General features: G+C 43.8%; 1 protein-coding gene and 3 long non-coding RNA genes across 19 annotated transcripts in view; 2 read left to right on the top strand and 2 right to left on the bottom strand.

The window, feature by feature from the left end:
* The window catches only part of NRXN2 (neurexin 2), a 2,907,124-nt gene extending 2,891,205 nt beyond the window's left edge, over positions 1-15,919 (top strand). For 9 of the 16 annotated variants that reach the window (XM_040327827.1, XM_040327829.1, XM_040327824.1 and 6 more), the window contains one exon: positions 13,997-15,919. In XM_040327827.1, the coding sequence (XP_040183761.1) occupies positions 13,997-14,877 (881 nt within the window). In that variant the 3' untranslated portion in view covers positions 14,878-15,919. The remainder of the gene's footprint in view (positions 1-13,996) is intronic. The other 7 variants (XM_040327841.1, XM_040327834.1, XM_040327835.1 and 4 more) reach the window with 1 other exon arrangement.
* A 39,275-nt stretch (positions 15,920-55,194) lies between these two features.
* Positions 55,195-55,573, bottom strand: LOC120916919. The gene is made up of 2 exons (XR_005744135.1): positions 55,479-55,573; positions 55,195-55,392 (listed from the first exon to the last, which is right to left on the bottom strand). It is a non-coding gene; the product is annotated as an uncharacterized LOC120916919 (long non-coding RNA).
* A 3-nt stretch (positions 55,574-55,576) lies between these two features.
* On the bottom strand, positions 55,577-56,337 carry LOC120916920. Its single transcript, XR_005744136.1, has 3 exons — positions 55,925-56,337; positions 55,750-55,820; positions 55,577-55,650 (listed from the first exon to the last, which is right to left on the bottom strand). It is a non-coding gene; the product is annotated as an uncharacterized LOC120916920 (long non-coding RNA).
* A 1,725-nt stretch (positions 56,338-58,062) lies between these two features.
* LOC120916918 lies at positions 58,063-58,551 on the top strand. The gene is made up of 3 exons (XR_005744134.1): positions 58,063-58,168; positions 58,273-58,343; positions 58,444-58,551. It is a non-coding gene; the product is annotated as an uncharacterized LOC120916918 (long non-coding RNA).
* The last annotated feature ends 13,538 nt before the right edge of the window (positions 58,552-72,089 follow it).

Genomic DNA, 72,089 nt, shown 5'->3' with positions numbered 1-72,089 from the left:
TAGGGGTGCAACGGATGAAAAAACTCACGGATCGGATCGATCCTCGGATCAGGAGTCACGGATCGGATCATTTTCGGATCAACACAAAACGGAGCTCATGTGCTTAAATACAGTATTTGGAAATCTGACAGACTGTTTAATGTTAATTTTTAAAAGCCGCAGCAAACCTGCTGACCTCACATGGTTGCTAATGTGACAGAACACCTCTGATTTTCACTTTTATTTAAACATTTAAACTGTCCGTCGGATTTACAAATACTGTATTTAAGCAAATAAGCTCCATTTTGTGTTGAAATTACTGCATCCCGCAATACACCATTGCCCCCAGCCCCCCACTCATCACTCATCCGAGTGACCCAGATTACTGGATGGCAACCCTCCTTGATCCACGTTACAAGAGTACGGTTGTGGACCTGATCTTGCAATAGCAGAGGGAGCAGAGGATGAAATATCTTCAGGAGGCCTTGCAGAAAGGTCTGTGCAACGCGTTCCCAGAGACTGGGAGGTTACAAAATCCTGGTCCTGGACAACGTGTTGCTGAGACTTCGGTCAGTCAAAGAAGGAGTGGTGGAGAAGGTGGCCAATTTTTTAGTCCGCAGCCCCAAGGTATGACCGGTTCCAGCAACCATCGCCAGCGTCTGTTTTACATGTTGCGGGAATACCTAGGGGCAAGACCAGACTTGGACACCTTTCCCACCGAAAATCCTCTGGCTTACTGGGTCTTGAGGATGGATCACTGGCCAAAGCTTGCACAGTACGCAATTGAGCTACTGGCTTGTCCTGCATTTCAGAACGCACATTCAGTGCTGCTGGAGGCTTTGTAACCGATCACAGGGTGCGCCTCTCCACCGACTTGGTCGATCGACTGACCTTCATAAAAATGAATCAGGCTTGGATCACCACGAGCTACCAAGCCCCTGATGCTGATGTAACTGAATATTTTTTTTTTGAAATGTCAGATCCCTTCAAGACTGCCTATGCTGATGCTGAGTGACTATCCTGTTATGCTGAGTGACTATCCTTTTCCTCCTCAATGATCCTGCTGATAGCTTGTAAGAACATTTTTGGTGCAGGAATACAATAGGAGAGGTAACTGTCAGCGCAGATACAAAGTACATGTATAGGTAGGGGTATGGTGATTAGTCCATTAGAAATAATAGTAACAGGCAGTTCAATGGTTAAAAATGCAGGTGATTTGGCTGTTCAATGGTGGCTGCTGTCCTCAGAGAGCTGACTCTGTGGTAAACAAAAGAGGGGTAGAGAAAGGAAGCGCTACCTAAGTGCAGTATTAAAGAGGTTCTTTTAATGACACATTGTACAAAACACACAAGAAGGTAATGAAAGAAGGCTCACCTGTAACATCCTGTAGTCCTCGTCCCGGATCCATGGGCTGCTTAGAAGTGAAGATAGCAGAATGTGTGGAGTCTTCAGGCCTGTCCTGTGTCCTTCAGGATGAAGCCTGTTCCAGCCTCACGGGTCACGTGATTACTTCCGAGGAACACTTCCAGGAGGAGGGTCAGACAGGGAGAACAAAGGCTGATTGGCCTTTGTTCTCCCTTGTAAGTGTGTTTTGTACAATGTGTCATTAAAAGAACCTCTTTAATACTGCACTTAGGTGGCGCTTCCTTTCTCTACCCCTCTTTTGGTGCCTGAATACCTAGGGGCAAGATTAAACTTGGACACCTTTCCCACCGAAAATCCTCTGGGTTACTGGATCTTGAGGATGGATCTAATATTTCACAGCAGGGCCCGTTCCAGCGCCGACCAAGAGTAACTGTGAGGATTTACAGTGTTGTGGCACCAGCACCACCACCACCAACAAAGGCCCAATTTCTGCCCCTGTTAAACAGGGGCATGTAATTACAATTCTTGATCTAATATTTCACAGCAGGGCCCATTACTGCAAACTGAAGGAGACAACAGGAAGTGAGAGGAAATCTACCCCTAGGAAGGGAAATTCTCTCCTTGAGGCGATTCAGTTTGCATTTGTAGCGCTATAGAAGTTATTCACTTACTCACTCAATATGGGAAAAAGGTGTCTCCTCTCCACTGATGCTTTATCACCAATACTTGGTTCACACTAGAAAACCCAAATTTTCAAAATAAACTTTTGTCATTGGGACAGAAAGTGAGGTGAAATCTTCTGAACAGGTGCACAGACAGCAAAACAAATGTTACAGGGGTGATAACCCTTCCCTATGTTTTCCAAAAAGCTTAAAAATAGATTTTTTGGCTGGAGCTACTCTTTAAAAATGTACCAGTTCAAAATTACAAACAGATTATACTTAACAACAAACCTACAGTCCCTGTCTTGTTTGCACAGCCTGTATACTGTTGTTCAGAGTATATAGGGCCAAAGGGGACCCCACGCCTTTCCTCTTTTTAATTTGGGTGCGGGGTTCCCCTTAATATCCATACAAGACCCAAAGGGGCTGGTAATGGCCTGGGGGGGGAATCCTTTTTCTCAATGATTTTCATCCATATTGCCGGGACCAGACATTACATTAAAGCTGCAAGCAGTTTTAAATGACTTTATTTCCTGTAGAAATTTAATTTTGTGCAGGGACAGTTCTAAGCACGGGAAACACGTGCCATTTCACAGGCATACTATAGACACCCAGCAGGTACGATATTGAAAGGATTATTTCACTTTTATTTTTCACTTTAAGCATCATTAAAATCACTGCTCCAGAAAAAACTGCAGTTTTTAAAACTTTTTTTGCTTTGAAACATGTTCCCTGGGGAAGGACCCGGGTCCCTAAACACTTTTTAGGACAATAACTTGCATATTAGCCTTTAAAATTAGCACATTTTATTTAGAACGTTCGAGTCCCATAGACTTTAATGGGGTTCTAAAGTTCGTGCAAACGTTCGTCCGTTCGAAGGTTCTGATGCATCCGTTTGGTTTGGCTCATCCCTACTGTCATGTCATGCTTACCTTCTCGATCTAAGAGACTACAGTGGGAGGGGCTGAGATTTCCTTTCTGATGTATAAAAAAAGCATAGGGAGGCAGCACTGTGCAAAGAAGGCATACAGCATTATAATTTTAGGAAAACACACTAAATTTGGACCGAAAACAGAGAGGATCAAAGTAATTAATCAATTATTATGTTTCTTTATAAACACTGGAATAGCTGCAGGAGTGGAGGAGAGGAGATTGGATCACAGGTCACACACAGGCTACAGAAATGATAGGGAAAAGGGAGGGAGAGATGCAAAGATGCTGAGAAGAGAGCTGCATCACAGACCAGATCAGAACTACAAGTCGATAACATTTTGTAAAAGGAAGTAAATGCTTATAGAAATTATATGCATTCACATGCTAAATAATCATATTCAGATTTGAAAAGTTAAAAATAATGTACAGTAATGGGTCAAAATATGTTTGTTCGACAACTCACCTCACCATAGTTATATTTTTTTTTTTATTGGAAAATCAACTTTATTGAAAAGTATATGCATGGTACATGAATCGATATAAACCATTGTGGCCAAAAAAAAGGTAATTGGAGTATCTGAGTGACGTAAAAGTAGAGACCCAACGGAAGTGGAGCCAGCACACACTAAAAATACAAAGAGGGAAAAGGGAGGGGGGAGTGAAGTACACGTTTCACCATCCGCCAACTATCTGTCCCAGACCTTCTCATACTTAAGCGGACACCCTCTATGGACATAAATCAGTTTCTTATATGGAAGGGTGTCGTTATCCTCTTTTTTTCAGCACTGAATTGTGGGGGGGGGCAGGGCCTACATCCAATTACGGGCCACCACCTTTCTCGCCAAGAAGAGCGTCTCATGTAGAAAGGTACGCAGGTGTTTGTCAGCGTCTAATTCCGGCAGCAGACCGAGCAGGCACATCTTTGGGTCTAGAGTAGCAGGAGGGCCCATTTAGTTGTGCAGGAAACATATCACCCGCATCCAGTATGCTTGGCAGGACCATATAAGATGGTAGAAGGAGGCTGGGGTGTGGTCGTAGAGGCGGCACCCTGGATTGTGAGGGGTCAGAAATCATAGTTATATATTCACTTGCCATTTTTCAAAGATCTGTCTAGCACACTTTACAGACTTTTTTATAAAAAAAATAAAAAAAAGTCATGGTTGGAGTCAATTCTTCAGAATGATTTTTTCCACATGTGTGAAAAAAGATATTCAAATAAAAACAATACATTTCACCACCACTACGCATCACAGATCAGGAATTTCTCTGAGATCCAGCCATTACTTTCTGATGCAGATTGATAATGTCACTTTTCAGCTATGTTGGTCAAGGAGCCTGCCATAACATTTCCTTCAAAAAGACATGTTAGGGTTAAAAGACCTAATTAGATAGCAATTGTCTGCCTGCAGCAATGAATTACTACTTATAATTTTCAGCCCTTCTTAGAAAGTGCTACAAAAAAAAAAAAATGTTTGCTTTCAAAAGCAAATTGAGCTATGCCAAACAAGACATATGACCTTTTTTTGGGCCATGTGTTATGGGATTTATTTTTTGTATAATTAGGAGAGAATGCATAACAGGATGTTTTACTTCCGCTATTAAATGAGATATTGAAATATAAAAGGTGAATTTACCAAAAGCTAAATGTACTGCCTACTTTTACAAGAGATTTTGCAATATAATTAGCTAACTCACTTGCTCACTAACTCATGTGTAGGCAAATGTTTTTTTTCCTTGCAATTGATTGGATAGATTCTGTACAAAGTGACATTTTTTTAACCATAAGCTCTAAAAAAAAATCCTTTGTAAAGTGCAGCTTCCCCTTAGAAATCAATCAGCTATCCACCCCTTATCAGTCTACATCATGTTGACATTATGCTCTGAAAAATCCTTTACTTAAGGTCCATTGTGTGATATAGGATTTATATATAAACTTCCTATTTGCTCAATTACTCAACTTTACTGTTTTTGATTTATAATTTCTAGCCAAATCTTATTTCCTGACAGACTCCATGGCAGCCTACGTGTGGGTTAATCCCGCCTCTCATACCTCATAGGACCCTACTCCCATAAAGCTTTGCTTCTCCCAATAGACTGTGTTCCTTTTTTGTCCTCCTCCTAGGACCGAAGTAGTTGTTTGTTACCTCAAAGAAAAGTTATATTCCCTGATCCCTAATCCTGGTGGCTCTGAAGTCCTACAAGTCTCAGCTATTAGCTGGACGGACATTATAGTGTCTGCGGTGCCCTTTTTACAGCTTTCTAGCCTGCCACTGGCAGGTAAGCGATAATTTGACCATACATCCTGGCTATTAGCAGGAGGTCTCCACTATCCCAGACCTTGCAGAGTAAGCAGCGGTGGCTTCCGTTTCCAGGCCGGATCATGGGGTTCGTGTGGTGGTAACGTATAATCAAATGCACTTACTGTTATGGCAGCCAGTTTTCGTGTGTTGTCTGTCTCCTTCCTTCTAGCGATGGCCGCTGGAACGCAGTGCGCTCCAGCTTCGCCGCTTGCTGACAGTCTGCGCATGCGCACGCCTCGTTCTCCGAACCAGGCTTGGTTGTGTGTGCGCTTCTCTGGTCCAGCTAGCCGCGATCACGCAGGCGCGCGAGGTCGACGGGGTAACGCGGGTTCACCGCGCATGCGCACGCCGATGCGCGGTGACGTCATCAACAGGGCGGCAAGTTTAAATAGCTGTCAGGTACAGCTAGTTAGTGGCACATCCCTGACGGTCTAGGATTGAAGGGTTTTTGGCTGTGGATTAAGGTAAGAGGCTGTACTTGTACTGCCTTAGGTTTCATTGAAGTTATAGGTCCTTTTGCCTGATGCACTGTTCCTGTTTGATTTTTTCTCAGTACTGTGTGTTATCCTCACTGCCATGGATGTGTCACCGCCCCCCTGTGGCCAAACCTTACGCTGCAGGTAGGATGGAATTATTTTCCCTCTACCTGTTTTCAATGGGGTTTTTTTTTTTTTTTTTTTACTAATAATGTATTTTGTCTTTTTTGTTTCCAGTCCCTCTAGGTCTATTTCTAAAATAGTAGCACGTGAAGATAATGTTGAAATTCAGTCGCAAAAACATCAATCAAGTTCTAGAAGCTCTAGATCTTCATCTAAAAATTATAGAGAAGGTTCTAGATCCTCGTCTCGTCACAGTTCTCACCGCCATTCCAGTCACTCTGGAAGGAATTCCTGTTGGGGATGTAGATGCCAGGTCCCAGAAGGAAAATCCCTCTGTGAGCAAACAAGGAGAGAGGCGCCTCTGGGTGCATTACTTAAAACAGTTTTAAAAAATGAATTTAAAATTAAAATTAAAAAACCACAAGTAAAAAAGAAGCCACTCACATTTTGGTGGTCAATCGAAAACGTGTGGAGTCAATTTTCCAGGAGGGTGAGTAGGTATCGTCTGGCGGTGTCTTTTCCCTTTTGTCCCGGGTACAGCGCTCTGGGATGCAGGGGATCTGTCCTTCTGCCGCTGGTGGAATCAGTGATTTTCGGCGGTGGGCAGGGGAATTCCTCTGCTGGCGCTGTGAGCCGTGTGTGCCGATGGACGAGCAGGGATGACGTCACCAGGAAAATCCCTCTGTGAGCCCTGTTATTCCCGTACTGTAAGGGAAAGAAGGGGTGAAGACCAGCAGGTGGAAGCCCTGGTCAGAAGAGTGGTCCAGGAGTCCTTGAACGCTAATCCCGTCCAAGAGGCTGTTCCTCCTGTTGAACCATCCCCAGTCCTGGTGCAGGATGATCCTGAAATTGCAGGGCCCTCTCGAGTTAATCACTCTCCAAGTGTATCTTCAGAAAGTGAAATGGAAAACGTCAATTATGCTGCAGGTTTTAATTTTTCCCTGGTTCCGACATTGGTAAAAGCAGTCAAGGACGCTTTAAAATGGGAAGATCCAGTAGAAGCACCTTCCAAGCAAAGGAAGTACTTCAGCCAGCTTAAAAAAGACCGCCCAAATTTTCCCCTCCTTGGTGAACTAGGAGATGTAATTACAGATGAATGGTCTGGCACAGACAAGAAAAATTCTTTACTATCCAAGATAGCAAAGCTGTACCCATTCAAAAGTGAAGAGGTGAGACATTTAGAGTCAGCTCCTCTGGTTGATGCGGCCTTGATGAGACTGGTGAAACATGTCACTCTCCCTTTGGAAGACACCGTCTCCTTTAAGGATGGTCTGGAGAGAAAAATAGACACGGACTTAAAACGCATTTACATTACAGCCGGCATGGCTTGTAAACCAGCCTTAGCTCTTGCAGCCCTGTCAAAAGCAATGGAGGCTTGGACAGGCGAGATGGACTCTGTGTTGTCTTGTGTCTCGGAAGACATAGCCAGAAGCATTCCAGTCCAAGAACTAAAGATGGCTTCAGTTTTTTTGGGGGATGCCTCCCTTGACCTTATCCGTCTAGTGTCTCGGGTCATGCTCTCCTCCGTGATGGCCAAGTGTGCCCTGTGGCTACGCCCTTGGGTGGCTGACCCTGCCTCTAAACAGGCATGGTGCAAGATACCCTTTTTGGGTTCTTCCCTGTTTGGGAACAAATTAGATGACGCCATCACCCGAGCCACAGGGGGTAAGTCAGGGTTCCTTCCCCAGGATCGGCGTCCGTATGGACAGAAGAAGTTCTTTCCCAGGCAGGATCAAGATCAAGCAAGGGAGGCTCGCCGGTACAGACCTGGACGTGATTTCAGGAGGAACTGGAGAAGAAACCAGCCCTCTGGTCAGAAGCCGGCAAAAAACCCTTCTTCTAGTGGACGTGACGCCCCTAAATCCTTTTGATGCAGAGCCGGCCCAGACGGAAAGAGTCGGGGCTCGTCTCTTCCAGTTCAAGCATGTCTGGGCAGCCTCAATAAGAGATTTCTGGGCCGTCAAGACGGTATCTACAGGCCATTCCTGGATTTTTACAGATCCCCCTATTCTTCAAGTCATTCACACAACAATGCCATGCTCAGAGGAAAACAGACAAGTCCTCCTGTCATACACGAGCTCCCTTGTGGCTCAAGGTGCCGCTATACACGTCCCAACGGCCGAGAGGTTCCAGGGGATGTATTCACCCCTTTTCCTGGTCCAAAAAAAGTCAGGTTCCTGGAGACCAGTGATAGACCTGACACATCTGAACACCTTTATCAAGAAAGAGAAGTTCAAAATGGAATCGCTACTCACGATCCGTCAAGCCGTGCAACCAGGCGACTGGCTTGTGGCTATAGACCTGAAAGACGCTTACTTCCATGTGCCTATAGCTGTGGAGTTTCAGAAGTATCTGCGATTCGCAGTAGGCGGTGTTCACCTCCAATTCGTTTGTCTCCCGTTCGGACTCACAACATCACCACGGGTATTCTCGAAGCTCTTACTGTCTGTTATGGCTCTGATCAGAACCAGAGGCGTACATCTACACCACTACTTAGACGACCTGCTGCTGCTATCGCAAAACAAGGAGCAATTATTGATGCACCGGGATCTGGTCATATCGATTCTGACCGAGTTTGGTTGGCTACTGAACAAGGAGAAGAGTCACCTAGTACCGACACAATCACTGATGTTTCTCGGGGCCCAATTCAATACATCTCTAAGTACCATCTCATTGCCCCTGGAGAAAATCCCAGTTGTTCGCGACAGGATCCGTTGCGGTCTCCTTTTCTGAAAGCCTCACAATGCCTCAACATTATAGGCACCATGGTCTCCACAACTCCGATGGTGAGATGGGCACAGTGGAAGATGCGGCCCTTCCAGAAGGGGTTTCTTCAACAGTGGGACCCGAGATCACAAGACCAAATGATTCGGATAACATCACACATGCGGGAAAGTCTTTCTTGGTGGCTACTAAGGAAAAATCTCCTCAATTGCCATTCCCTAGCTCCTGTGTCTTGGATCACGATCACGTCAGATGCCAGCAACACAGGTTGGGGGGCTATCTGCCTGAAGGAGGTAGCCCAAGGGAAGTGGGATTTTCCGTCCCAGAAAATCGTGTCCAATGTGCTGGAACTTCGCGCAGCCTTCTGTTCCCTACAAGCGTTTCTTCTACTCTTCTACTTTTACTATTTGTTATTTTTATTAATATTGATGTTATGTAGGTCATTATAAGTGGTGATCTGGCTCACATCAAACATGAGGCAGTATTCTCATTATATGAGGGCGCATAGGCATATTGCATTTATGTCATTTTTTGCAGTTTTTATCGCATTAGATTTGTTATTCTGTGACATTTTTGCATTTTTTATATTTTAACGCAATCGTTACAGTCTATTTTAAAACAACATATATGAGTCTTATATCATTTATATATATCGTTTCTGATCCGGTGTTAGCGATAATAAATATCTCTCCGGTTCATAATCAACACTTTTATATCATTGTTTTTAATTTTTATGATCGGTATTTCAAGCAGTGCCATATAGATATTTGTATTCACTTTTTTATTTCTTGCTGGTTCTGCAATTGTAATATACTCGTTTTTTTTTGTGGGCAGTTCTTTGGCCAACTTCACGGTCCATCATGAACAGATATGTGTCACAACGCTCATTGTGATTGGACAGGTGTCTTCCCTGTATGGGAGCCCTTTTAGGTCCAAACAAGCGCGGTCCCCCTCACAACGAGGCTTGATCTATACACACGCGCGCCTTTGTTATTCAGTGACCATGCCCCTCCAGAGAGAGGCTTGGCCCGCACGCGCACGCTTTCTAATCACAGAGCGTTCTAGATGGTATTACATCACAGCCTTTTAAGCGAGGCTTGGTCACCGCGAGAGCGAGGCTTGGTTGCCGCGCATGCGCAGTAACACACTATCAGCCATGATCTTCATATAGACTCTGTTCATCTCGCCTTGTGTCATGGAAACGAGGCTTGGCTACTGCGCACGCGCACTTTTTAGTCACCGATCGCGGCGCTCTACAATTCCACAATAAACTTTACAGTTACATTATATATTACATAGATTTTAATAATTTGGTCAATCCATTTTATTGTTGTCATTTTTTCATGTTTCCTTTCCTGACGATTTTACCACAACAGCCAGCATAGGTTATATCACACCAACTTCCGGTTTTTACTGACAAATTTCATATAGAGGCTTGGAGTGCAAGCTGCAGCGCCATCTTGGATAGGTGAATTGTTGCTTGTGATTGCTGATTGTTGAGGGTGAGTCAGGTCTCCATTTGATTGGCTATTGATACATGGATTTTATATATATTGGAGTGGGCTGCAGTGGAGGGTCACCCCAGACGATGTGCTTTTGACCACGAAACGCGTCGGGAGGACTTCACTGTCGCCCTATTTTTGCATGCAAGAATTCTTTACCTCAGCCAAATGTAAGTTTGTCAGCTGTGAATAAACACGCAATTTTTTACCATACGGAGTTACGCTATGTGGCCACCTCTCTTTTCTTCCTCTTATGCACCATTATTACACTGAACCAATTGATTTTGGGAGTCCTACACCAGTACAGTTTCCAGTCTGTCCCTGGGGACCTATTCCATCCAAGGATACATCATCCAATTGAGTCTAAACTTCCCAGCCAAGGATCGTTTTCTGACATCTGTCATACAAAGCCTTGATCGACCTCTTTTGGCATATGCCATCAGTGGTCAACACGTTCCGGTAAGCCTGCACTTTTATCGGTGGTGGGACTGTATCGTTTTAGAAGTCACGCATCTTTTCATCTTATTCACTCACTTGAATGACATGTGGAAAATATGAACTTCAATATTATCAATTATCTTGAACACTAAGTTTTGTTGGACTTTGCTTTTTACTTGATATCATATCAAGTACACTTGATCATTTATTTATTGGCACCTCTTTTTTCAAAGAGTTGTACATACCGTTTTATTTTTACATTTATTAACATCTGTATAATTTTTATTACATACACTATGGTATTTTGATATTTATTATATCACTATAAGCGCTACACTTATATATCTACAAGCGTTTCTTCACCTGATAAAGGGATCTTCAGTCCTCCTAAGGATGGACAATACGTCAGCAGTATCGTACATCAAGAGACAGGGTGGCACTCGCAGTCTGTCTCTACTGAAGGAGGTGAATCCAATTATGTCTTGGGCGCAGACACACTTGAAGGATTTGACAGCTGTATATCTCCCCGGATCTCAGAATCTACAGGCGGATTTCCTGTCGAGGACATCTCTCGACAACAACGAGTGGTCTCTCCACAGCGAGATTTTCAGTTGGATCCTGTCACTGGATTTTTCACCAGAAGTGGATCTGTTTGCATCCCCATGCAATTTCAAGCTGGAGAAGTATTACACCAGATGTCGCTGTCCCCAGGCCTTCGGGGTGGATGCTCTAACGGATCAGTGGAGGTTTCGCAGGGCCTATGCCTTCCCTCCAATTCCAGTCATCCTCAAGTTTCTATCGAGACTCAGGTGGGAGGAAGTCGAAATAGTGGCAATAGTCCCATACTGGTCCAACAGGCCGTGGTTCCCATTGCTGTTTCAGTTGAGCTTCCGGGATCCAGTTCCTCTTCCATCCAGATCAGATCTCCTGCTACAAGGATCGACTCCTCATCCATGTCCAACCCATCTACATCTGATGGCCTGGTTCTTAAAAGGGGAAGGTTGGAAGCGTTAGGTTGTCCAAGCGGAGCCATCTCCACCCTATTGAACGCTAGAAGACCAAGTACTAACAGAATCTACCAAAGGATATGGTCAAAATTCTCAGACTATACCACTTCTATGGACGGTTCTCCTAGTAATCCCAGAATTCAAGACATTCTAGGTTTTCTTCAGACGGGTCTTGAGCTACCTCTATCTGTTAGCTCACTAAGAGTCCAAGTCTCAGCTATCTCCGCATTCACCGGGATATCCTGGGCCACTCATGCTCTTGTCAGACAGTTTTTCAGAGGAGCTATCCGACTGAGACCTCTAAGAAAGCCAAGATTCTCAAAATGGGATCTTCTGCTAGTTCTGGATTTTTTCTCAAACATGCAAAATTCAGACCAACAATCAATCAAAGATCTTTCTCTCAAGGTGGTCTTTCTCGTGGCCATGACTTCAGCTAAAAGGGTTTCAGAAATTGGCTCATTGGGGTGTAAGGAACCTTTCCTTACGTTCTTCCCGGATCGTGTGGTCTTGATCCCCATGCTAGGTCACAAACCTAAAGTTACATCAGTTTTCCATGAGAACCAAGAGATCGTCCTTCCCATCTTTCGTTCTTCTGAGGACTCTGAATTTCATCCTTTGGATGTTGGGAATGTATTAAAACAGTATCTGGAAGCTACAGCATCTTTTCGGCAATCCGATCATCTATTTGTTTCCTTTCAAGGAAAGAACAAGGGAATGCGTGCTTCCCCTAGAACTATTGCAGCATGGATTGTACAGGCCATCCAAGGGGCTTATAAAGCGAAGGGTTTGGCTCCACCGGAAGCGGTAACCGCCCATTCTACTCGGGGCATGGCTACGTCATGGGCGGCTGCCCGACACGTTTCTCCAGAAGTAATTTGCAGAGCGGCATCTTGGTCATCTCTGAATACATTTATGACGCACTACTGCGTAGAACCCGGCTTCTTTATCGTCGGTTAATTTTGGTTTACATGTTCTATCTGTTGACAATGTCAATTAAAACTTTTTCTTTAACCAGCAATTTGCCCACCCGGGTGTGTATGGCTAGTTATTTCCCACACGTAGGCTGCCATGGAGTCTGTCAGGAAAAAGGAAAATTTATATGAAATACTTACCGTAATTTTCCTTTCCTGATGGACTCCATGGCAGCAGGAGTTCCCTCCCCTTTGCTGGAGTAGGCTAAATTATGGAACACAGTCTATTGGGAGAAGCAAAGCTTTATGGGAGTAGGGTCCTATGAGGTATGAGAGGCGGGACTAACCCACGTGTAGGCTGCCATGGAGTCCATCAGGAAAGGAAAATTACGGTAAGTATTTCATATAAATTTTCCTTTTTTCCTTTGTGAATGTTGGTAAAGAATGCCATTCTATACAATAAATATTTTGACTATAATTCAAATCTGTTTAAATCAGAAAATGTGATGTTGTTTTAAGGACTTTTTCCTCTTCAGTAATTTCTTTATTTACTTGTTTTTTTTTACCGTTCTTAAATCTCTACATAAATTCATGGTCATTGCGCTTTTTTATTTTTTTTAGAGGCAGCCTAGCTTATAGTGAACACTCACTAAGTTATGGTCAGCCTGCAAATGTATTTAGAAATAAAAAATATATATATAAAATGTTTGAGTAAAATAAATGATTTTTTTATATAAAGTGACCATGAAACATTAAAATAAAATAAAAGAAGAAAGTTTTTTTTTACTGAGAGGTTTCACAGTTTCTTTTGTAATTTTTTTTTGTCTTCATGCTAAAAACACATGTGGCCAATTGTTTAATGTAAGTTGTCTAAATATTATGAATCAATTTTATTTGATCTCATTAGGGAAGAATAAAAAAATAGGGCCTTAGATACTTGGGGATAATGAAAATACTGGGGTGGGGGGTATAAAAAGTTCCTCCTTAGATTTGGGATATATGAAGTATGTGGTTGACAGTCAGAGAATGTTATGGTTATGGTGCTTGATTGAAAATCAACAAAATGAAAAAATTGAAATAGGATATTTTAGGTAAATCTACAATATTTCTATGAGCTAAGCTGGGAAAAATAAATAATTGAGAGTAGCCATCAGAAGTAATAAAATATTTATTTGTACAGGCCAGTATTTAACAAAATAAATAGAAAGGCTGCTAGTGAGAATATTCAAGAAGAAGTTGAATGAACCAATAAGAAATTCACTTTGGGCATTGGGGATGAATAATAAGAAAAAGTAACCAGATGTAATTTAAAAAAAATGTCAGAAAGTAGGAAAGTTTCAGAAAGATAATTATGTTGTGTCAATTTTATATGTTTTATTTTTCTGCAAATGTTAATTAAATAGATATTTTGTAATTTTTAGAACATTTTGGGCTTAGAACATTTTACGAAAGCTTTGAATGTATTTAGGGAGTTAGCAGAAAAGCATTGTGTTGATCAGCTGTTGCCTTTCTGAGGTTTTTACTGACACCTTTCTCTGTTGTTTTCTCTGTTATTTTTTTTTCTCTTTGTTTACAGGAGGGGAGTTAATATTGCCCATAATTACTGAAGATTCCTTAGATACCCCTCCTATTGCTACTCGCTCCCCATTTATACCTCCTCCCCCTACATACCGAACTGTCCTTACTCTGGACACCACCAAAGATTCCTTGAGTGTTCCTTCCAACCTGAGGCCACCATGCCCATCTGAGCAAGAAGATAGTGATTGCGAGGAGGGGATAGAGGTTTCTGGTTATGCCTCTGGGGAAGTATTTGAATCAAGTTTTCCTCCAACAGATGATGAGGACTTCTATACCAGTTTCCCATTGGTAACAGAAAAAACCCCACCATCTAAAACAGAAAGGAGAACTCCTGGCTCACGTCCAAATATAAAGTCAGGAGGCTCAACATCTTCTCCTTATGACCTTCTCACCTCCACCACATCCCCAGACCTTGTCCGGAACATCCCTGCCGGCAAAATGAATAACAGGGAACCCCTAAAACCCAACATAGACCAATTTCCCAATATCCCTACCTCTTTTCAAATGGACAAATTAAATAAGCAGAGATTTCCATCTATTACATCTTCTCCTAATTTCCACAATTTTCCAACAGCAAATCCTACAGGCTCAGGGGAGAAAGGATCACCTGGAGCTGTGGAAGTTATCAGGGAGTCCAGTAGCACCACAGGAATGGTTGTCGGAATTGTGGCAGCAGCTGCCCTTTGCATCCTCATTCTTCTCTACGCAATGTACAAATACAGAAACCGAGATGAGGGATCATACCAAGTGGACCAAACTCGGAACTACATCAGTAACTCAGCCCAGAGTAATGGTGCTGTGGTAAAAGAAAAGACAGTGCCTGCCACAAAAACAACTGGTAAAAATAAGAAAAATAAGGACAAAGAGTATTATGTGTGAAAGCCTAACAGACTCTCCCAACTATGGGAGTTTAGTTGGATATCATCAAGCCAGCCTATCATTGGAGAAACCAGATTGAACCTATGCTGTAACCAACCATTGACTCGGATTAAAGGAACAGTGATTAATCCCTAGGTTAAACAAGATATTCCTAGGGTTTACAAGATATTAAGATTTGGTCAGCATTTTGAATGTCAAAAATTGCCAACTTATTGTACTGACTCTGTAGTATCATACATGGATATATTCACCGGCCTTCAAGTTTCCAAAGCTTGTGTGAATATCAATCTTCTACTAATTGAACATGAGATCCAGTCATCTATTGATATCAAATCAGAACAAGAGATGCATCCTGCACTCAGTACAACTAAGTGCTCAGTGTCTCCCATCTAAATTTTTGCTTTCAGTCTCAAATTTAGATATATCCCTTGCCAAATATGTCTCTTCATAATCCTGTAGATGTGGATAAACAAAAAATCAAGATTTTCCCTTGTGATAAATACTGTTTCAGATTATTATAGGAAAAAACTATAATAAATACTGCTGGTTATAATACTGAGTAAAGGGACTTAGGTGCCAGAGACTTTTTACATGGACAGACTAGTTAAAGTTGGGGGGAGGGGGTGTGGTACATAATGATTATTCAAATGTAATTTCTTACAACATGGAGTCATTAATGGGAGAAGATGGGTAGCATGTTCAAAAGATAATGACACACAAAAAAATGTTATGAAGAGAACTGACCTTGGACTCTCCCCTCTGTTCCCTATATTTCCTAACATTTTTCTTTGCCCTCTCAAAGATCAAGGGTATTTCTATTCCGGTTTGTGTGGTGTTGTCTTGGTTTTTTGAACACTGAGCCGTGCAATTGACTTGTAAATGAACTACAACTTGAAGAACCACAACTTGAAGAAAAAGCTTATCTTATTACCCCATTATCTCCTGATACCCCGGTATTTACCTAAACAGTAATGGGGGCTGGGGTATTGGGGAACAGATCATCAGAATATCAATAAAGCAAATGTTACGGACTTGTATTGGAGTGTTGAGCTTGTGATTGGATTTTTTTATTTTTATTCGCTACTGGTATAATGTGGACCACTATTATTTACAATAGTGTTTCAGGAGCAAATGCTCCTGAAAAGGTTTTCCTACTAAAATAAATACAGTTGAAACTAATATGATAAAAGCTAATAATTTTGTTACTCAAACTTTTCTTCTTCTATTTAAGAAAAAAATGTTTTAGTCATTTAGTAATGTAGCTGCCCTTAAAATTACAATGTACACATGTTTACCTTGATACAAGATATATACAAAAACATAGTGACAATAATGCACATAATAAAAAAAGAATGTGAAAAGTGTATTAAAATTGTGTGCATAGTCCTACGTAGTCCTGGTAGAAAATTTGGTTGCAAATCTGTTCAGCTCTAAGTTTATGATGATGTACAGTGAGATAAAAAAAAGTATTTGATCCCCTGCTGATTTTGTACGTTTGCCCACTGACAAAGTAAATGATCAATCTATAATTAAAATTGTAGGTTTATTATAACAGTAAGAGACAGAACAGCAACAAAAATATCCAGAACATTTTATTTCAAAATAGTTATAAATTGATTTGCATTCTAATGAGTGAAATAAGTATTTTTTTGTTTTTTAATTGATATATTCTTTATTGTTTTCTTCAGTACAAAAAACACTCTATTTAAAATACATACATCTTTTATACATCAAACACATTGGGGCAGATTCACGTAGATGGGCGTAAATTTGGGCGGGCGTAACGTATCTGATTTACGTTACGCCGCCGCAAGTTTTTCAGGCAAGTGCTTTATTCACAAAGCACTTGCCTGAAAAGTTGCGCGGCGTAGCGTAAAACACCCGGCGGAATTCAAATTCGGCGGGCAGGGGGCGTGTTTCATTTAAATGAAGCACGCCCCCGCGCCGAACGAACTTGGGCATGCGCCGTCCCTAAAATTTCCCGGCGTGCATTGCTCTAAATGACGTCGCAAGGACGTCATTGGTTTTGACGTGGACGTAAATTACGTCCAGCACCATTCACGGACGACTTACGCAAACGACGTAACTTTTTAAATTTTCGACGCGGGAACGAAGGCCATACTTAACATTGACTGCGCCTCATAGACCCCAGGGGCAACTTTACGCCGGGAAAAGCCTAACGTAAATGTTATAACTTTACTGCGTCGGCCGCGAGTACGTTCAGGAATTCGCTTATCTAGCTAATTTGCATACTCGACAGGGAAATCGACGGAAGCGCCACCTAGCGGTAAAAAAAAAATTGCAGTTAAGATCTGACGGCGTAAGAGACGTACGCCTGTCGGATCTGATGGATATCTATGCGTAACTGATTCTAAGAATCAGTCGCATAGATAGGACGGCACAACGCTGAGATACGACGGCGTATCTGGAGATACGCCGTCGTATCTCCGTTGTGAATCTGGGCCATAGATTTTAAAGTGCTCACTATCCCCATATCCCGCCCTCTTCTCCCCTCTTCACCCCCATTATCATATTTTTACCTCACACACGACCTCTATCACTCCTGCAATTTGAGCTTTTTCCTCTTTTCTCTTTCTCTTTTTCCCCTCTCTCCCTCTCCTTCCTGCTTCCAATTGGATAAATCCACTTTATCTATCAAGTACAACTCTCTTTCTCTATTTACTCTCTCTCTCATCAGGCTACTGGTCTAACTTCTTCTCCCCTCTCTAGGGTGGACACCCCATTGTGCAAAAACAATAAGGATATGGACAGCCACACTCCAGTAACTTGAAAAAGATGTGCCCTTTATTGGGTACAGGAAAAATGCACTACAGGTATCAGCACACAGTGGGATAAACAACTGACGCATTTCGCATTGAGTGTCAATGCTTAATCATAGTTAATAGTTAATCTTAGTTAATCTTCTCAGTCTACTGTGATGCCCCTTTGCTCCTGCCTTTCCTCTATACACCCCAATAAGCACACTCTGACCTCTGGTTCCAGAGCAATCCCAAAGGCTGTATTTATAATAGCTAATACGTTAACCAAATATCTGTATAGTTTCGGGCATTTCCACATCGTATGTTCATATATATGATGTGGAAATGCCCTAAACTATACAGATATTGGGTTAATTGTAATTTTGACACCTAGGGCATTTGTCATCTAGTTTTCTTCCGAACATATGTAACCTCTTTGGGGTATAGTAAACTCTATGCACTAAAAATAGGTGGGATATTCTCTGTAACGGGGAGAGTGACACCGATGTTCCCAACTCCAATATCCATTCCCATTGTTCAGTTGTTATAGGGCCTACATCCTCCTCCCATCTTTGTTTATTTTTTCCCACTCTCTCTCCTCTTATACCACTCTCTCTCCCCCATCGCTAATCTGTGTAAAAAGTTCTGAAATAAGGCCTTTGGAAATTCCTGATTTAACCACTTCAGCCCCGAACCATATTGCTGGTCAATGACAGGGCCACTTTTTGCGATTTGGCACTGCTTCGCTTTAACTGTAAATGGCGCGGTCATGTGACGTGGCTCCCAAACAAAATTGGCGCCCTTTTTTCCCACAAATAGAGCTTTCTGTTGGTGGTATTTGATCACCTCTGCGGTTTTTCGTTTTTGCGCTATAAACAAAAATAGAGCGACAATTTTGAAAAAAATGAATATATTTTACGTTTTGCTATAATAAATATCCCCCAAAAATATATAAAAAAAAAATTTTTCCTCAGTTTAGGCCGATACGTATTCTTCTACATATTTTTCCTTAAAAAAAATGCAATAAGCGTTTATTGATTGGTTTGCGCAAAAGTTTACAAAATAGGGGATAGTTTTATGGCATTTTTATTAATATTTTTTTTTTTACTAGTAATGGCAGTGTTCAGCGATTTTTATCGGTACTGCAACATTATGGTGGACACTTCGGGCACTTTTGACACATTTTTGGGACCATTGGGATTTTTATAGCAATCAGTGCTATAAAAATGCGTTGATTACTATAAAAATGCCACTGGCAGTGAAGGGGTTAACACTAGGGGTGCGAGGAAGGGGTTAATCATGTTCCCTGGGTGTGTTCTAACTGAAGGGGGGTGGGACTGACATGGGGAAATGACAAATCTCTGTTCATACATTGTATGAACAGACGATAGGTAATCGCAGGTGAGTAAAGAAGAGAGTGTTTGGAATAGCATATCCTCTACTCAATTCTGAAAAAGATTTCACTATGTTACCTACATATAATTGCGCCTACCTAGCTTTTACCATTCTTTTAACTTCCCCACAGCTAGAATTTCTTGCAAGTATTTGTTTTCCCAAAGTGGGAAGTATTCCGTTTGCCCCTTATACCCCAAAGCCAACTTTCCTTCCTGCCATATTCTTTTCACCATGTTGGATTCTTAACAGGGAAAGAGTCAACCTCCAAGGTTTCTATTATAGAATATTGTGGTGCCCCCAATGACATCATTTTTCCCACTGGCGTTCCCTCCTCCTTCTATAATGCACCCCCCCAGGTGCTGTAATTGTGCGGCTATAAAATAGCTGCTCGGATGTGGGACGGCCAGACCTCCCTTATTTGTTGTCATTTGTAATATTTTAAGACTGATCCTCGCCTTTCCCTTCTTCCAGATTAATTCCCTGAAAAGGGTCTCTTATTTTTTTAAACCATGCTTTACTTATCCACACTGGAGAGTTATGGAGCATGTGAAGCAGTTGTGGCATCCAGATCATCTTAATAAGATTGCTTCGTCCGGCCACCGATAAAGGAAGTCTTCCTCAAATATCGGCTTTACATTTCAACTTGGCTAACAGTGGCTCTAAGTTATTACTTATTGTTCTGGGTCTCGTGTTACCACTATTCCCAGATAGTCCATTTTCTCCACTATTTTTAATTGAGGAATTCCTGCACAAACAGCGTTGCCTACTGGGTCCGATCGGTGTGTTGGGGTTTACTAACTGAGGGAAGCGGTGGACGCCGTCCTGATAGCCCATGATCTTGGACCGTGATGAGCCACTAATGTAATGTCTGATTCAAGTATGCCTATAATATCAATGGTCTCATACACCGATTAAAATAAACATTAACAGCGCTTATTTTAAGCCCTCCGTGCTTAAACAATAAATGTGTTACCACATCCTGCTAAAAAATAATAAATAAAATGAAAGGTCTCTAATGGGAAATATATATATGGACTTCCACATAGATAAAACTCAATAAACCTCAGAAGACAAAGTAATCACAAAGTCCTCAGTGCAATTAAACTGCTCTGGAATCTTCAGACAGTGATGGATGTCTGAGATACTGTCATGAACAGAAACGCAGGGTTCTTCTATCAGTCCTACAAGAATATCGTTGGAAAACACTTCTGCAATAACTGTGCTGTCTTTCAGAAGTGTGTTCAGGTACAGCTGGATCTCTCCTCCGTCCTTCTACTGACACCTGGTAGCCTCTGGTGGTGCTCAAATAGATGTAATCCAATGGAAGGTAATGAACTGTTTTCTGAATAAACTATTTCAGTGTAATGTAAACCAGACACTGTTGGATATATGAGAACCTTCTCAGACAATTTCTCAACTCTTTCTGTCCACAGTGACTAGAGAAGGCTCAGTACATCCAGCCACACCACAGGATTATCCTGAGGATGTGTGATAAATGATAATCCTGTGGTGTGGCCGGATGTACTGAGCCTTCTCTAGTCACTGTGGACAGAAAGAGTTGAGAAATTGCCTGAGAAGGTTCTCATATATCCAACAGTGTCTGGTTTACATTACACTGAAATAGTTTATTCAGAAAACAGTTCATTACCTTCCATTGGATTACATCCATTTGAGCACCACCAGAGGCTACCAGGTGTCAGTTGAAGGACGGAGGAGAGATCCAGCTGTACCTGAACACACTTCTGAAAGACAGCCAGCGATTCGTGCCTATTGATAACATCTATCTGGTTAGTGAGGTCCCTTAGGGGATCCCTACGTGTCAAATGTGTACAACAGCACAGTTATTGCAGAAGTGTTTTCCAACGATATTCTTGTAGGACTGATAGAAGAACCCTGCGTTTCTGTTCATGACAGTATCTCAGACATCCATCACTGTCTGAAGATTCCAGAGCAGTTTAATTGCACTGAGGACTTTGTGATTACTTTGTCTTCTGAGGTTTATTGAGTTTTATCTATGTGGAAGTCCATATTTATATTTCCCATTAGAGACCTTTCATTTTATTTATTATTTTTTAGCAGGATGTGGTAACACATTTATTGTTTAAGCACGGAGGGCTTAAAATAAGCGCTGTTAATGTTTATTTTAATCGGTGTATGAGACCATTGATATTATAGGCATACTTGAATCAGATATCTTTGTTAATATAATAGCTGCTGCACTGCTTCTTCCATTTGATGACTAGCGATTTTTGTGCAAGAGCAAAAAATCGCATAAGTCAATATCCATTAGGGCGCTGGGCCAGTATTAATTACCTGACTTCTGCCAGGCATTTCTACTGATTTCCTCTTTTGTTCACTAATGTAATGTATTGCCTGTTTGAAATTTAAAGATTGTAAGTGCATTTTCAATCTTTTGGTATTTTTTAATATTAAAAAAGTCAAACAGAATTATGCTATGTGCCATTATTCATCTTTTCCCTTATATGTGAGCTTTGGCTTGAGAGGATTGGATTCTAAGTATTTGAGATACCTATTGCTGTGATTATACAACGCTCATATTCAAGCGCTGTCTGGTAAGAGTTTTCCCCTGCCTATCTCACGAGTGGTGGTGTTGGTAACAGAAGGATAGGACTGGCTTTGATCTGCAAGAACTACGGGCCAGATTCACAAAGCAGATGCGCCGACTTAACTCGAGATGCGCGGCGTAATTGAAATTTGCGCCACGCGTATTTTTGCGCCTGATCCTCAAAACGAGATACGCCTGAAATTCTGTTTTTTCCGTCCTACCTAAAATAATTACACCGGCGCTTCTTCGCACGCAAAATACGCTAGACACGCCGCTGTTTTGATAGGCAAAGATGCAAATGAGGGAGATAAGGCGATCCACAAAATTAAGTGTGTGCGGCGTAGATTACACCCTGTGCGCTTCTGTTAGTTTCATGGTGTAAAATTATACTTTATAAAAGGTGCCCTAATTTTACACCAGCCGTGTAAAGGTCAGCTAAAGCAACACCATTAAGGAAGAGCTGAGCACACACACTTGCAAGACAACAATCTGTATGCCAACATGCCAGGGGCATCCATACTCATAACTATACTAGTGACTTCAGTAACCAAGGGTACCCCCTCTTCTGAGGGAACAGCAGTCAGGAGACGCCTCGCAGAATGCATCTTTGCACAGTAAACACACACATTAATCATGTCACAATGAGAATGCATGAATGCACACCACTGTGGTCCCTAGCACAGACAAATCACATGCACATCTAATTGGATTAGATCCAAGTACCCCCAATGGTACTTGGGAGCAGTAACGCCCCGCCACGGCTCCAATTATGTCACTGTGCATTCATACACCTTTCACATGGACCTGGGATCACTTCTCCCTGGTCCTGGGGATCCCTACTCCACCAAAACTGAGGGTGACACCCTTATTTAATCAGGAATGCCACCCCCACATTCACACATCATTCACACACATAAAACAAATCATAAGTACAGTAGAATAATAAAAAAAAAAAGTACCCCAACAAATTAACGGCGGCGGCGTAAGCTACGCCTGGGCTGCCCACGGGCACGGCCACGGCCAACCAGAGGAGCCTCCTGGGGGGGGTGGGTGAGCAGGGTAAGGAGGATCATCCTGGGGGGGTGGGTGAACAGGGGAAGGAGGATCATCCTGGGGGGGTGGGTGAGCAGGGGAAGGAGGAGCCTCCCCTGGTGACTGTCCTCTTGCTGGCCTGCCCTCCAAAGCCACTGCTATCCTGTTCAGACTGAGAGTGAGGGCAGCCGTATTGGCCTGGACAGCCCGGGTATTGTCCTGGACAGCCTGGGTCAGGGCACTCACCTCCTGGGCCATGCCTGTTGTGGCGGTCTGCAGGTCACAAAGGCATGTGATGACCGCCAAGGAGTTTGTGGCCACATCAGTGATTGATTCCTTAATTGAACCCAGGCTGTCCTCCATCTGGCTCAGAGTCTTTTTGATCTGAGCCAGATTGCGGGTCTGCCGGGCATTGTCCCTCTGCAGATTGCCAGGCAGACGCTCAGCCACCCCCTTGGTCTCATGGGTTGCCATCCTGCCTGCCGCTGAGGCTTGTGGCCTGGGAGGAGGGGAGAGAGAGACCCTTGTGGGTTGAGGCCTGTTGGGGGAGGAGTGGGAGGGGCTACCCCTGATGGTGGCCTGACTGCTGCCAGCCTCAGGGGTAGCCTCAAGGGTCAACAAATCCGAGGCCAAAAGGACTTGCCTGGCAATCTCCATATCTTCATCCTCAGCCTCCCCCCCTTATCCTCCTCCCCCTCAACCTCCTCATGAGGGGAGGTGTGGCCACTCCCCTCCCCTGGGGACTCCTGCCCTTCTTTGGGACTCTTCTGCAGCCTGTTGTCCAGGGGATGGTGCAGCAGCCTGGCCTGATGGCCCAGCAACCTCCTGGCCTGATGGCCCAGCAATCTCCTGGCCATCTGTGGAGGACACAAAACATTCACAGGTTGGAGGATCCACACACTTGGCACATCTTCCCTTCCCCCACCCACACATGCTAATCACCAGATAGAAAAACCCAAAACTTACCTGTCCTCACAGGAGAATCAGATTGATAGCCAGGCAGGCCCACCACCTGCTGTGGGTGGAAACACCGGGCCACTGCCCATTCCTCCTCACTCAGCCTGACGGGGCAGGCTGGGCCTCCTCCAGTGCCCGTGGCATGGGCATTGATCTTGGCCATCTTGTCATGGACCAGGCTCCTAAGATCGTTTATCTTCTTTTGCATCCCACTGGGGGTCCTCGTCTCCCCCCCCCTGCCGCATTGATCTGATCCTTGATTTTTTGTATGAGCTCCCTCTTCCTGGCAGGGGTGGTGTTCCGGCTCTCAGGGCCATGCAAATAACGCCCATATCGGGTGATGCCCCGAGCAAGAATCTGCTTCTCTGTGGTCGAAAAATTAAGCTTCCTGCGCTTCGGTGCCATAACACCCACCACTCAGCAACCACAAAAAACAAACACAACAAACAAACACAAATACTCACACAACAAACAAACAAAAATATTCACACAACAAACAAAAATATTCACACAACAAACAAAAATACTCACACAACAAACAAACAAAAATACTCACACAACAAACAAAAATACTCACACAACAAACAAACAAAAATACTCACACAACAAACAAACAAAAATACTCACACAACAAAAATACTCACACAACAAACAAACAAAAATACTCACACAACAAACAAACAAAAATACTCACACAACAAAAATACTCACACAACAAACAAAAATACTCACACAACAAACAAACAAAAATACTCACACAACAAACAAACAAAAATACTCACACAACAAACAAAAATACTCACACAACAAACAAAAATACTCACACAACAAACAAAAATACTCACACAACAAACAAACAAAAATACTCACACAACAAACAAACAAAAATACTCACACAACAAACAAAAATACTCACACAACAAACAAACACGAAAATCAAACCACACAAGCAGACAGCTAATACAAATTCTAAAACAAACTCCGAAAAACCAACAGAAAATACACTCAGAAAAAAAACAATAAAAAAAAAAAAACAGAAAATACAATAAAAAAAACACACAACTACTACACTCTACTATTCCTCCAAATCTTTTAACTAACACAAAACTCACCAACACACACCAACAGACGACAGAGCAGAAGCAACTTGCTTTAGGAAGGGGAACACAGGGATGTACTTTTGCAAGGGAAGTGTGTTTGTCTGGGGCTCGTTATACACAGGGCGATTCTCAAACTAAGTATGCTTGGCCTTTTACCTATCTCACTGATTGCGCCGAGCCAAGTTCTGCACATGCCCAGTGAGGTGCAGATTCGTGCGCGCATGCACAGTACGGCCGGCCCTTCATTTGCATGGGGTCACGGCTCATTACAATGGAGCACGCCCACTTCCTTCCCACTTGCAATAACCCCGCCTTACGCCTCGGGATTTAAGTTACGCTTGCGCAATTTGGGGCGCAAATGCGCTGTGGATACGGCACTTACGACACAAAATTAAGGCGCCGTAAATTAAATGACATACGTTTTGAGTAACTTAATTTGCACCGCTGTTTGTGAATCTGGCCCTACTTTCTTTGCTTTAATCACAGACTATCTTTGGGACTTTTCTTAATATTTTGGACTTTTTAATGTTACATATCATTTAATTATATTTTGGAGCGCTGCTTAATATATATTGTTTATAATATGTGTTGTGTTTTACATGTTTAAACCTGTCTAAGGATAGGATATAGTAGCAGCTCCAGCTGTCATCAGCAATTTGAAAGTAGAGGGAGGTGTATTGTAGACCTACCCATATTTTCTCCAGTTCTATCTGATTCCATAAGCGCCAAGTTTTTAGGAAGAGCCGCTCAAATTATTGTTTACATATTACAGTACATATTCATATACCATATGAGTCAAGAGGATTTCCAAACAAACTCAGAATCATAGAGTTACGGCATGTACACACTATCAGGCAAAAAATACCTATTTGTATACAACCACTAACATAACAAAAGGAAAAGAAAAACCAGATATAACAATTTTTACTCAGTTTTCATGTGTCTCCTGTTCTTTATCGTATTCCACCTTGGTACCTCCTGGCTAATCATTCTTCCATTCTCTAGATCTCCAAGAGGCATCTAGCCGGGGAAAATATATTAAGGAGTTCTAAGTTATCCTCCAGAAATGTTAATATTTCCCTTCAAAAGCTCTCCACCCGGGGAAAAAGTCGCCCTCCGCTGGCTGACAGCGGGGGCATGCAGATGAGTCCCTTCTACCCATTTTATGTAATCTTTTGGGAGTATAAAATAATCTATGCAGGTAATTAAACTGCGTTAATTTGTCCCTGGCTGAAATCATCGAGGGTCCTCAGACCAGGACTCCCCTTCCTCCCATTCTGGGGGAGGAAGACGTCAACAGCATAAAGCAGGGCTCGACAAATCCCGGTCGCCAGGTAGCCATGAAAGGTGGGCAAAAAACAAACACTTTTTTTTTGTGAAGTCCCCAGCTCTTCCTTGTGTGAGCTGGCGCCATCTGGTGGTGGCCGTTGGTATTACAAGATAAGCATTACAAGTTAAACAGCAATTCTAATGCCATTTTTCACTATTTTCACTGCCATCTTCTTCCCTCTAATTAGAACCCCCAAACATTATATATATTTTTTATCCTAACACCCTAAAGAATAAAATGGCGATCATTGCAATACTTTCTGTTACGCCGTATTTTCGCAGCGGTCTTACAAGCGCACTTTTTTGGGAAAAAAATACACTTTTTTTGATTAAAAAATAAGACAAACAGTAAAGTTATCCCCATTTTTTTTAATATTATGAAAGATAATGTTACGCCAAGTAAATTCATACCCAACATGTCACGCTTCAAAATTGCGTCCGCTCGTGGAATGCCGACAAACTTTTACCCTTTAAAATCTTCATAGGAGACGTTTAAAAAAATCTACAGGTTGCATGTTTTGAGGTACAGAGGAGTTCTAGGGCTAGAATTATTGCTCTCGCTCTACCAATCGCGGTGATACCTCACATGTGTGGTTTGAACACCGTTTACATATGCGGGTGCTGCTCACGTATGTGTTCGCTTCTGCGCGCAAGCTCATCGGGACAGGGTGCATTTTCTGGATCCTAACTTTTTTAGCTGGCTCCTAGATTCCAAACAAATTTGTCAAACCCTGGCATAATGTAGTATTTAGAAATCGATTGCGAATGATCCTTATCAATCAATAATTGTTCCATACCGGAGGGAGCGCCACCCCCCCCCCCCCCCCACCGTATTGAGCTGTTGCTGCATGACGCAGCTGAAGGTATCTGAAAAAGAACGTATTAGGAATCCCATACTCCGTCCTCAGATCTATGAAGGTTCTAAATACCCCATCCCTGAACAGCCCCATACGCTGCCCAGCACGACCCATCCGGTACCTTAACTATCTCCCTAAGTTGGGGATTGTGCCACAGAGGGGCATCGGGGGAGGCCGCAAGGCTAATGCCTCCCACCTTGGCATTACAGATATGAAATATTTTGTATGACAGCTTCAATATGCCCGCCCCCTATTCTGGGTATGGGCCATTCCTATACAGGACGTTAATTAGCCCCTCAAAAGAATGGGCAGCCTGAGTAGCCACAGATGCAATGTTCAAGTTCAGGAACCCCCAATTGTGTCAATTGGGCCGCCAGGTAGTAGCATTGCAGGTTCGGTAGGGCCAGTCCTCCCGCCTTTACTGGTAAATAAAGTGTGTCCAGAGACACTCTAGCGAGCTTAGGGCCCCATAGAAAGGAAGAAAGCATTTTATTAATACCTGAAAACCATTTCTTAGGGATGTAAATCAGGGCATGCCAAAATAGGTAAAGAAACCTGGCAAGTAAATCATTTTAAATATGTTAATTCGCCCAAGGAGGTCCAAGGGTAATTTAGCCCAGGTTTGCAAACTTTCCCTCAAACGTATCTTCATAGGGGTTAGGTTGTTACCCACATAAGCATTAATTGGCAGCTGGACATCAACCCTTTAGATAACAAAATTTAGATACTACCTTCAGCGGGATCTCCGGGGGCAACCGCGTGGATTATCGGGATTAAAGGGAAATACAATGGGGTAGATTCAGGTAGATGGGCGTAATTTTCTGCGGGCGTAGCGTATCTGAGATACGCCGTAACTTAGTGAGGCAAGTTCTGTATTCACCAAGAACCTGCGCCCTAAGTTACGGCGGCGTATCGTAAATCTGCCGGCTTAAGCGCGCCTAATTCAAATTGTGAAGAGCAAGTGAAACTTGACCCCACGTAAATGACGTTTTTGACTAACGGTGCATGCGCCGTCCGTGAATGTAACCCAGTGCGCATGCTCCAAATTAACCCGCAAAAAGCCAATGCTTTCGACGTGAACCTAAATTACGCAAATCCCTATTCGCGAACGACTTGCGCAAACAACGTAAAATTTTCAAAATTCGACGCGGGAACGACGTCCATACTTAACAAAGGATACGCCTCATATAGAAGGGGTAACTTTACGCCTGAAAAAGCCTAACGTAAACAATGTAAAAAAATGCGCCGGGCGGACATACATTTCTGAATCGGCGTATCTACCTAATTTGCATATTTCTCACGTAAATATACGGAAGCGCCACCTAGCGGCCAGCGTAAAATTGCAACTAAGATACGATGGCGTAAGAGACTTACGCCAGTCGGATCTTAGTCAAATCTATGCGTAACTGATTCTAAGAATCAGGCGCATAGATACGACGCCGCACACTCCGAGATACGACGGCGTATCTGGAGATACGCCGTCTTATCTCATACCTGAATCTACCCCAATAGATGTATTCCAATTTACCCTGAATCCTGAGAAATTTCCAAATTCTAAGATTATGTTCAGAGCAGTGTTCAACGATCCCTCCGCCTCAGCCAGATATAGGAGCATGTCATCAGCGTAGAGGGATGTCTTTTCCTCCAATTCATTAATATTACAGCCCCTGACATTCCCATCTGAATGTATTTATTTATCCTAGCCGCCAACACCCTAGTTAATATTTTAACATCTGAACATAACAATGATATTGGTCTATAGGATGATGAATCTATTTGATCCTTTCCTTCTTTTCTGGAGCACTCTTATAGTGGTTTCTAACATCGAGGCGGGCAACCTCCCCCTTCTATTGCCCAGTTCAACAACCTTAATAGTTCCGGGAGCAACACCTCGCCATACTGTTTATAGATCTCTGCTGGTCCAGGGGATTTCTGATTAGACATCCCCATCACTGCCTATTGCAGTTCCTCTAACGTTATTGGGGCTTCTATAGCACTTCTGTCCTCCTCTGTTAAGACTGGTGTTTCTATTCCCCTTAGGAACTCATCCATTTGTGACATCTTATGCCCTCTTTTTGATTTATATAGGTCCTGATAATATGACACAAATAATTCCAATATTACAGATGTTTGAGAGGATATCCCACCCCCCAGTGCCCTGACTGTGGGTATACTAGAAGGGGCCGAATTTGTTTTAGCTAGGAGGGCCAATGTATGGCCTACACTCTCCCCTTCCGCAAAAGCACTCTGTCTTTGAAGAGGCGCTTGTTCTCCACTTTCCATTTTATACTCCTGCTGTTTCCTTTGTTTAATCAGTGTTGGATCCTCCACATATCATTTTTCTGCCTCCCGCATCTCTTTCCCAATTTTCTCTTCCCATTCCCTGGAGTTTCTCTTAATCTTTGCCACCTGTTGAATCAATACTCCCCTAAGGAAGGCCTTCAGTGCATCCCTCCGCTGCTGTCCCTGAATTAAAATCCCCAAATTCTCTCAATTTTATACATATCTCCTCCGGTTTTCCCATAAGTTCCAACCAGAAGGGGCTTATTTTCCAATTACTTAAGGAACACTTTTTCCCTATATTCAGTGTCAGCACCAGTGGAGAGTGATCCAACACCCCTCTTGGATAATAAGCAATTTTACTAATTAACTGCAGAGTTACCCAGTTTTCCAGGGCCATGTCTGTTCTAGATAGTGTGGAGTATGAACTCAAGAAGTAGGAATACTGCCGCTCGTCTGGATATCTTGTTCTCCAAATATCACACTATCCTAGTGAAATAAGAATTTAATCCCCTATCAATCAGCAAGATTTCTGGCTCCCTGGTTTTTAAAACAGGTAACAAGCTAAGATTAGGAGCACTAATTAAAGACAACTGTCCACAGAAGGAATCAATCAGATATCTCCACCATGGCAAAGAGCTGTCCAAGGATGTTAGGGACAAGATTGTAGACCAACACAAGGTTGGAATGGGCTAACAGACCATCGCAAAGCAGCTTGGTCTGTCAAAATAATTGTCAATCTCCCTTGATCTGGGGCTCCATGCAAGATCTCACCTCAAGGAGTTTCAATGATCATAGTGAGGAATCAGCCCAGACTACACGTCTTGTCAATGATCTCAAGGCAGCTGGGAATGGTCCCATTCTCCCCAAATATCTAAATAAGTATCAAATATTTAAATAAAACAAGTATCTAAATAAGTATCATTCTTCTGAGGGCTCGGCCTGATGCTCTCCCCAGATACTGTCTCTTTTAAGGCGTTTATCCCCCCTGAGCCCTGGACTGTACTAATACTGTTGTTCTTGTTAATCCCCTGGTTTTCTTTCTAGGTGGCTCGGGCTCCAGGTTCCAGGCCAAGAGTCATCCGCAGATTGTTCACAAGTATTTTTGCCTCTATAACCTCAGAAAGCTTGTCCATACTCTGCAGCTTTACCAGTGTATCTGTACTTAACTGTAGTATGTGCCTACTAGATCGTTTTTGTTTCCTATCACATGTTCTTGACCAATCCTTCTTTTTTCTCTGCACCAATGTTTTTTGTGTCATGTATGCTGTGTCTTGGTTTTGTTCCATGATTGTTTTTCCGTGGATCTGGGGTCGGTGGGACTGCCTTACCCAGCAAATTCTCACCGTACCCCCCCCCCTCAGAGGGGTTTTTCTTTTTTTACAGTGTCACTATGGACGCTTTATGGTTTATGGCTGTATGCCATACTGTATGTTTTTTTTTTCTTTATTTGTAGTCTTTTGGAGCCACCTAGTGGCCTTTTTTGTTATTGCTAATTTTTTTTTTATTATTTACTTGGTTGTGCTGGTCTCCCTCCCCACCACTCCTTCTGCCGATTCTGCGCAACAGGTACTATCCACAATGGTTCCATAGTGCTAATCCCCAGGCCAAGTCTAAGGGTGTATCCATAGCTTTCCATACATTTTTTAAACCTGAGGTCCTAGACACCCTTGTTGATGCTAATGGGCGCTGCATTTTTCTCAAACTGAAACTTAACGACTTTCTTTTCACAGTGGCCAACATATACGTACCTAACGTGGGTCAGGCTCGGTTCCTCTCATCGGTTCTCACCAGACTATCCTCTTTCGGGGGTCCCTGCTACATCATTGGTGGAGATCTCAATGTCGTCATGTCCCCGTCTGCGGACACATCCTCGGGTAAGTCCTCTGTCCCACACTCTACACTGACACGCATCAAAGCTCTCCTACACTCCTCCCACCTGGTGGATGTTTGGCGTGTCCAACATCCCACAGAAAGGGATTACAGACATTATTCAGCGGCACACAATTCTTATAGCAGACTGGATCACTTCCTAATATCCCAGTCGCTGTTAGATACCCCCATCAAGGCGTCCTTAGGTCAACTGCTGTGGTCAGACCATGCCCCGGTTTACTTGACTCTTGCACGTCCCCCAAGGTTACGTAGAGGCACACACTGGAGGCTTAATGACAATTTACTGCGAGACCCCGTCTGTGTGGCTGATGTTTCTGCCGCCATTCGACACTTTACTTCGGATCACTCCTCGGACACCACCTCCCCTCTCATTCAATAGGAGGCCCTGAAGTGTGTGGTTAGGGGCGTACTTATTCAAAATGGCTCCCACCTCAAAAACATGTGATCGGGTGATATTCGCCATCTCCTCTCCACCATAGCGGAGCTTGAACCTCTACACAAGCGTAACCTAGACCCTGCCATTTTTGTTCGATTGTCAAATGCTCGTAGAGATCTCCCTCAGCTTCTCAACTCACATTCCTTAATAGCCCGGGATAGGGCTCGCAATTTCCATTACTCACTCGCCAATAAATGCGGTAAGCACCTGGCACGGGTCTTACACCCTAGACCGCCACGATGCTCCATTCCCTTTATTTCACACCCTGATCATACTAGATCATTCAACACGAACGGTATATCCTCCGCCTTCCGGGAGTACTATTCCCGACTCTATAACTTACGGTCCACTGACCCGACCACGCGTACCACACCTTCGGGTGACGATATGCGAGATTATGTTATTGAAACAGCATTACCCCCCATTGACGCATCGGATGTGGTTGAACTAGATAGACCCTTAAACACGTCCGAGTTTCTCTGCGCCATTAAAGGCTTGAAGGTGGGCAAATGTCCTGGCCAGGATGGGTACACCCCCCCGTTTCTACAAGACCTTTGCCCCGCTATTATCCCAATTGATGACTAAGGCATTTAATGCTATGGATGACTCCCTCACACCACCCAAGGCATTGTTACCTGCTAATATCTCCGTATTACCCAAACCGGGCAAGGACCCCTCCCAATGCAGCAGCTATCGGCCAATATCCCTGCTCAACGTTGATCTAAAGTTGTTTGCAAAGGTATTGGCCAATCGTTTGCCCCTCTACATCCAGGTGTGATCCACAACAAGCAGGTGGGATTTGTCCCAGGCCGTGAGGCGAGGGACAATACCACCAAAACGATTCATTTAATCTCCTTTATCCAACGTAAAGGGCTGAAGGCTTGTCTCCTCTCCTTCGATGCCGAAAAAGCGTTCGATCGGGTCAACTGGGGATTTCTTCAACTCTCGTTGGAACAGTTAGGCCTGGGAATGCCCTTTATCTCCAATGTGATGTCCCTTTACTCCCATCCTTCGGCCTCAGTCTTAGTTAATGGCTCTGCCTCTGCGCCTTTTAATATCTTCAATGGCACTCGGCAGGGCTGCCCCCTGTCCCCCCTCCTATTCGTCATTGTAGAACACTTAGCCTGCGCCATTAGACAAAACGTCTCCATAGGCGGTATCCAAACACCTTCCTCCCATTACAAGTTATCCCTTTATGCCGACGACCTCTTGGTATACATACAAGACCCCCATATCTCCCTGCCATCCCTCTTTGCGGAATTCCGTCGCTTTAGCTCATTTAGCAACTATAAACTTAACGGCCTGGATTCTTAAAGCACTTACGCTGACGTATCTACTGATACGCTGCGTAAGTGCACGGATGCGCCATCGTATCTATGCGCCTGATTCTGCAAGTAAGATATAATTTTGGCTTCATACGACCGACGTAAGTTTCCTACGCCGTCGTAATCTTGGGCGCATATTTACGCTGGCCGCAAGGGGCGCTTCCATTGATTTACGCATCGAATATGTATTGTAAATGAGCGAGATACGCAGATTCACGAACGTACGTACACCCGTCGCAGTAATCTACGCCGTTTACGTAAGGCGTACGTCCGGCGTAAAGTTAGGCCTCATAAAGCAGGTGTAAGTCATGTTAGGGTATGGACCAGGGAACAGCCGTCATAATTTACATTGTTTACGTAAGTCGTACGTGAATGGGGCTGGGCGTAGGTTACGTTCACGTCTTAGGCATTGAGCCGTCGTATCTTAGGGAGTATATTCAACATGATTCTGAGCATGCGCGCGCATGCACCGTTCGTTCGGACCTTCATTTGCATGGGGTCACGCTTCATTTAAATGAATCACGCCCACTTCCTTCCTACTTTGAATTAGGCGGGCTTACGCCGACCAATTTACGCTACGCCGGCGCAATGTAGGGAGCAAGTGCTTTGTGAATACTGTTCGTGCCTCTCTATGTTATGTCGGCGTAGCGCATATGAGATGTGCTATGCCCGCACAAATGTATGGCCCGTGAATCCGGGCCATCATGTCCAAGACTGAGGCTCTCAACGTCTCCCTCCTCTCCCATACGATGACCACACTTAAAGCGAATTTCTCCTTTCAATGGCAGACAAGGGGAATTTCATACCTTGGGGTCATTATTCCCTGCAATCTTTCCAATATTTTTTCTTTAAATTATGTACCCTTGCTCTCCCGCATACGGAAAGATTTGGAGGAATGGGGAGGGTCTTCTTTACCGTGGTTCGGATGAATCAACACCCTAAAGATGGATACTCTACCCAAACTTCTATACCTCCTTCAAACGGGCCCCATTATAGTTCCTAAACCCTTCTTCAACTCTCTACGCTCTCTCGCCATTAGATTCCTGTGGAGCCGAGGGCTGCCTAGTGTGAAATACAATTTGCTCACCCGCCCAAAACTGCAGGGTGGTGCTGGCATCCCTGACTTCGAGACATATTACAAGGCCACCCATATAGCGCGTGTCTTAGAATGGTTCCCGCATCCTTTTTTAAAGGCCTCTGTCGCCATAGAGCAGGACTTGGCCCACGTAGATCTTCGAGCACTTCTATGGGGATATGGGACTGATCTGGTGCGTATGCCCCCTCCCTCCTCGCTTACGCTAGCCTCTCTTAGACTATGGTACAACAGGGGGTTATGTTCCCTCCTATCATCTGATCCTTCCCCACTGTCCTCTCTGTTTGACAATCCCTCCTTCCCTCAGGGTATCGGTGTATCAACGTTAGGCCCCTTTAAAAGGACATTCCTCCTTCCAAATACACCGTTCCAATACAGAGTTTGAACGGCTGTGCTCCCTTTCGGAGACCCCCAGGCACCTTCTCTCGGCCATATATAGCCTCTTAAAAGCACTCACACACACCAATCTACCCACTTACACCAGGATGTGGTCTGAAGACTTGGGTGAGGACATCCTGCGACCAGAATGGCAGACCTCATTTTATTTTACTCACAAGTCCACGATTTCCTGCTACTCACAGAAAAAGAACTACAAGATTCTGTCAAGATGGTACAGTGTCCCCTCCATGTTGCACAAAATATTTCCGTCCACCTCGGCATCCTGCTGGCAATGCTCTGCTGCTACAGGGACCTACCTACATGTCTGGTGGGAATGTGAGAGGATCCGCCCCTTCTGGACTCAGGTATTCGAATGTTACAACAAAATTTACAATGAATTACTGGTTCCCTCTCCTAAGATTGCTCTTCTCTCTATACTGCCGGGATCAGTTACATCACAGAAGCGAAACCTCCTCCGTTTCTTCATGTCCTCAGCGAGACAGCTCATACCTTCCTATCGACCACAATTCCTCCCTTGTCACACTGGGTCTCAATTATGAAGGACACTATGAGAATGGAGGAGATGTTGGCTCTTGATAACAACACTTTTGATAATTATAAACTGCTGTGGCTCATCTGGCTCTGCTTCTCTTCCTCTGACACTCTGGCGAACATGTTGTCATCCCAGACATGATCCCAGACATCTATCAGCAACTCAAACTCTTCTTTCTGATCCCCCCTAGCTTTCTTCTCTTTTTTTCTTCCCTCTTCTTTCTCTCTTCCCCCTTCTTTTCCTACCTTCTCACACCCTAGATTCTTGATCTCTCATTTTCATTTCAATTTTTGTCCTGTTTGTCATTTTTTCTTTTGGTTTTATTGTTTCCCTACTGGAAATTCTGGTTGCAATCCTGCCAAATACGATGAGGCCCTTGCGGTCGCATCTAATTTTTGTTTCATGTTGTAGTCATTACTGTTGTTATTGTGTTACATGTTGGTAAGAGTCCCGCTGTGGGCGATAGCCATTTGGCTGACTCTTTACTCCAGCACACCTGTGACTGTTCTTGGATTGTGACACCTCATGTTGTTTGTTTAATTTGTTAAAATACCAATAAACATTTTGTTCAACTCTAAATAAGTATCATTCTCAGTATCTATTATGTATTCTTCCCTAATGAGATCAAATAAAATTATTTCATAATGTTTAGACAACTTTCTGACGTGTCTATGGAGACACCAAGAAAACACACTAAAACTAATCCTGCAGCGCTCTCAATCCTGCTCAAGAAGGCACATGTACAGGCCTGTCTGAAGTTTGCTAATGAACATGTGAATTATCAAGAAGAAGCAAATTAAGGTTCTGGAGTGGCCTAGCCAGTCTCCAGACCTTAATCCCATAGAAAATATGTGGAGGGAGCTAAAGGTACGAACCAAGTACCAAGTCATGTTTTACGAAGGGGTCAAATACTATTTCAATCATTAAAATGCAAATCAATTTATAATTTTTTTTTAAATGCGTTTTTCTGGATATTTTTATTGTGGATCATTTCTTTGTCAGTGGGCAAACATACAAAATCAGCAGGCGGTCAAATACTTTTTTCCCTCACTGTATTGTGCATCTATTATTTTCACATGTACAAAATCAAACAGGTATATTTCAGAACATATCTTGGAGTTTAGCTGCTGCTTAAGCGCCAAATTAACTTTTAATTAATTCAAGGTACTCTGATTTTGTTTATCAATTACTGTGTTTACTTTAAAGTAAATAATGAAACGCAATGTGCTGAACGTTATGACCTATGACCTGCATATTTGGGTATCTTATTTCTTTTAAAATTAAAGTGATAAAATGTAATCAATATGTCCCAATGCAATAAAATAACAAAATAAAAGAAAGGCAAGTAATAGAATATACATTTTATTAAATAACTATTATAGTAACTAAATAATATAAATAAAAAATAGAAAAGTAACAATAATTTTAATTATGGTCAAGGGGCAAGTTTTGTACCTCTAACCTAAACAAAATTAAGAAAACTTTTTAATTCACGTATAATGGACTAGTGCTTCAGGAATGTCTTAAATAATTCTGTAATTATAATTGAACTTATGAAAATAAATAAATAAAAATACATTTTTCGAATACATAAAAAAAAAATATTGTAACTATCCTTTTTTAAATATAAAAGAAAAAAAATCAAAGCACATTTGTTTAACATTCTGATTTCAAGTGAATAAACTCATTCTTGATATAATGAAAGAAAAACATGTTGAAAATTAAGTCAAGGCTATAAATATTGGAATGAATCACAAGAATATATATATATATTTAAAAATAATAGAGTTCAAAAAGAAATTATTATATACACTTGGTAATTTGCTGATATTTATGTTTAGGGCTTACATATTGAATAAGTTATCAACAACTATGTAACATTGTTCAAAGGTAAGTGAAGGTAGATCTCATTATCACCAGAGCAAAAAGCACGGATCAACTTTTCATAGAATTCACAATTATCACAGAAGACTGAGCAAAAACTTTGATTCGTTATAAATAAAGTACATAATACAAAAAGTGTCAAAAGCTTTTAGACAAAAAACTGCATAGAAAAGAAGGAATAATATAGAGATGCACAGGACAGAAATACACAACATGCTTATGTATACACAGAGAAAAATAGTAAATAAAGCGCTGTGAAATAAGCTTAATGGTCAACATTGATTAACAAAGAAAGTAAAGGGTCAAAGCTGCTGAATGCTGTGGAAGATTTATTTGCTGTAATTTTTCAAAGGGCATTTTTCTAGCAGGGCAGATTATTGTGAAACATTTTGTTTGAGCTGATTGTCCATCCAATCAGCACTTTCATTTTAGAACTCCTCTTTTAAAGCGAAGATATATGATTTGCCAAGAGGGTACAAATGTTCAAGATCTCTCTCTGTAAATCTAAAAGTGAATAAGTACGATAATGAAGTGTGCATTGGTCAGCTGAGAGGACATAAAAGTCTTACAAACCAGGGGGAAAAATGGATCAAGTCCAAATATTACAAAATGTCACTGTTGTGCGACTTCCAGTGACAGTTCATAAATTTACAGTGACTACTACCTCTAGCTCAGTGGTTCTCAACCTTTCTAGTGCCGTGACCCCTTGATAAAATTTCCCTAGTTGTAGGGACCCCTAACAGTAAAATCAGGAAATAGGTTCCCTTCCAGCCGGCTGGGAGAGAAGTCCGGGCTTCAGGAACACCCCAGGATTCAGTGACCCCTGGCAAATCGTCATTCGAGGTTGAGAACCACTGCTCTAGCTGGAATGCCTGCTCGCCTGCTCACCTCCAAAAGTGGACCCCACTACAGAGTCACACATGCCTGTGATTGTCTCTTTCAGGATGCCTCAGGAAAACAACTCCTCCTGCTTGTGTTCCTGGACAATACAGACCTCCTGCCAGGTATTCACTATGTAGACCCCACTGCAGAGTCGCACACGCTTGGTGTAATATCGCTCAGGATTTTTTGGGAACACAAATCCTCATCAAAGTGCAGCTCACAGTTCAGACCTCCTCCCGGGATCTCATTCGGTCATGTGTGGCCATTTAAAACAATATAATTGTGAAAAAATACTGCGCTGTCTCAGTGTGTGTGTGATTGAACACAAATAGGAAAAATGAGGTGTTACTGCTGCTGCAACCAATCATGTGAGATACACACAAAATGGACAATAAAACAAAAAGTATAGCTGCGCTGCAATGCAATATAAAATCAAATTTGACATGTGAAAAATCTGAAACCAAAAAACAAACCATCAAAAATAAATCAATAAATGATGGATTAGTGAGATATAAAGAGTCCTGTAAATTAAATGGGCCCCTTCACAAATTCATACCACTGTAGTTGATAAAATAACAAAAAACAGTGAGTAACAGTCCTTCAGTCAGTTGGTCAACGGTGTCTTCAAACGATTAGGCACCCGAGGAAAAGTGATAAGATGTTATAGAAAAGATTCCTCCACCTCTAAAATCAGATCTCCTTACTGACTCTACAGATCTCTTATCAGGAGATCGCAACAGTGTGTAGCTAGTTACCCCCGCCTGGGGTCTCTCACTATTGGATAACAGACACCTGTCTCCTCAGCGTCTAGGGATCCTCAGTGTTTCTCAGTGTTTCTCCCGTGTGGATAGTCCCCATAAGAGTAAAAACTGCCATAGTGAAGTACTGCATGGTACTATTTATTTAAAATGAAAAAATTGCACTTACAATGTAATTGTAGTTTAAAAGTGTGTCATAAAACTATCCGCCCGTCCTTCCGGGATAGTAGCGTTGTTTAGTTAGTGATGGCAGCACACCGCTCCTCCCTACGCTGTTTGGTCAAAAGATGACGTCTTCCAGGGGCACGAGCGGCGTGCTATTTATTTATTCTACACAGTGTGGGAAACGCCCAGCTCAGAGCTCTGGAAATCCCCACCACTAATCCACCATGTTGAAATGGGGAATTTTGCCAGTACTATTTCAAATGCTAAGCCGCAGTAGTCCATTGGTATAAAAACATACTGCTGCAGGCAAATGTATAGAAAAAGGAAAAACGACTATCGGCTAGATGACAGCAGACAGTATTACCTGTATAAGATTAATTACAAATTGCAATAAAATAATCTAAAATGAGCTATATTCATAAATCGGCAGATAATCTATGAATGTCAATGACCCATATGCAAAAAGAATGACTTTAAAATGGTTGGGCCTATATATTAAATAAAAAGAGGAAAAGAAGCAAGTAATTGATTAATATTGAAGGCTGCCGGTCCCTCCAAACTGTTGGGTAACCGGTTAGCATATGACAATCAATTAATGCATAAATCAATCAAAAAGCAATATAAACAGATATTTGGCCGATACGAATGTAGTCAAGAAAAAAAGTAAAAAAAAAAAGTAAAGTGTGGCGCTAGAAATACACAAAACCCAATGAATGAGTTCATGAATAGATGGCAGCTTCTATCAATCAGATGAACTAAAGTCCATACTAAAATTAATCCAATGAAGGAAAAGGAAAACCAATAAATGATAGATGATCCGTCACAAAAGAAATGAATGTAGTTCAGCTTACCAGATGTTGAGACCTAATTAAGTGTACACTTATCAGGTCATACAGGCTTAAAGGAATACCAAGGGTCCGCGTGTCATCCGATGATGGGAAGTTTATTTCATGGGAAATCCTTGATAATGTCTTCTTATTAGAGCCAATTGAATGGTGCTAGTAGAAGTTCTCACAGAATATCGATATACGACAGGGAATGATGCCAGGGGGAAAAATTAAGCACACATAGCGTGATACTGTATAAAATACTGGTATTTAATAAAAAGGAAAAGTTTTACACTCACATTTGAAAAGAGTTAAAAACAAGCGCTTCACATGTAACTGGCAGTAGGGTCAGTGTCTTCACCTGACGCGTTTCGTTCAATAGAACATCGTCCTGGGGCACTGGATACGAATGTAGTCGGCCGATACACAAGGTGTCCCTCAAGAACAACACATAAACCATGATCTGCTAAAGAAACACCAGTTTTTATATCAAAGTTATAAACGATGTTAATATTACACCGTCTAAAAAATTAGTAAATAAAGATAAATAAAAATGAAGATATAGAACTATGACCTTAATGGCTGATTAAGGCCAACAATGTTTTTTGTTATTTTATCAACTACAGTGGTATGAATATGTGAAGGGGCCCATTTCATTTACAGGACTCTTTATATCTCACTAATCCATTATTTATTGATTTATTTTTGATGGTTTGTTTTTTGTTTTCAGATTTTTCACATGTCACATTTTATTTTATATTGCATTGCAGTGCAGCTATACTTTTTGTTATATAAAACAATGTGCTAATAACATTTATTAAAACTATAACTCTCATACAAATGTTAAAAACATATGTACACCTGTACACGTTACGCTCTCTTATGAGCTTCTTCAGCTGGTCTAGACATAAAAGTCTTGTCTGCATCATAAGAAGAAGAACAAGCAATGTATTAAAAGAAAGGTAATATTGAATGTTATCTGTCGTAGAAGGAAGATCCTAGGGATTAGGATTGTATACACGTGTCACTCATGAAAAATAGATTTCTTTGACAGACATACATAGATGTGCACACTGAAATATTTAGTTTTGGAATTTCGTTTTTGTCCGAAATATGTTTTTATTTATTTTGTTTTGTTAAAGCGGGGGTTCACCCGAAAAAACATTTTTAACATTAGATTGAGGCTAATTTTACTAAGCAGAATCGGGTGTTTTTTTAAAAATCAATGCAGTATTTACGGTAAGTACTGCATTGATTTTTTAAAAAACACCCGATTCTGCTAATAAAATTAGCCTCAATCTAATGTTAAAAATTGATTTTTTTTGGGTGAACCTCCAGTTTAAAAAATGCATTAGTCCGAAAATCCGAATTAATTAAGGTCGAATCTGTCATTAAAGGCTTATGGTGTCTGTCTAATGTTCTAAGAAGATTCGACGGAGCAGCTAAACTGTACGACACCGCAATTGTACATTTAAGGTCTAATGTTCCGCCTACAAGCTATAGAAGAATTATAATGTTGTAGGACACTTGTAATAATTATATTTATAAATTATTATTACTAGTCAACCAACATTAAAATTCCTCTATAGCCTATGGGCCGAACATTTGACTGGAAATGTACGATTGCGGCTTGTCCAATCTTCTTAGAACCTTCGACAGACACCATTAGCCTTCAATGACAGATTCAACGTTTGTATGTTTTTCGCTGGTTCGTCAAATCTTATCTCTCTATAATGTTGAATCTTTTGGGGTAGATCCACGTACATCGGCGCATTAATCCACCGGGCGTAGCGTATCTAAGATACACTACGCCGCCCTAACTTAATTAATTTGTTTTGAATACTAAAAGAATTTGCGCCGTAAGTTACGGCGGCGCAGTGTATCTTTGGCGGCGTAATGGCGGGCATTCAAATCTCTGTGATGGGGGCGTGTTTTATGCAAATACGTCGTGACCCGACGTAAACTACATTTTTTTCGAACTGCGCATGCGCCGTCCGTGGGGGTATCCCAGTGCGCATGCTCGAAATGAAACCGGAACAAGCCAATGTTTAAGACGGTGATGTCATTCTACGCAAATCCCTATTCGCGAACGACTTATGCAAACGACGTAAAAAATTCAAAATGCGAGGCGGGAACGACGGGCATACTTAACATTGAGTACGCCTCATAATAGCAGGTTTAACTATACGCCGGAAAAAGCCGAACGCAAACGACGTAAAAAAATGCGCCGGCCGGACTTATGTTCGTGGATCGCCGTAACTAGCTAATTTGCATACTCGACGCGGAATTAGACGGAAACGCCACCTAGCGGCCGCCGAAAAATTGCACCTAGGATCCGACGGCGTACTAAGACGTACGCCTGTCGGATCCATCCGAGATGCCGTCGTATCTTGTTTTGTAGATACAAAACAAAGATATGACGCGCAAAATTTGAAATTACGCGGCGTATCAAGAGATACGCCGGCGTAATTCTTTCGTGGACCTGGCCCTTTCTCTCTATGTCGAATCTTTCCTCTCTATGTCGAATAATCTTGGACTAATAGAGTTAGGCCCCTTTCACACTGGGGCGTTTTTCTAGCGTTATTCGAGCGTTATTTGAGCGTTTTTCAAGCGTTATTCGAGTAAATCCTCATCTGCAATCCCAATGTGCTGGTAAAGCACCGCTAAGACCCTAACGTTTTAAGGCATTTTTGCAGTGCCTCAGTGTGAAAGGGTAAGGCGTTTTTACAGCGCTTTCAATTCATTTCAATGGAGAGGGGCGTTTTTGGAGCGTTTTTTTTAGCGCCCCAAAGCTGCTCCAAAGATGCTGCTTGCAGGACTCAGTATGAAAGGGTCCATTGAGATGCATGGAGAGCATTTTATGAGCGTTTTAATAGCGCTATTTTTAACGCTAAAACGCTGAAAAACTATTCAGTGTGAAAGGGGTCTTAAGGTTAGGCACATTCGACCGCAGATTCGATATACACAGATTGCTATTGTCAGCGTCATGTCGAATCTCCTATCTATATCGAACTGTTGTAGCAACGAAAACAAAAATAAAGCATTTTTTTATGTCAGATCTTTCGGATTTCGGATTCTGCGCGTTTGTCTTCATTTGTTAAAACGATAACGAAAATACCCAAATTTCAGACGAAAATGCATTCGGACGAAAACTAATGCACATGTCTATTAAATAAACCCAATAAGTGCACTAGGAATAAATACATTACAAGAGCCAAGAAGGACATTTACAGTTCTAGGTATAGTAGGTGCAAATAGTAAAATTTATTGTAAAAAGAGACAACAGGAGAGCCTAAAACATGTATAGAGAACGGGTGCATGAGAATTTGAAAGCGCTACCTGAACAAATTACTAACGCCCCTCTCACTGACATCTTTTCCCTTTCACTCATATATCATATTTCTAAATTAAATTCTTTACTCAAATCATCACATCACATATCTCTTTCTCTCATGTAAATGAGATGTGAGTGAGGAGGATAAATTTAAGATGCAAGGCCCCTTTCACACTGGGGCGGGAGGCGCGGTGGCGGTAAAGCGCTGCTAAAAATAGCGGCGCTACACCGTCGGATTTGCCAAGGGATTCGGCCACTAGCGGTGCAGTATTAACCCCTGCTAGCGGCCGATAAAGGGTTAATACCACCCGCAATGCGCCTCTGCCGCGGTTTCCCATTGTTTTAAATGGGAAGGAGTGGTGAAGGAGCGGTATACACGCCGCTCCACTCACCGCTCCAAAGATGCTGCTGGCAGGAGATTTTTTTCTCTCCCGCCAGCGCATCGCCTCAGTGTGAAAGCCCTCGGGCTTTCACATTGAGTATGCAGTGCAGGAGTTTTTCAGGCGGTATAGCAGCGCTATTTTTAGCGCTGTACCGCCTGAAAAACTCCTCAGTGTGAAAGGGGTCTAAGTGAAGATGTGAGTGATCAGAGTGAAGATGTGAGTAAAGAAGTCGACTGAGAGGGATAGATGTGAGTTAGAGGCAGAGAAGGGTATTAGAGGGGAGTGAATGAAGTGAAGATAATCTCAAGATAATAATTCAAGGTAATAAGGTTAAAGGAAGTTGTAAGTAAAGATTTGAGTGAAAGGGACACCATTTAATTGAAGTGAAAGAAGAGTTAAAGGGAAAGAATGAAGGGTGAAGATACAAAGGGGCTGATTTACTAAAAGCAATGTGCAGCGCCGGTTCATGGCTTAATTGGCACGCCGGATGAATCCTTAATTAGGCGCATGAACCGGCGCAGCAGCGGGCACAATGCAATTAATATGTAAAGCCACCGCCGAACTCCCTTTAGAAGTCTATGGGAGAAATCAAAAGTGTTCATTTTCAAGGTTAAAATGCTAGTTTTTGTCCTAAAAAGTGTGTGGGGACCTGAGTCCAGCCCCAGGGGACATGTATCAATGCTTTTTTTATTTTTTAAAACGGCCGTTTTTTCGGTAGCAGTGAATTTAATAATGCTTAAAGTGCAACAATAAAAGTGAAATATTCCTTTAAATTTCGTACCTAAGGGGGGTGTAAAGAAAGCATGTGAAAAAGCACATGTTTCCCGTGGTTAAAACTGTCCTTGCTCAAAATGACATTCTGAAGGAAAAAAAGTCATTTAAAAAATCACTTGTGGCTATAATGAATTGTCGGCTCCCGGCAATTCTGAGCAAATTAATTCATTAAAAAAAAAAAAAAAAAAAACTTGGGGTCCCCCCAAATTCCATTACCAGGCCCTTCAGGTCTGGAATGGATTTTAAGGTGAACTCCACCCCTGTGACGGTATCGGTATGATATCCCCGTCAAGCATTCCCTCCTCTCCATACAAGAACATCACAGGATCATCCACACATGAGTCAAGATTGAATGCTGGAACCAAGACTGATTTATTGGCAGCTTGCTGCTGGTTATAAATACAGTTTTACAAGCTAAATCCTTAATCAAGGAACAATGGGAGCTCCACCCCCTTTTCACACACTCAAGAGTTTCTCATACAGAATATAGCCAGACAATTCGGAGCCGACCTGAGACACATTTTCTTTAAATAATGACATCAGGGAAGTTAATTACAAGGTGTACAGAACACATTAGCTGGGCAGCCTGGCACCGCATAATGAAGCAATCAGAATACATAACATGAGTCACCTCTAATCACAGTAAACAGGTTTAACATCCCTTTGAAACAAGGAGCTAGCTGCAGACGGGTCATTAACATGTCAATAGCTTGTAACACATGAATCCATTTTACCTCTAACCCACAATTTAACCAAGCAGGGCGATTTACACTGACATATCCTTCACAACCCCAAATTTTAAAAAAAAATGGCGTGGAGTTGCCCCAAAAATCCACACCAGACCCCTTATCCGAGCACATAACCTGGCCAGCCGCAGAAAAGAGGGGGGGACAGAATGCGCCCCCCTCTCCTGAACCGTACCAGGCCACATGCCCTCAACATGGGGAGGGTGCTTTGGGGTCCCCCCCAAAGCACCTTGTCCCCATGTTGATGGGGACAAGGGCCTCATCCCCACAACCCTGGCCGGTGGTTGTGGGGGTCTGCGGGCTTATCGGAATCTGGAAGACTCCTTTAACAAAGGGGACCCCGAGATCCCGACCCCCCGTGTGAAATGGTAATGGGGTACATTGTACCTCTACCATTTCACCAAAAAAGTGTCAAAAATGTAAAAAAAAGACAATAGCCGGTTTTTGACAATTCCTTTATTAATGTCTTCTTTCCGCGCTTTTTCTTCTTATTCTTCTTATTCTTCCATCTTTTTCTTTTCTGCTTTCATTCGGGTTTCTTCCTCCATCTTCTTCCTCTGCTTCTTTCTTGGGTCTTCTCGTCCGCATCTTGCACTGGCTTCTTCTTCCATCTTCTTCTCCTTCCGTCGGCCTTCTCATCCGCATCTTGCTTCCTCTTCCCCGGACGATGCGCTTCCAATTGAAGTTCCCGCTGTGTGACGCTCCTGTGACCCCGCCCCCCTCTGACACCACGGGGAAAGTCCCCAATTTGGGGTGGAGTTCCCCTTAAAATCCATACCAGACCTGAAGGACCTGGTGTGGATATTTGGTGGGAACCCCACGTCATTTTTTTGACGGCGGTGTTCCTCTTAATTATCCATACCAGACCTGAAGGGCCTGGTAATTGAATTTGTGGGGACCCCCACTTTTTTTTTTCTGAGCAATGACTGTATTCTTTATAGCCAGAAGAACTAGTACTTTTAAATTACTTTTTTTTCCCTTCAGAAATGACATCTTGTACAGGGACAGTTCTAAGCACGGGAAACATGCACTACTTCACAGGCATGCTAGACCCTCCCCCCTATGAAATGTAAAGGAATATTTCACTTTTATTGTTTCACTTTAACCACTTCCATACCGCGCCTATTCTGGCACTTCTCTCCTTCATGTAAAAATTATATTTTGTTCCTGGAAAATTACTCAGGACCCCCAAACATTATATTTATTTTTTTAGCAGACACCCTAGGGAATAAAGTGGCGGTCATTACATTTTTTTTATTTCCAACGGTATTTGCGCAATAATTTTTCAAACTCCTTTTTTTGCCCAAAAAAACGGTTTCATGAATTTAAAAATAACAAAGCAGTAAAGTTAGCCCAATTTTTAGGGATAATGTGAAAGACGATGTTACACCGAGTAAATAGATACCTAACTTGTCACGCTTTAATATTGCACACACTCATGGAATGGCGCCAAACTTCGGGACTTAAAAATCTCCATAGGCGACGCTTGAATTTTTTTTTACAGGTTACCAGTTTAGAGTTACAGTTACAGTGCTAAAGTTATTGCTCTTGCTCTAACGCACGCGTCAATACCTCACATGTGTGGTTTGAGCGGCGTTTACATATGTGGGCGGGACTTACATGCATATTCGCTTCTGAGTGCGAGCTACTAGGGACAGGGGATTTTTAATTATTTTTTTTCTCTTTTTCTATGTAATATTTTTTATTTTTGCACTCTTGTCCCTTTTTTTTTTATCACTTTTATTCCTATTACAAGGAATGTAAACATGCCTTGTAATAGGACTAGTGTGTGACAGGTCCTCTTTATGGAGAGAGGTGGGGTCAATAAGACCCCACATCTGTCCTCCAGGCTTGAAAGCATGAGATCGGAAAAAAAAACACTGATCTCATGCTTTCAGCCGCAATCATGTTCGTTCAGCACAGTGGTGTAGTGCAGTGGTCATCAACCCTGTCCTGCAGGGCCCACTAACAGGCCAGGTTTTATGTATTACCTTGGGGAGATGCAGTCTAGAATACTGCAATCACTGAGGAGCAAATGATATCAGCTGTGATGTATTTCAGTTATTTTGCAAACCTGGCCTGTTAGTGGGCCCTGTAGGACAGGGTTGATGACCACTGGTGTAGTGGATAGCACTTTCACCTAGCAGCAAAAAGGGTCGGTGGTTCGAATCCCGCCCGTGACACCATCTGCCTGGAGTTTGCATGTTCTCCCTGTGCCTGCATGGGTTTCCTCCCACAATCTAAAAACATGCTGTAAATCGGATCCTGTCTAAATAAGCCCTAATATGCAGTAGTATATTTAGGTTTTGTGCTGCCCTAGGCCTGACTAAACTTCTGCACCTCCTAATAGAAAAATGACCCACCCCTTTCTGTCAAGGCCACACCCTGTTTTTTATGACCCGCCCAGAAATTTTCAGGGACACACACACACACACGCACACACACTAGTTCTGGGGGGGGAGGCACTGGATTCCCTTAATTTGCATAGTTTCTCTCTCACTTCCTGTTTGGCTATGGGGCAGGAAGTGAAGGCAAATCTCTGCAATTGGACAGGGATGGTACAAAATAAACTGACAGGGGCTATAACCCTTCCTCCCTCACTAGATCCAAAATGAAAGAAAAAAAGTGTTGATTATAGTTCTACTTTAAGCACAAAGTTCTCATAATTTTATTGAGAGGACTAAGAAAATATAACCATGCCAATAGGCCAGGATACAGCATTGCTAATATGTATGAATGTGTGTTAGGGACCCCCACAAACACCACCCAATGTTAAATAAACAATTTTCTTAATTTGCAAATAAGTATCATCTGCTCATTTTTTGGAGATGTCTGCACCCCTGATAGGGTGAAGACACCTCACAAATGTTGTCACTTTCTACTTCAAATTCATTCACTTCCTGTCACATAGTCAAACAGGAAGTGAGGGTAAAACCTTACTAATGTCTTTTCTTGGGGACACACAGATCAAACTAAATAGTTTCCCATTATGTAAATTGCACTCTAGCATTTTGCTGTGTACACCCCAAATTATTAGGGATCTTGGACTTTGGGGTCCATTTACTAAAGGCAAATCCACTTTACACTACAAGTGAACAAAAACAGGGGTAAATCAAGCGCTCTCCAGAGAAAGTAAAAATATATAACTAATTAGGGAGATGGGTAGGTGTGGGGAAAGAAAAAATAAAAAAATTAAAAGAAGGAAATGAAGAAAGACACCAATCTTCATGTAAAAGATCACTGAACTGTAAATATTAGTCCATTGGAACAAGTTCATGTAAATAGTGCAGTTGTACTCTCGCAGGGAGGGCTGCCGACTTGCAAGAAGAAGTAATTCTGAAATAGCACAAGAAGACAAAGCAGCGCCCTCTAAGCGTAGTATTCACGTTTTTAATGATAAAAACAGATAATTCTTATCAAGGTGTCACTCACAAGGTAATAAATAACAAACATGGGCTTATCTGTAATGGTTGTCTTCCGTTAGGACATCCGGGGTGAAGGTGCTCCGCTGGTCCTGGAGTGGTGGGATGGACGCCCTGGTAGATACCACACTACTGTCGCCCGCAAAAGCGGGACAGTAAGGATCTAATGCTGGAGAAGGAAAGGCGTCTGGGTGTTATCACCACACCATCCACCGCTATAGCGGGATGGTAAACCTCCGATGCTGAGGAGGAAGGGGGACAGGCGCTCAGTGGAGCGCAGCGGTATGACGACACTTCCAGGTGTTGGTGCGCGCATTCGAGGCATGCGTGCCTCTTCATCAGGCTCTATAGGGGCGAGAAGGGAAACATATACCATGCTCCGGATGAGCTGATTGGCTGTGATGTACGGGCGAAAATCAATAGGAAATCAGCATATACACAAGAAGCATACGAATAATGGATATTGGGGACTACAAAAGCTTGTTTATTTCACCTCTTGTCCCTTTATTTATAAGTTGTAGTCCCCAATATACATTATTCGTATGCTTCTTGTGTATGTGCCGATTTCCTATTGTTTGTTATTTCCGCATGGTATATGTTTCCCTTCTCCAAAATGGCCCCTATAGAGCCTGACGAAGAGGCACGCATGCCTCGAATGCACGCACCTCCCCGTGACCAACACCCGGAAGTGTCGTCATACCGCTGCGCTCCACTGAGCGCCTGTCCCCCTTCCTCCTCAGCATCGGAGGTTTACCATCCCACTATAGCGGTTGATGGTGTGGTGATAACACCCAGATGCCTTTCCTTCTCCAGCATTAGATCCTTACTGTCCCGCTTTTGCGGGCGACAGTAGTGTGGTATCTACCAGGGCGTCCATCCCACCACTCCAGGACCAGCGGAGCACCTTCACCCTGGATGTCCTAACGGAAGACAACCATTACAGATAAGCCCATGTTTGTTATTTTTTACCTTGAAATGACACCTTGATAAGAATTGTCTGTTTTTGTCATTAAAAACGTGAATACTGCGCTTAGAGGGCGCTGCTTTTTGTCTTCTTTTGCACTACAAGTGGACAAGCAAGGAAGAAAAGAACAAAAAAAATTAAAATTTGCTTCCCCTCTGATTTTCAGCGACTACGCTTGTAATGCAGAGTGGCTTTGCCTTTACTAAACCCCAAACTAACTAATCATTTGGGGTGTACACAACAAAGTGCTGGAGTGCAATTTGCTTAATGGGGACACTAGTTAGATTGACCTGTGTGTCCCCAAGAAAATACATTGGTAGGGTTATAACCTCACTTCCTGTTCAGCTGTGTGACAGGAAGTGAAGCCAATTTTAAGAAAAGGCACACAAAGCCCAACCTAAAAACACAAGCAGGGGTTCTAACACTCACTTGGCTTCCCTCAAACACCCACAATTTGCCTTGCGCTAGATTTAAGCACAATGCTGTAAATCAGCACTTCAAGGCTGTCCGCCAATACCCCCCCCCCCCCCAACAGACCATGTTTGCAGGTTTTCCTTCATCTTGCATATGTGCTTTAAAAGACAGTCTGGACAGCAATTCTTGATTAGATAAATCCACAAAACATGTCCTGTGGGGGGTACTTGAGGACTGAGAACCACTGCAGTAAAAAGGGAAACATTAATACTTACCACTCTGTATTTTTCCTTTCCTGGTGACTACATGGCAGCAAACATTTCACGCATGAAGGCACCAGGAAAAGAGCTTTGAGACAAATCACAACTGTTTTGTTTGCCCAATCAGGCCTATTTCAGCTGTAAAAATCTGTAGCATAAAAAAGTAACAAAAAAACAAACTTCAACATTTTTAATTAATTTTATTGGTCGACAAAACAAGGCAAGCAAAAACAAACAAAAAAAATCAAACAAAAATAAATAAATACATGTAAAAAATACAAATAAACATAGGTTCATTTGAGACAGTAAACAGAATATGGGTTATGCTTTGGAAATAACAGGATAAATAGACCCACAGACACAGGTTTGAAACATTAGTCACAACATCTTGAGAAAGATTTAGCAAAATAATGCACCACAGACAAATACATCAAAGTGAACACCCTAAAAAAACATACATTGACAACCTCACAAATATTTCAGGTGAAAATAGCCCCCACCCAAAATAAATAAATCAGTCAAAAAACTGCAAAGACATTCGATAAGGACACACAACTTTAATCTTGCCAGCCAGCCCCCACACACACACACTCTGCCCTCTTTTCAGGGCAGCTAACAACTGCTCTATACAAGCTTTATATAACATAGTTTTGTGTGCTAATGAGGCAATTGAAAACACATGCACAGCCCATAAAACACACAAAACTAAAGTTCAGTCTCTACATTGGGTGAACTTGTAAGTGGGTACACCTGTCAAGGATGTCCTTAAATTACTAACCAAAAAAACATGCTCCATGAGCATGCTCAGAAACATCAAAGTGCTGTTCACACACAAAAAGCAACATCAAAAAATCTAAGTCCCTGGGCAGCTCAGATCACCAGAAATGCAGGGGCAAAGCCCTGTTCAAAATGAATCACATCATCCAGCATTCTACAAAATTAGAGATGGGACAAACACCTCCTGGTCCGGGTGGGCAAACAAAGAGCCTAACATGGGCAAAAGTTATAATAATAATAATAATAGTTATATATAATTATAAATACCATTGCAGTCTATGGGAAATGACTTGTTCATTTTGCTAGACCCCACTTGGCTGGCTTATCTTCTAGTAATTGGGCTTAAAATGGGTATAGGGGCCCAGGTGCCACCTAAGGGACATACAGTACCTGCCACCGTTATTGCACTTTCAGCATGATCTCAGCAATCTGGTTCTCGGCGATAGGGTACTGTAAATCTTGCGCTGGCTGCCGCAATAGGAAAAACACAGGAGAGAGAACGGCCTCCATGATGGAGGGGGGGCATGCGATGTACGGGCACAGGCAGCACTGGGCAGAAATGCAGAGGCTCACAGGCAGAGCTGGCTGGCTGTAGCGGAGGCAGAGCGGTACATCAGAGGCAGACTGGTAGTGGACGGTAACGATGTGACCACAGGTACACAAACAAGTCACACTCACTGCCAGTGGCACTGTGATGATCAGGGGCATGCAGGGGAGGTTTTCTTTCCTTCCTCCATTCCTCCACTGCTGCTGTGCCAGCGCCTCTAACATTGTACGGAGGGACTCTATATAGGAGCGGCTGCCTGTTGAGTTAGTTGCAGAGAGGGAGTAGGATCTCCGGTGGCCGGAGCGCCCTGGGTGGTAGTGCCCCCGCCTCTCTCCATTGCGCCCTAGGCGGCTGCCTAGTAGTAGCACCGGCCCTTGCTCTAAGGCAAATTTTAACCACTTCCGTACCGTAGGATGTCATATGACGTCCTGGACTTCAGTGGGGGATATCTGAATGATGGGTGCAGCTACAGGCATCATTCAGATATCCTTTTTAACAGGCGGCGATTGTTCGCACCAAAAGAACGATCATAGCGGCAGTTCCGCCACTTGATCATTCTTACAGGCGGCGGGAGGGGACATCCCCCCTCCCACCGCCATCCGGTGCTTCTCCGGGCTCTCCCGTGCCATCGGAGGCCCAGAGAACGAATTGTCAGCCGCCGAATGAGGAGCATAGAGATTTAAAAACAGAAACATAAACAAAAAGCTGCAATCGCGGCTGAAAGCATGAGATCGGTGGTTTTTTTTCCCCGATCTCATGCTTTCCAGCCTGAAGGACAGATGTGGGGTCCTAATGACCCCGCCTCAATCCATAAAGTGGACCAGTCACACACTATTCCTATTACAAGGGATGTTTATGTTCCTTGTAATAGGAATAAAAGTCATAAAAAAAAAAAATAAAAAAAAAAAAAAAAAAAGGTAAAAAAAAAAAAACATTTTTTTTAAACCGCCCCTGTCCCTAGTAGCTCGCACTCAGAAGCGAACACGCATGCAAGTCCCGCCCACATATGTAAACGCCGTTCAAACCACACATGTGAGGTATTGACGCATGCGTTAGAGCGAGAACAATAATTTTAGCACTAGAACCTCCTCTGTAATGCCCGGTACACACGATCCGATTATCGAACGAATGATCGTCCGTTTTTTTTTTGTATGCTAATCTCATGTCGAATCTGATGAGTTTACTAAAGTCACGAAAATCGGATGAACTGTCCTGATCGGCTCTCAGAAGCTCTGTACTAATGATCCGATTATCGTGCAATCGTTTCGAAAGCGGCATTTTTCGTACGATTTTCAGATCGAAAAATTCAAGCGTCGCCTATGGAGATTTTTAAGTCCCGAAGTTTGGCGCCATTCCATGAGTGTGTGCAATATTAAAGCGTGACAAGTTGGGTATCTATTTAGTCGGTGTAACATCATCTTTCACATTATCACAAAAAAATTGGGCTAACTTTCCTGTTTTGTTATTTTTTTAACCTTATCTAAGCACGCCACCTGGCCAGACAGGAATGGGGGTGGGGATGAGCGAGCGCCCCCCCTCCTGAGCCATACCAGACCGCATAACCTGAACATGGGGGAGTGTGTGCTTTGGGGCAGGGGGGGGCACTGCCGCCCCCCACCCCAAAGCACTCTTGTCCCCATGTCGATGGGGACAAAGGCCTCTTCCCGACAACCCTGGCCGTTGGTTGTCGGGGTATGCGGGCGGGGGCTTATCAGAATCTGGGAGCCCCCTTTAATAAGGTGGCCCCCAGATACCGGCCCCCCACCTTATGTGAATGAGTATGGGGTAAATCATACCCCTACCCATTCATCTGGGGGAAAAATGTAAAGTTAAAAAAACACACTACACAGATTTTTAAAATAATTTATTAGTCAACTGGGGGATCTTCTGCCGGGGGCCCCCTCCCCTTTAAGCTCTTTTACATTAGGGGGGCACCCGGTCTTCGTCGTTTTCTGTCGGGGGTGGGCCACCCCCCAGGGCTTCTCCGCTGTCTTCTCCCGGGCCCCCTCCCCTTTAAGCTCTTTTACATTTGGGGGGCACCCAGTCCTTGTCGTTGTCTGCCGCGGGGTGGGCCACCCCCCCCCCCGGGCTTCTCTGCTGTCTTCTGCCGGGTTATACTGCGGGGTCCGGTCTTCTCCGCTGTCTTCTCTGTTCCCTCTCCTGCCGGGCTCCGGTCTTCTCTCTTCCCTCTTCTGCCGGGCGGCCCGGGCTTCTGCGCGGTCTTCTATGTTCCGCTGTCTTGTTCCTTCTTCTCTTCCAGCGATGTTGACACGACAAGCTCTCCCGCTGTAATGCCGTCTGAGTGTTGCGCAACGACTTATATAGGCATGCGGCGTGGTCACCGGGTGATGCCACCCGGTGACCCCACCCTTTGTTACATCACATTCCCGGGGCATGATGGGAATGTGATGTAATAAAGGGTGGGGTCGCCGGGTGGTATCACCCAGTGACCACGCCCTATGCTTATATAAGTCGTTGCGCAACGCTCAGACGGCATTACAGTGGGAGAGCTCATTGTGTCAACATCGCTGGAAGAGAAGAAGGAACAAGACAGCAGAGAAGACCCGGCCCCCGCGGTGGAGACAGGCAGAAGAGGGAACAGAGAAGACAACGCAGAAGCCCGGGCGGCCCGGCAGAAGAGGGAAGAGAGAAGACCGGAGCCCGGCAGAAGAGGGAACAGAGAAGACAGCGGAGGAGAAGACCGGACCCCGCAGTGGAACCCGGCAGAAGACTGCCAGGAGAAGCCCGGGGGCCCGGCAGAAGAGAGAAGGCCGGCTCCCCCCTGCAGAAAACGGCTCTTGTAAAAGAGCTTAAAGAAGAAAGGAAGGGGCCCGGCAGAAGACCCCCCAGCTGACTAATAAATTACTATAAAAATCTGTGTAGTGTGTTTTTTTTACTTTACATTTTTCAGGTGAATGGGTAGGGGTACCCCATACTCATTCACATAGGGTTGGGGGCCGGCATCTGGGGGCCACCTTATTAAAGGAGGCTCCCAGATTCCGATAAGCTCCCACCCGCATACCCCGACAACCAACGGCCAGGGTTGTTGGGAAGAGGCCCTTGTCCCCATCGACATTGGGACAAGAGTGCTTTGGGGTGGGGGGGCGCAGTGCCCCCCTGCCCCAAAGCACACACTCCCCCATGTTGAGGGCATGCAGTCTGGTACGGCTCAGGAGGGGGGACCGCTTGCTCGTCCCCACCCCATTCCTGTCCGGCCAGATGGTGTGCTCGGATAAGGGTTTGATATGGATGTTGGGGGAACCCCCACGCCGTTTTTTCGGCGTAGGTTTTCCCCCTTACAGTCCATACCAAACCTAAGGGCCTGATGTGCCACTGTAGGGAAACCCACGGCTGTTTTTTATTTGAAATTTGGCGCGGAGTTCCCCTTCATGGTCAGCATAAGCTGAAAAAGGTTCGGGAATTCACGTGCGCCGCTTCAAGCCGCGCAAAGGCAGCTACGCTGCTTGGTATTTACCAAGATTTTGCCGCCGTAGTGAAGAGGTGTGCTTGAATCTCCGAAATTGCCGCTCACGCATGCGCAGTACACAAATAAACCTCCCGGAGGTTTACATGTACTTGCCGGCGTACGCGCTCGTTTTCAGAAAAATCACTTTCACTTTGGCCCCTAAATGTTAAACAAACACATGTCACCACACTTCCCCACACCCCCCCCCTAATAGACACACTCACAAACACCTTCAATTTACATTTCTAAATGCCGTGCGCCAGGTCCATAGAGGCGCACAATGCGCCCCCACCTGGGCGCACTCAGCATTATAGTAAATAAAGATATGTGCTGCTTTGCCAGCGCATTTCTTTAGTAAATGTCAAAACGGCTGCTACTTCAGCCTTTGCTCCATGAATCATGGAGCAAAGGCTTGGTAAATCAGCCCCAAAGTGTTCTGAAAGAAATACACAGCCACATTTACACCTAAAACTGAATTAGAGGAAGGAGACGAAGAAGAAAATGATCAAAGTCCTAAAGTAAAGATAAAACAAACAGTCCACTAAATTCCAGTCCACATATCAACAGCAAACACCATCTGTGTGGTCTTCAGTGATGATACAGCATGCAGGTGACTTTGTGGGTATGGAAGGAACCTCCACCAATGATAAGGATGGCCACTCACCTTATGAAGAGGAGAGGACCCTTTAATTAAAACGGAAAAAGTGGAGGGACCCCCTAAATGGGGCTTTAAAGGCAACAAAGGTATACAGTAATCACAGTAATCCAAAAAATAGATAATTTAATATTCAAAAATGGAAATTGTACACATATATCACATAGAATTATTTAAAAACAATACATGGTTAGGTGTCATTGAAAAGCAAGGTCCATGAAGACATACACGGCCCTACGCGTTTCGGATTGCCCTTCATCAGGGGCCGAAGTATATGTAGTCAACGAGTATAAGAACCACTTTTCTAAAAAACAAAGAAAGCATATATGTTGCAAAATAGAAAAATGGCAATAAATACATCAAAAGGTGCAGATAAAAACACACACATACCAATCACAGCGTTTAATCAACCCTGCACACCCCAGAGAAAGGACACCACTATCAGGACGCAGAAAGACTCCTCTGGATGAAATTAAGAGGAAGGAAGCCGGTGGTGCAGAATCACATATAGCAAGACCTCAGGCCCATATAGTCACAAAGTAACATATGATAATGTAAAAACCTGTCCATAAAAAAGGGACAGGATAAATATACATGTAATGAAATACCTAACCATATGTAGAAAAATATGTCAAAAAATAATAATTAAATAACTGCATACCTGAGGTTAGCAGAAATGTGTCATATTAAATTTGGCCAGAGGTGTCAGTAGAGAGCTAGCAGAGCTCCAATCTGTGAATACAATGGATGGCAATAGAAACAGGCATTAGATAAGGAAGGAGGGAACCAATGCAAAAGGTGATAAATAAAAGGATCCAGAGTAAGGGAGTACTTACAAGAGACAAGCGCTCAGTGTGGCCACCAGACATGTCACTAGTACCTCTGCCGTCCAGCAATGTCTGACATTGTTTGGACGGCTAGAGGTTTATATAGGGAAGTAAGGGGGCGGGCCTAGGTACGGCGGGCGTGGTCGGAGAGACCAGGCGAGCCATAATAGGCCGGTAGTGTGGAAGTGGGCAGTAGTAAACAGACAGCATGGGGAAAAGACTGAGAAGGCCTGTCAGGTGACAGTCAGTCACCTGACACGGAAAGGAGAGTGGGACAGGAAGTAAATGGGAGTAGGCTAATGTAAAGGGAAGGGGCGGTGCGGAGACAAAGACTGCTGAGAAGGTGTCAGCAGTGAAGGTTAAACTGGGAAATGATTATTGGTTGTAAAAAACGGCAAAAAAAAAAAAAGGCTGCTGGGAAGGACACCAGACATAAAATATATAATAGGAAAATGATAAGGCCATTTAAATAAGGAGGGGACATTGTTCAATGTATACCAGGCCAAGGACACAAACGAGGTAAAGGTATTAAAGTAGTAAGTATATGGACAAAGGGCCAAAAGGAGATCCAGGGACATGCAAGAAAGCCAGGGGTAAAAGGAATGAAACCCCTGCAGTTTACAAATCCCTGTTATGGGCGCAGGTATAGACCCTAGGTCAAACGACACCTAAAAGGTGCGAAGGGACCAGGTCTGGGGAAGCCGTCCCTCAAAAAAGGGGGACGGCTTACGTGCGCCCAGCTATATATAGTGTAACAAACACCGCACGGACAACAATTCTGAGCCTGTGGGAAGTCCCTAAAAAGGGGAATGCGCAGGGGATACAGGGACATAATAATGATTACATAAATCATCAATGTTTACACAACGATGAAAACAAAGAAGTCAATTGGACAAGAAACCAATAAACCAACTCCATAAACCCAGACACTACGCCAATTGCAAAACCTTTGGCGTAGTGTATTTGCTAACTTGCCATTGCAAGAGGTTTTATGTGGGTAAGACCAAACTACCCTTCCATAAACGGGCATCCCGTCACCTGCATGCCATGCGTACGGCCAATCCTGATTTACCCCTTGGGCGTCATATTCTGACCGAACACGATGGACACTTTCTGGGGGTCAAATTTTTGATCCTTGATAGAGTCCATCCTAACCCCAGAGGGGGGGATTGGAACAAAATCCTCTTACAGCTCGAAACCCTTTGGATCGCTGAGCTAGAGGCCAATCACCCTCCTGGTCTTAACGAGCAGATCAGTTTTAGGCCCTTTTTGGAGGGCTTTTCATCTGGGGGGTGCGAGAAAGATTGATACGATACTGTGTTGTTTGGTATTTTTGCCTTTTTCTGTTTGCCTTTTGTATTTCATGTTTCTTGTCCAATTGACTTCTTTGTTTTCATCGTTGTGTAAACATTGATGATTTATGTAATCATTATTATGTCCCTGTATCCCCTGCGCATTCCCCTTTTTAGGGACTTCCCACAGGCTCAGAATTGTTGTCCGTGCGGTGTTTGTTTCACTATATATAGCTGGGTGCACGTAAGCCGTCCCCCTTTTGAGGGACGGCTTGCCCAGACCTGGTCCCTTCGCACCTTTTAGGTGTCGTTTGACCTAGGGTCTATACCTGCGCCCATAACAGGGATTTGTAAACTGCAGGGGTTTCATTCCTTTTACCCCTGGCTTTCTTGCATGTCCCTGGATCTCCTTTTGGCCCTTTGTCCATATACTTACTACTTTAATACCTTTACCTCGTTTGTGTCCTTGGCCTGGTATACATTGAACAATGTCCCCTCCATATTTAAATGGCCTTATCATTTTCCTATTATATATTTTATGTCTGGTGTCCTTCCCAGCAGCTTTTTTTTTTTTGCCGTTTTTTACAACCAATAATCATTTCCCAGTTTAACCTTCACTGCTGACACCTTCTCAGCAGTCTTTGTCTCCGCACCGCCCCTTCCCTTTACATTAGCCTACTCCCATTTACTTCCTGTCCCACTCTCCTTTCCGTGTCAGGTGACTGACTGTCACCTGACAGGCCTTCTCAGTCTTTTCCCCATGCTGTCTGTTTACTACTGCCCACTTCCACACTACCGGCCTATTATGGCTCGCCTGGTCTCTCCGACCACGCCCGCCGTAACTAGGCCCGCCCCCTTACTTCCCTATATAAACCTCTAGCCGTCCAAACAATGTCAGACATTGCTGGACGGCAGAGGTACTAGTGACATGTCTGGTGGCCACACTGAGCGCTTGTCTCTTGTAAGTACTCCCTTACTCTGGATCCTTTTATTTATCACCTTTTGCATTGGTTCCCTCCTTCCTTATCTAATGCCTGTTTCTATTGCCATCCATTGTATTCACAGATTGGAGCTCTGCTAGCTCTCTACTGACACCTCTGGCCAAATTTAATATGACACATTTCTGCTAACCTCAGGTATGCAGTTATTTAATTATTATTTTTTGACATATTTTTCTACATATGGTTAGGTATTTCATTACATGTATATTTATCCTGTCCCTTTTTTTATGGACAGGTTTTTACATTATCATATGTTACTTTGTGACTATATGGGCCTGAGGTCTTGCTATATGTGATTCTGCACCGCCGGCTTCCTTCCTCTTAATTTCATCCAGAGGAGTCTTTCTGCTTCATGATAGTGGTGTCCTTTCTCTGGGGTGTGCAGGGTTAATTAAACGCTGTGATTGGTATGTGTGTGTTTTTATCTGCACCTTTTGATGTATTTATTGCCATTTTTCTATTTTGTAACACTTGCAACATATATGCTTTATTTGTTTTTTAGAAAAGTGGTTCTTATACTCGTTGACTACATATACTTCGTCCCCTGATGAAGGGCAATCCGAAACGCGTAGGGCCGTGTATGTCTTCATGGACCTTGCTTTTCAATGACGCCTAACCATGTATTGTTTTTAAATAATTCTATGTGATATATGTGTACAATTTCCATTTTTGAATATTAAATTATCTATTTTTTGGATTACTGTGATTACTGTATACCTTTGTTGCCTTTAAAGCCCCATTTAGGGGGTCCCTCCACTTTTTCCTGTTTACCAGGGGTGTTGGCAACTTACGTGAATCATATAGAGATGTTCCATTTATGCTTTAATTAAAACGGATAATTTAATACCTACCTTTCTGTAATTTTCCTTTCCTGGTGCCTATCCATGGCAGCATACATATGGTTGGTGGCTCCGCCCTCATCCAACCCACAGGACCAATTATAACTCTTTAAAAGAGTGCAACAGCCTCCCCTCTGACATTCTTTTAACTAGACTCAAACAATTAAGGATTTTAAGAAAGGGAGGGCGTATGCTGCCATGGATAGGCACCAGGAAAGGAAAATTACAGAAAGGTAGGTATTCAATTTTCCGTTTTCCTGGTGCCTTCATGGCAGCATACATATGGTAAATAACTTGCTTACAGGGAGGGTTGCTGCAAAAAGCATTTTAATCTCTATGTAAGAGAAAACAGCTGAACAGACTTTTCCCCCTATGTCAGTATGAGTAAGAGTAGACCCCACTAGGTCATGAATGCGGTGTAGAATGACCGGTTGCCCAATGGCAGGGCGCTTGGAAGATTCTAGTGTTACTGTAGTCCAGGAAGCCGCCATTCCCCGCACAAGCATTCTTTGACTTTGGAGCGGAGGACCACTAGCCCGGTATGTTCTCTGGATAAGATGAACCATCCAACTTGATGAAGTTGTCTTGGGTGTCTACAGCCTTCTCCTTCTTTTTTTTTTTTTCTAAAGGTAAGCTGATAGCATGCCTGTCCGATTCAAAGATGCCTGAGGAAGTCTTCTTCTAACTGGCTCGGCCCGTCAGGAGTTGTTAGAACACACTGAAAGATTTGGGACTACCAATTCTTAGATGAGATGGCTCACAGAGGGAGCTCTGGACCTGAGCTGGCAAGACTGCCAGATGACCAACTTGTTTAAATAAATTGAAACATCGGAGTCCCCCATACCGAGGCTTGGAAGGCCTTAGAGGAGACGGTGCTTAGAAGTATGGAAAAAAGAAAATTGCTTTGAGAGTAGCGTCTTACAGAGAAGATTCTTTCGTGTATGTAAAAGGAAAAACTGCGAGTATACTGACTAGCAGAGGCACATCCCCTTTAGACGTAGCCACTTCATCTGGGGAGAAAAGATTGCCCTTGAGGCATGTTCTTATTGTGAATTCAGGTTCCATCTGATGTCTTCCAGGGCTGAAAGAGACTGAAGCCTAGATTTCTGAGTGCCAAGAATTCCATCTTTTAAGATAACTGGATTTTACAGGCCTAAAACATCATGAATGAAAGCTTTTCTTCCAGTCAAAAGGTGCTAATGGAGGAAGACTTTCTGGGTAGAAGTGCCATTTATCTTGTGGGAGCAACTAAATTCTTAGTTTTTTTCCCTGCTCCATTCCTGATGATTAAATCCAGGTTCTTCCGAAAGCAGATGGGAAGATATGTGAATGTGCGCAACTGGAATCGGCAGAAGGAACGAACAGGGCCCGCTCGCCTGGCAGCCTGTATCAAGATCTTCTAGACCAACCGAGGATCTGTAGTTGGGGAGGTGAACCAATTCTCTGCTAGGCGCTGGCACTTAACTGGGTAGGAGGGCGTACGCCCATATTACTCTTGAGATTGGGGAATTGTGTGAAGGAACTGGGATCCTTCCGTGCATAAACAAACATGCACCAAAAGGAAGAGATTTTAATTAGCGGACTGGCCCGTGAGGACAGTCCCTTGGGAGGCAAGCTGAACCAAGAGTCGCGTATTGGAGCTGGTATTTTCCTTCCTAGGTGATCAGCCAAATGATTTACTCCCTTCCCCCTTTTTTTTTTTTTTAAAACATCAACTGCTTGAGGCTGGTGAGACTCTCTTGGCCTTGAGCCATATCAGGAATGTTTTCGAAGGATGACGATCTTCCTGTGTGTTGGTGTTCCTCCTTTGGGTCTGGACTCAGGTTAGGGCCGACTTGATGCTCATCTGTGTGGGAATGGACTCGTCTGGCAGAATATTGATATGCCAGCGGTACCTGACTCCCGAATGTTGGATACCGAACTGTGACAGTTGTCTTGGTTAACTGAGTCCCCCTAAGGATGCTGAATTTCAGAAGAACATTCTGTTGATGATATGGCTCCATCTGTCATGTACCGCTTAGGCTGTGGTTGGGGACTTTCCTTTCTTTAAGGAGAGACATCAGCCCCTTAGAAATATGATCTTCGCACAGGCAAAATAACATTTTTTTAAAATATTTTTCTTTCTTTTTGGTAATTACCTGACCGGATGCATTCATGTTAAGGTGAACATACACCTCTTGTATATGAGATCGGAGCTTTTTATTGTAATGAAATGAGGATAGAAGATCTTCCTGCTCATGCGGAAAGTGCAACTTTTCCCTTCTGAAGAGATTAACACTAGATCTTTCTGCTGGGATCCGGGGCGCATGGTGTGCCCAAAGGTAGGCATTAAAATTGTAAATGAAGTCCACTAATGCCTTGGAACATAAGTGGTAGGAGAACCTGATGAAAATGCAGGTGGAAACCCTTGAGGCTTTACAGAGACCATCTTAACTTCTGGTCGCACTGCCCTGTGACCCATTATTTTAAGGGATTCTCACTCGAGGATTGCCAAGTTGACAAGCTTGCTCTAGGTCTGGGGTGAATTCCGTACATTTAAGGAGAGAGGAAAAAGAAACACACACATTTTTTCTTCTTTCAAATAACCAGAAAAGAAACAGGTTTGAGAGGTATGAACCCTCAAACAGCTTCCAGAACTCGGAACTGAGATACATCGTGTATGGGCTTTGTGTAAGCTGAATCAGAGTCTTGCGATTTTTTTATCCCGTAACGGACCTTGGTGATTAGCAAGGACATAGGAGCCTGTTGAACTAGGATTCTTTTTTTTTTCAAAAGGGCTTCTGATTTCCGGGAGAGCTAGACGCGTCCCCCTCTTTCCTCATTTCCATGAGGGTAGCCTGGAGGTTCCTTTGCCTACTCCTATACCCCCTGGCAGTTACTGTATGCAGTAAGGCCTGAGAGGAACATTTCAGTGTTTCCGCTGCTGCCTCGACCATAGAGCCTGAAACCAATTTTAATTGCTCCAGAGATTTGAGTATTTCCTCTGGCTCGAGACCCTGGCTCAAGGCAAATTCAAAATTGGTAGACCATGCCTTTGTTGTCTCGGCGGCTGAAGCTAAAGCGGCTGCTGGTTCTCGCGCTCTCTCAGCCATCTTATATATACTTTTGAGGCTGTTCTCAATCTTGTGACCTAGTATATCTTCTTGAGACGCTGAACCTCCTGAGGAATGTGTTGCATTTCCTACAGTAGCCGAGCGATCCCTAGATGGAAAGGAAACAAACGGCAGGGCACAGCTGGAGGGTACAGCCCACGAGGATGGATATAGGCGACCTGGCCTGCTACCATATTTCGCATTAAGGCGGCCAGAAAATTATCAGGTACCCCAGAATCGTAGTGGGACCCTTGCTTCTCGGATGTATCTTGGGAGTCATCCAAACTGGCCCCTGCGCTTATATGCTGACCTGGGATTTTGGGGGCAGACCCCTCAAAAATATCTTTTGATGAAGAGGTAGCCGGACTTTGAGATAACTGAGACAACTCATGGATTGAGTCTTTAATTATTTTCCTAATGTTGACCCAGTATTCCTCCTTCTCCTTTTCCTCATTTCCGGCTGCTTCCAGAAAGCAGGAACTGCAGACCAATTTTTTTGGAAGTGCATCATCACTGCAGACCCAGCAGGCTTTGGGGGTGGCGGGGTGATGAGGAGAGGGATATTTTCCAGCCGAATGTCGGGAAGACCTACGGCTGTCAGGTGCGTGGGCTGAATCAGAGTGACCACTCTTTGGGACACCATGAGCTTTGGACTCCTTCTTCTGTGCCCCTCTGCGACTTGGCTGAGCTTGTGGGCTGCAAAAAGAAGGAAAGGACAGAAAATTCTGTTTTTCCTCTATAAAAAGGTAGTCATGTGCTCTTTTTTATTTTGAACTTACCTGGTAGTTGCAGCCACTTACCTAGTGGTATGTTGAGGATCTTTTTGTAATACTGAGCTGCGGGGAAGGGCTGTTAAAGAGGGTTAACCTTCTTGATTTTATTGTGCGCGGTTTGATTTTTTATTATTATTACTATATTTATTTTTGGAACACATACCTATATGTATCACATACATACAATATACATATTGTGAGGGATTAGCTTGTGGGGATCACCTTTTCTGAAATCAGTCTGTAAGCAGGCACTTTCTTTTAAGTCTGGCGGATGCCAGATTTTATTTATAAACGGTTTGCAGATTAAAATAAACAAAACAGTAAATGAAATCCTTGCCGTCCGGCGCTAAACTAAACAAACAGGATCTCCTCTCTATACAGTGTGGGGCTAGTCCCTGACACCCACAAAACATGCAGTAAAGCAAACCTTTTCAGTCCAGCACTCAGCGCTCCTCTCACTCAGGTCCCTTCCTGAGTTTCAAGCCAGAGCCCTGTTGTGCTCTCTTCCTGGACATTTAAAGTCCAGCTGATTGTGGACTCCAGTGGACCCAAACATCCGGACCGGAACCCTAGCCAGGCCCAGAGGCTGTAAAACCCGGAATGGATTCCGGTTCAGTCTCTCATGATAGAACATATGTGAGGTGAAATGTACCTATGATCATGTATCGCACCTCGCATAGCGTCACATATCCTCCCCCTCTGCTCAAGCCCCTGCGGCTGAGCACTTGACCCAACCATACAGTGCACACGGGAGAGGGCATCTGCATTATTTTGGAGCTTCCCTAGCCTGTGCTCCACCGTAAATTTAAAAGGCTGTAGAGCCAGGAACCACCTTGTCACACAAGCATTTTTCTCCCTGTTATCACACATCCACTTCAGGGGAGCATGGTCTGTGACCAGCTTAAATGACCTCCCCAGTAGGTAATACCTCAGGGAGTCTAAGGCCCACTTAATGGCGAGACACTCCTTTTCTACGATGGCATAATTTTTCTCGTGCTTGTTCAGCTTCCTGCTCAGGTATACCACTGGGTGCTCCTCACCATCCCTGATCTGTGACAGTACGGCCCCTAGTCCCACCTCAGAGGCGTCCGTCTGTATAACAAACTCCTGGCTAAAATCCGGGGTTACTAGTACGGGTACCATACAAAGAGCCTGTTTTAACTTCTGAAATGCCCCCTCGGCTTCGGGGTTCCATTTGACCATGACCGACCCCTTACCCTTCGTTAGATCGGTCAAGGGGGCGGCAATGGTGGCAAAATTGGGTATGAAACGCCTGTAATACCCCATAATGCCCAGGAAGGCCCTCACTTGTTTTTTATTGACTGGTTGGGGCCATTTTTGAATTGCCTCAATCTTATTGGTCTGCGGCTTGACCATCCCCCGGCCAATAATGTACCCAAGGTATTTGGCCTCCTCCAGGCCTGTGGCACATTTTTTTGGATTGGCCGTGAGACGTGCTTCCCTAAGGGAATCTACGACCGCTTGTACACGGAGCAGGTGCGATTCCCAATCTGGGCTGTGGATGACCACATCGTCCAAGTACGCTGCTGCATACGAGCGATGTCTCAAAATTTTGTCCATCATTCGCTGGAATGATGCAGGGGCTCCGTGCAGACCAAACGGCATCCGCTTATACTGAAACGAGCCCTCAGGAGTGGAAAAGGCAGTCTTCTCCTTGGCCGATTCAGTAAGCGGTATCTGCCAATAACCTTTCGTTAGGTCTAGGGTCGTTATGTAGCGAGCCTGTCCCAACCTGTCCACAAGTTCGCCGACCCGGGGCATCGGGTAGGCGTCAAATTTGGACACACTGTTAAGTTTTCTAAAGTCATTACAAAACCTGATACTGCCATCAGGTTTTGGGACCAGCACTATGGGACTTGACCACTCACTGTGAGACTCCTCGATCACATCCAACTCTAACATATTTTTTATTTCTTCCGCAACTGCCTCTCGCCGGGCCTCTGGAATTCTATATGGTTTTACATTTACCCGAACCCCTGGTTCCGTCACTATGTCATGTTGGATCGTGTTGGTCAGTCCGGGTAAGGGGGAGAAAAAGTCTCTATTTTTCTGCACGAATGCCCTAACGTCACTTTGCTGTGCTACGGACAGGGAATCCGTGATGGGAACGTCAGGTATCACGGGTATCCGGTCTGTTGGAAGTGGGGACGTGGCCAGTAAAGTCTCTCGGTCCTTCCAGGGCTTTAAGAGATTTACATGGTAAATTTGGTGTGGTTTCCTTTTCCCTGGCTGGTAGACTTTGTAGTTTACCTCCCCCACCCTTTGGACAACCTCAAAGGGACCCTGCCACTTGGCTAAAAACGTACTTTCTACCGTGGGAACCAGTACCAACACTCTGTCCCCCGAGTTGAAAGTATGGACCTTGGCACCCCGGTTATAGACCCTCCTTTGGGCCTCCTGGGCTTGCTCCATATGTTCCCGTACTAGGGGCAGGACGGCTGCGATTCGGTCCTGCATCAAGGAGACATGCTCTATGACGCTCCTATATGGGCTGACCTCTCCTTCCCACGTTTCTTTAGCAATATCTAGCAGGCCCCTGGGATGCCTACCATACAAGAGCTCAAAGGGGGAATAGCCTGTGGAGGCCTGTGGAACCTCTCGTATGGCAAACATGAGATATGGTAGCAAAAAATCCCAGTCTCTCCCATCCTTGTCGACCACCTTTTTCAACATACTCTTCAATGTTTTATTAAACCTTTCGACCAGACCATCTGTCTGGGGGTGGTAGACAGAAGTACGGAGATGGGAGATTTTGTACAATCTACACAATTCCTTGGTAACCCTTGACATAAAAGGGGTGCCTTGATCGGTCAAGATCTCTTTTGGGATCCCCACTCGACTAAACACCTGGACTAATTCCTTGGCAATAACCTTGGCGGAGGTGTTACGCAAGGGTATGGCCTCAGGATAGCGAGTCGCATAGTCCAGGATCACCAGAATATGCTGGTGACCTCGGGCAGATTTCACGACCGGCCCCACCAGGTCCATGCCAATCCTTTCAAAGGGGACCTCAATTATTGGTAGAGGAACAACGGGGCTGCGAAAATGGGGTGATGGTGCTGACATTTGGCACTCGGGGCACGATTCGCAGTACTCCTTGACCTCTGCATGCAAACCGTGCCAGAAGAATCTTTGGGTGATTCTCTCCCTGTTTTTTTCAACCCCGAGATGTCCCCCCATTACGTGACCATGAGCCAGGTCTAGCACCACCTTGCGAAAGGGTTTGGGAACCAGTAGCTGTTCTACCTCTTCCTCTCCATGTTTTATCACTCGATATAACAAATTGTTTTTAATTGCCATGTAGGGAAAGGACACCACCCAATTAGGATCCACCGGTTCCCCATCCAACACCTTAACATTTTCCCTGCAATTCATGAGGGTGGGCTCTCGCAGCTGCTCGGTACAGAAATCCTCCCTCCTGACCTCCAAGTCGGGTACCACATTTTGGCTACTCTCCATGTCAGGGTCAGGCGAGGTTTCCTGTTCGTTACCCTCAGGCTGGGTGCTAGCTTCTAAGTCCTCCGGTTCCCCAGCCATGGCAGGGAATGGTGGAGGATCTCCAGCCTCCTCGATCCCACCAACAGCATGCCCTTCCCTTTGGCAAAACGGGTCTGGTGAGAGTTCTCGAGTTTCCCCAGTAGGGGGAGCGCTATCTACGGGCCTCCCTTCACTCTCCCATAACTTCCAAAAATTAGGAAAGTCCCTCCCCACTAAGGCTTCATGGAGCAGTGAAGGTACCACCCCCACTGAATGTGTTACACAGCCCCAGGGGGTATCAACCTCAACCACCGCTGTCTGGTAGTCCCGAGTGTCCCCATGGATGCATATTACCCCAATACAACTGGGTTGTAGGTCTACACACGCACTCCTGACTAAGGTCACCACACTACCAGAGTCTAGCAGGGCTGTAAGAGGCTTGCCATCTACTGAAATAACGCACATTTGTTTTTCAAGGCGACTCTGACCTGTCGCAACACATGCGACCTGTGCAAACAGAGAAATGCGTCTTACCCTATCAACATAATCACATTGCATAGGTTCATCATTTAGAGGGCAATCTGCAGCAATATGGCCTAATGCATGGCAACGAAAACACCGTATTTGCCCTACCCCCAGTCCTTTTAACGGTCCCAAAAATCTTTCTGGCTTCTTTGGCCAGTCTCCAGGTCTAGGACCTACAGTCTCATCTGCTGTAACAACAGTCTTATCCACTCTCCCCAAACTCTTGAACCCCGGAACAGTCTTACCCGAACCGCTGGGAGATCTTGCACCCCGAGACACTCCGAAGTGGGGCGTGGGTGGGTTTATTAAGTCCTCGGTAGCACTGTACCTCTCCACTAGGTCCACCATTTGGGCTGCAGTGTTGGGGTCCCCCTGTCCGACCCACCTTCTCAGGGCAGCAGGGAGCGCACGCAGGTATCGGTCCATTACCACACGCTCCACAATCTGAGGGCTGGTCAGAGTCTATGGCTGCAACCACTTCCTGGTGAGGTGGACCAGGTCAAACATTTGTGACCGGGGTGGCTTGTTGCTGGAGTAGGACCACTGATGCACGCGCTGGGATCGGACTGCCATGGTGACACCCAAGCGTGCGAGTATTTATGTCTTTAGCGTCTCATAGTCCTGGGCCTTATCTGCTTCTAGGTCAAAATAGGCCTTTTGGGGTTCTCCTGTTGGGAATGGGGCCAATAGTCCCGCCCACTGCTCTTTTGGCCATCCTTCGCGGTCAGCGACTCTCTCGAAATGTACGCCATGTACACCTCAACATCATCCGCCGGTGTCATCTTTTGCAGGTGGTAGGAGGCACGTACAATCTTTGGTTCCGCTAACACCGGAGGTGCGGACCCCTTTTTTAGTTCCACGAGAGCTTCGGCGAGCTGTCGGTTCATCTCCTGCTGGGCATGGTGTTGTGCTGCAGCGGCCTCTGCGACTTGGCGGTTTATCTCCTGCTGGGCAGCCTGTTGTGCTGTAGCAGCCTCTGCGACTTGGCGGTTGGTTTCCTGCTGGGCTGCATTGGCCTGTAGCAGGGCTTTTAACATTTCTTCCATTTTCAGAAAAGTGCCCGCTGAATCCACCACGTGTGAGGGATTAGCTCGTGGGCATCACCTTTTCTGAAATCAGTCTGTAAGCAGGCACTTTCTTTTAAGTCTGGCGGATGCCAGATTTTATTTATAAACGGTTTGCCGATTAAAATAAACAACACAGTAAATGAAATCCTTGCCGTCCGGCGCTAAACTAAACAAACAGGATCTCCTCTCTATACAGTGTGGGGCTAGTCCCTGACACCCACAAAACATGCAGTAAAGCAAACCTTTTCAGTCCAGCACTCAGCGCTCCCCTCACTCAGGTCCCTTCCTGGGTTTCAAGCCAGAGCCCTGTTGTGCTCTCTTCCTGGACATTTAAAGTCCAGCTGATTGTGGACTCCAGTGGACCCAAACATCCAGACCGGAACCCTAGCCAGGCCCAGAGGCTGTAAAAACCGGAATGGATTCCGGTTCAGTCTCTCATGATAGAACGTATGCGAGGTGAAATGTACCTATGATCATGTATCGCACCTCGCATAGCGTCACAATATATACACCCATGAATGCATATGCTCACATATTCCCTTTTTTTTTTATATTGAATACATATAAATAAATATATATATATATCCGTGCCCATGCACAGGCAAGGCTGAGATCCATGAGGTATCAAGGAAGTCCTACCTAAGTATGTACGTATACACATGCACCTACACATCCATGTACATACCCCTATGTACAAATATATCTTCATCCATGATATGCACATGAAAATATACATTCCATAAAAATATGCCCAAAACATGATCCTCTTCCTCATTTACCTTGGGCTGGATCCATAATATGGGGAACACGGGAGGAAGACAGTAGAATGCAATCTCCCTCAACCTAGGATGTGTTGCAGTGCAGAGCTGTTTAAACATAATGAGAGAAATCATCCTCATTTATACAGCGATCAATTCCGGGTATACCAAGATGGCCGTATTGGCCTCCAGAGGCTACCGCGCATGCGCGCGGTGACGTCATATCCCTGCGACATGACAGTGTCCAAGGAAGAGATAAATCAAATGCAGAGGGCGCGAGCGAAGGGCCGCAGATGCCCTCCAGCAGGGGAGGCGGGAGGACGACCCCCCGCCGCGGGAGATCGCGTGCCTGGCCGCAAGAGCCTAAACTCTGCCACGCCGCGTGATAGCCCAGGAGTCTGCCGCTAGGACGGCAGCCCACATCCATGCCTATGACAGAGAAAGAGGTAGGTGGGTCTAGAATGTAATCTCCCTCATACATCCATGCCTATGCACAGGCATAGCAAACCGGCACATTTATTGTGTTTTTTTTTTTAAACAGTTGGATAAGACTGTAAGCAGCTGTAGAAGGTTTAATAGCCCCCTGACCCCAACAAGCCATAATCATCAGCAGTGAAAAATAGCACTGCAAAACTTGTAATAAGCCGTCTTTTACCTTGGAGCAGTGTTTTCAATCAAGGATGGAGGAAAATACCCAGACCCAGAAAAGATCCACAGAAAAATGGGCTCCCAAACTTTTTTGGCGCGTTTAGCAGCCTAAGATATGGGACTTCATCTACAGGGGAGCATGAACCTGTAATGGTTGGCCAGCGCAGTGGCATAGTAAGGGCTGAATCCAGGTGATCCATGATCCTGCAAGTTTGAGGACAGAAAAAAGAATGTCAGAGGGGAGGCTGTCGCACTCTTTTAAAGAGTTATAATTGGTCCTGTGGGTTGGATGAGGGCGGAGCCACCAACCATATGTATGCTGCCATGAAGGCACCAGGAAAGAGGCTTACAGGCTAAAGTGGATAATTTAAAGCGTCCGACAACCAATCCAGGATCAGAAGAGGATAGCGACTATTGTGTGCTAAATTGCTCCAAGGTCACAAGGATCATGCAATCATAAAAGACATTACATAGTGAATTTAGCGTTGCACTGTTTGTTTTATATTTACTTAGGAACCTTAAGAGAATTCAAGATAGAAAGGGAGAATGTTAGGGAATCAGAGTAAATGAAATAGCAACATAAGTGGGAGAAAGATATCAGTATCGACAGCGAGATAAGGGGAATTGAACTAAGCAGAAGTGAGAAAGCATTCAGATTAAACATGACGGAGTGCTCGGACTCTTCAGCGAATGCTGAAACCCAATACCCCAGTTTTTTGGGGGGTAGGGTCCCAGAAGGCGTATGTGGACAGAAGTCTTAAAAATAGAAGATGTGAGGAGAGGCCCTAGAACCATTGTCAATTCAAAGGTCAGAATATGGCCAAAGATTCCTAAGGAAAGGAAATTGGGGGAAAGGGAGTGGGGTGAGGAAATAGATGGAGAGATTAATGGGATAGCTACTTTTTCTTCTTTGCTCCCTTGTTTTTTGTTTTCTTCTACCAACATTTTAATGCATTACAAATCCTAACATCCGGTTGGAAGGGAAGTAAAAGAAGAAAAATGGCAAATATCTGATCTGATAAAATCTTTATTTTTGACATATAATGTGAAAGGCCTGAATACCTTGGTTAAAAAAAGGCTCTTAAAGAAATTATTATTATACAGGATTTATATAGCGCCAACAGTTTACGTAGCGCTTTACAATATAAAAGGGAGACAATACAGTTACAATACAATAAAATACAAGAGGATTAAGAAGACCCTGCTCAGAAGAGCTTACAATTCAATAGTTACAAAAGGTTGTAACTGTGGGGAATGAGCTGATGGAAGTGGTAAAAGATTAGTTGGAGATGTGATAGGCTTCTCTGAAAAGGTGAGTTTTCAGGGATGGACTGAAGGTAGCAAGAGTAGGGGATAGCCGGACAGGTTGAGGTAGTGAGTTTCAGAGGATGGGAGAGGCTCTGGAGACGAGCATGGGAGGAGGAGATGAGATAGCTTGACAGTAGGAGGTCTTGAGAAGAGCGGAGAGGACGGTTTGGGATATGTTTGGAGACAAGATTGGTGATGTAGCTCGGGGCAGAGTTGTGGATGGCTTTGTAGGTTGTGGTTAGTATTTTGAATTTAATTCGCTGGTGATCGGAGGAGAGGTTTGGCAGCGGTTGGTAAGGTGGATATGTAAGGGGAAAAGATCCGCGCTTAGGAATATTATTAAGCTGCTGCCTCCCTGACAAGCCTCAAAGAGACCTGGAATTAGCAAAGAAATGGGGTTTAGGGATGTTGGCGCTGCTTATGTTGGTTGGTGAATATCCACGAGATGTCCTATGTATTGTAAATTGATTGTAGGGAAACTTCAGACTACTAGGAGAGACCAATAAGGATGAGTCTCCTAGACCTGTGCGTTATTGTGACCAAACGTCCAGGTGCTGTCCCCTATTAATGCTTGTATTCAGCACTGGTGACCCAATGATCTGTTGGTTCTTCCAGTGGGAATGTTACATTTATATCCAAAGGGTGGGAAGGTGGCCAATAATATTAAATCTCTGAGCTAGCAACGCTATATATTTGTCGTTGATTCCAATGTGTAGCCTCAAAATACAATGTGCGATGGATGCACAGATCCAGATGATGGGTGCAAGATATAAGACCTCCGCAGTTGTTATAAAATACAAAGAAATTATGGTTAGGTGTTCCCCGTGACACCGTGCGTTAAGTGATATTACAATACTAAACTGTGGTTTAGATAAATGATCAAAGGTGATAACGTCATACGACGAAACGCGTCAGGTGACCTAGACGCAAGCACGCACGTACGCACGCCCTCCTAGCTGACAGCAACGTTATCCTCCGAGCCGCAAACCACCTGTACGGAAAGCCACGGACGCCTTTGCTGCTGCAAGGCGGCTACTGAGACACAGGCATCGCTCCTAGCTCGACACCTGGAAGCTGATTGGATTTACCCCCCCCCCCTCTGGAGAGGTGAGAAGGATTTCTCCTATGCTATACAATTAAAAACCAGCGCATCAACTGACGACGAGGTACCACCACCACCATCATCAGGAAGGAAATCACAAGAAGTCACTATTTTCCTACATATACTCTGTCATCAGTGTTACATTGTTTCCACATTGGTTTTCCTTTTTTTGATTAGCTCATGAGACATTGACTAACTAAGAGAACTTGTAGCAATTACCCATTGAGGGTTCCCAGGATGTTCATTTTCATTGACTTATTTATATTTTATT

This window comes from Rana temporaria, chromosome 11, assembly GCF_905171775.1.
Source record: "Rana temporaria chromosome 11, aRanTem1.1, whole genome shotgun sequence".
In the NCBI taxonomy this organism is placed as follows: Eukaryota; Metazoa; Chordata; class Amphibia; order Anura; family Ranidae; genus Rana; species Rana temporaria.
This window is presented reverse-complemented; position numbering and strand designations above follow the sequence as displayed.